Source organism: Trematomus bernacchii, unplaced genomic scaffold, assembly GCF_902827165.1.
Source record: "Trematomus bernacchii unplaced genomic scaffold, fTreBer1.1, whole genome shotgun sequence".
Lineage (NCBI taxonomy): Eukaryota > Metazoa > Chordata > Actinopteri > Perciformes > Nototheniidae > Trematomus > Trematomus bernacchii.
Window position 1 is genome coordinate 549,238 of NW_022987720.1, and position 72,089 is coordinate 621,326.

The 72,089-nt window shown below is 40.3% G+C and overlaps 3 protein-coding genes across 5 annotated transcripts; 2 read left to right on the forward strand and 1 right to left on the reverse strand.

The window, feature by feature from the left end:
- The first annotated feature begins 3,574 nt into the window (after positions 1-3,574).
- tmem63a (transmembrane protein 63A) lies at positions 3,575-17,303 on the forward strand. Of its 3 annotated transcripts, none has more exons than XM_034143109.1 (23): positions 3,575-3,712; positions 5,971-6,162; positions 6,448-6,524; positions 6,614-6,692; positions 7,048-7,085; positions 7,202-7,344; positions 7,915-7,966; positions 8,083-8,191; positions 8,673-8,743; positions 8,857-8,937; positions 9,282-9,399; positions 9,649-9,782; positions 10,284-10,427; positions 11,454-11,607; positions 11,697-11,803; positions 11,903-11,989; positions 13,047-13,112; positions 13,474-13,636; positions 13,800-13,905; positions 14,005-14,172; positions 14,746-14,861; positions 14,943-14,993; positions 15,419-15,556. In XM_034143109.1, exons 2-23 carry the CDS (start codon positions 5,992-5,994, stop codon positions 15,554-15,556), a joined length of 2,373 nt encoding a protein of 790 aa, XP_033999000.1. In that variant the 5' UTR covers positions 3,575-3,712; positions 5,971-5,991. The 3 variants fall into 3 exon arrangements, with proteins under 3 accessions (XP_033999000.1, XP_033999002.1, XP_033999001.1); XM_034143111.1 differs by having other exon boundaries at positions 3,635-3,712; positions 5,976-6,162; XM_034143110.1 differs by lacking the exon at positions 3,575-3,712 and having other exon boundaries at positions 5,992-6,162; positions 15,419-17,303.
- Positions 17,304-23,062: 5,759 nt separating this feature from the next.
- rsph9 (radial spoke head component 9) lies at positions 23,063-28,306 on the forward strand. The gene is given in 6 exon segments (XM_034144148.1): positions 23,063-23,360; positions 23,362-23,528; positions 23,623-23,794; positions 24,636-24,765; positions 25,023-25,169; positions 27,675-28,306. Coding segments are annotated over 6 exon segments (837 nt in total). The 5' UTR covers positions 23,063-23,300; the 3' UTR covers positions 27,836-28,306.
- On the reverse strand, positions 28,048-33,026 carry mrps18a (mitochondrial ribosomal protein S18A). Its single transcript, XM_034144149.1, has 6 exons — positions 32,832-33,026; positions 31,704-31,735; positions 29,486-29,590; positions 29,268-29,391; positions 28,625-28,694; positions 28,048-28,522 (listed from the first exon to the last, which is right to left on the reverse strand). The coding sequence occupies exons 1-6, from the start codon at positions 32,977-32,979 to the stop codon at positions 28,378-28,380; spliced, it is 624 nt and encodes a 207-aa protein (XP_034000040.1). The 5' UTR covers positions 32,980-33,026; the 3' UTR covers positions 28,048-28,377.
- Positions 33,027-72,089: the final 39,063 nt, after the last annotated feature.

The window sequence follows — 72,089 nt, forward strand, 5'->3', positions numbered from 1 at the left end:
AAAATAAAGAAGTTGACCATAAAGCAGGGGACTATTAATAGACCTTCTATCAGGATGCAACTTTTTACATTGAATACAACACTGCCACCGTCTGGATGAACCTGTACACTGCAGTATCTATAGTGCACAGTGTACAATTTAGATTTATAAATTAGATCTGGTGACTGTATATACTTAAATGGCCATGAGTTGTCAATTAAAAGCATTATATTACTATGCATAAAAAATGTCATTCATTTATAATAGACTTGTTATTTAAGGGTCTCACTCAGGGTATTTGTTGTGACCTTACCCTAGTCATTGTCTATGTGATCATATTATTTTCAAATCTACTGGGTTACATAGGTTAATTTTAATGTCACCACTTTTAAATATCGACAAAAAGTAAAGATGATTGAATGTATCCGTGGGGCTGTGAGTAATGTTACAAATTAAATGGTACACAGAGTGCAATAAAACCATAGCATGATGTTTATTCTACAGTATACAGTGAGAACTACCTTTGTCAAGAGTTTCCACATGTGTTTTCTTGTGGTCTTTCATAGAGGATGGTTTCTCGGTTGTTATCATTTCTGTTTACTTCCACAATTCTACTTCTGTTAATGAGCAAACCACTACCATATAATGATGAAGTCTACATGATGCTCCAAAAATGAAAGTAAGTGGATCTTGAGTGAGGGTGTTTTAACGTTGAAACATAAATCTGCTTCCAAAGATAAACTTACCCTAAATTGTTTTTAGACTAAAACTGCCATTCCTTATTTCCTTCCCTTTCTACCTACTCTTTCTGGTTGTCAGTGTTTCCCTAGCTGCTCCCCTTTAAGTGGCTGTGATTGACAGGTGGGCTATATCCATGCAATATCACCCAGCGCACGTTCCTATTCCCTCCTGGAGCCTTCATCCACCGGTCAAATTAACCTTCCGTGCCAACGGGAGGGGGCCCTGCGTGGGCCAATCAGCAGGTGATTAGGCCGGGGGTGGGAGGGGTGAGGGGTCACCGCGATGGGGCCATCGCAAGCCTGATTGGTTTCAATCAGCAGCCAGCCGCAAGGACAGCTGGGAGCTGAGCCGCAGTGAGCGCTAATCAACGCGTCCCACAGTGAGGCATGAACAGTCACACACACACACACACACACACACACACACACACACACACACACACACACACACACACACACACACACACACACACACACACACACACACACTCTGTCACACTGTCACACATACACACACAAGTAGATTGATGTTGGTGTACACAACACAGACACAACTGTTTGCACACAGACGAGAAACACACACAAATACACACAGCAAGACATGGGAAGCAGAAATGAACAGTCAAAACCACAACAGATAAACAGAAAATCCTATAATGGCAAATCCAGAGAAAAGAGGGAGGGAGGGAGGGAGGGATCGAGGCAGAGAGACATGCTCAACCACAGAATCTCACAGTAAATTGAATGACTAATTGCATTGGATTCGTTAATTTGACCAGTGGCACATCTGATAGCAGGCCCCGTGACATTGGTTAGCGATGCTCTGTCCTACAAACCACCACAACACCTCTTTTATGATGTCTCAAATGTGGAACAATTGGGATTCACTCCACTGTGTCTGATGGTATGCTAAATCTACTTCAAATATCAGTAAAGGAACAGCACTAACCAATCAAAGAAGATGGGAAATGTCACAAAGAGCATAGCTGCTGGAGAACACACACCAATCTGCTTTGGTTTTCATTTATGACAGTGAGTGTCACTGTCTTTGGGAGGGATCACTGAGAGGAATGTCTGCAGAGCTACGGAAGGAGTGGCCGTGTGTTGTGTACACTGTGTTAACATTAGCCATAGGACTTTTCTCCAACGCTGTGAGAATGTAAAATCATCTGCTTGACCTTCTATGTCATTGACCTTTACAAAATTGCCTTTTTCCTCTTTCATTTGTATACCCAAAGAGGAACACGAAAATTGACCGCCAAAAAAACCATTTAAAAATCATTTCACAATCGCTATGACTCAACATCAGCTTCATTTTAACAAAGAATACCAAACAAGGGAGTCTTCTATTGAGTGCTAAATATAGGTAACAGATAATAAGTCACCACGTTCCATTGACTTTTTCCGCATTCACAAGGTAATTACAGTGTGAGTACAGAAGAAAATATTAATTTTAAAGGACTTCTATTGTATTCGGAATTTTCAACACTTATAATTATCTTTCCGTGCCTAAGATTTATGTAAAAAGGTCTGAACCCCTACAGAGACACTCTTTATTCTCAATCAAAACATATATTTAGACCAAAGAAAACTGATAATCTATAATAATTCAAAATGGTAATGCAATTATTGCAGAGTACTGAATCTTGTTGCAATGGCATGACAGGAGGTCTTTATGCACATCAGGAACAATGCAACAATTATCCAAAATACACCACCAGTTATGTTAAAAAGACAGATAGATGTGAAGATTGATGCAACTATTATGTTGTAAGGTAAATATAAAGCTATCAGACACAGTATTTAGCTCAGCTTTTCATCTAAAATATACTGGGGGAATCGGTACCCTCTTACATAAAGTTCTGTGTGGAAAGTAAAATGTTGACATGTATTGGTACAGCCACAGGGATCAGCCTGCCTTTGTATTAACTCTGCATGATCCCTTTTTTTGTGTCAAACTTTAACATTTTAAATTAAATTAACAGCAATCTCACTGTTTTGTCAGCCTGCACTGTTATTGATTCGACCTTACTTTTACAGAGCTTGTTATCTCGTGTCCAGTTAACTTAAAGGTGGGGTAGGTAATTCACTTCAGAAACACTTTTTGTTATATTCCATGGAATGCTCTTAACATCCCGATAGCAATGAATATATGAAATGCTTTGACAATAAATACATAAAAAAATGTCATCTGTGGAAGCCGTGGCGCTGTAAAAAGCTAGACCAATTATTTTCGCCGGCCCGGCTAAAATAACTGGATGGCCTACCATCTGTGCACAAACTTATCTCGTGCCCTCATTGGTCATGTGCGCGTTCGTGTGTGTTGGAGGAGGGGCTCTGTAAGGAAGTCTGAAGGAATGGGCAGATATTTTTCGGTTGCGTAGTTTCAAATTCTAGCGCACTCGAGCTGGTTTCTCCATTCTTACTATACCCTACCTTTAACTTGGTAACTTTAAGTAAAAATTAAAGTGTTGCTTACACAGTAATGCATCAGTAATAAGATTAATACAATAATTTAACACAGGGCCCATTCTGCACAATAAGGGCTACTGTAAAGTACCTGTTATTCAGTACGTTCAATCAGTAGCCTACATTTAGCTTTCGTGCACAATTAAAATTATGAAAACAAAACAAACATTGGTTTTATTATGTGGTAGGCCTACTGCTATTTTTTACTTAAGTGAAACAGCTCACTTCTTCCAGCTCTTTTTGTAGGCTAACACTTAAATACATTATGCTGCTGTTAGACTATTTTACTTCAGGAATTGTACTTATGTAAGTCATTGTAAATTATTTTACAAGAGTAAGAAGGGAGCGTCCCTTCTGTAAAGGCTTGAGGACTGGTTGGAACTGAGCACGAGACAGCATAATGCTCTGCTGCAGCGTCTGCGCATGCGTGGGACATAAAGAGGAAGGAGCGGAGACGTTTACATATTTCAAGTTAACTGTGGAGAAAACTTTCCTTCAGTGAGGAATAAAAGACGAACATACAGGTAGGACAGAGTTCATTACAAATACTTTTTTTTGTTGGCAACATGGGAGCGAGTGCTACTATCAGGCATGTAAATATAGTTAGTTCACGGATGTTGACATAGCCAAAACTTTTGCTTACATCATAGTAGCATTAGCAACTCTTCGTCTACCCTGTAGCTTCTGTACCTGTTGTTGTAACCGTGTTCCTTGAACACAACATGGTATTTGTTTAACTTCAAGTTTGGCCAGTCCACCAAGGAACCGCTCTTGTTCTGACGCTGAACGTTCACTCAAAATGGCATAAAAAGAAAACATCTGTTGGGAAAAAATGCCTCCAGTCAAATTTAGATCAGAAAGATTACTGCTACAGGAGTTCTCTTTTGAGTTATGCTTTTTTTGTCACATTTAGAGTCAGGGTTTACAGACAAAAATCTGCGGTTACATACATTACAACTTTAACCACCCCCGCGTGACTGAACGTGGCCGAGCTCAGTGAGGAAGGCGGGGCTGTGTTGTGAGGATGTGACACTTCTGAAACCTTAAAGACTATTTTCTTTACTTTTAGTTTCGGCAAAGGCACGGTTCACCATGACAAACCCCCTGATTCCAAGTTTAGACATAGTAAAATGTAACCACATTCGTAATTATGTTGATATCCACATGCCCTCCAGGATTTACAAAGCTCCTTAAAGTAACCAAGCAAGCAGTGTAATGTAACTATTTACTTAGAAGTAGTAGTAGGCCTACTTAAGTACACTTTTCAGTATTTCCAATATGTTACTGTGTTTACTGTAATACATTCAGATGAAAAATATTGTATGCTACTATTTAATCCACTACATTTGCTCGTTTCTTTGAATACATAGAATTTACAACACAGGTGGTCAGAGCTGCAACAATATGGCGATTGCCAAACAATTATATTCAACAGTATTGGTTTGCAGTTAATATATATAAATATATATATATATATATATATATATATATATATATATATATATACCAAAGAAAATTCCTCGTATGTGTAAACCTACTTTGTAATAAAACCGATTCTGAAAGTTATTTTTCATTCAAATATGGCAGATAATACTGTTGTCAGTTTAAAAAAATAAAAAAGTATTTTCTCTGTTTCAATCATTAAACTTAATTTATTTGGGTTTTGAACTGAACTAGCCCTAATGGTACATTTGTCAAATATAAGGTTATAGAATAAGATATCCAACAGTATATGTAGTGGTTATAACTAGCTTCGGCTCTCCAAGCTACAAACAAAGCTCTTTCTTTTTTCTTTTATGAAGGGGTCATTTAGCTGTACAATGAAAAGAAACCAATATAATTTTGCTACTTTTACTGAAAGATCTGACATTTCCGACAGCACAGGAAACCATCTTATCTCTTATCTTTAGAGCATGTTGTTTTTCTCTGCAACCAAATAAAACACTACATGATTTTCATGTGTCCTCCTCCTTTAGCTGGCCTGCAGTATGCCAGTCACGGATGTCATCTGATTTAATCTTCAATTGCAGGAACACAACTTAATTTAAAGAAGTAAAAAGCAGCTTAGTTGTTTGGATGAACAGCTGCATCCTCTTGTTAGGCCAACCCTGACAAGGTCTCTTCTGTGGAGAGCTGTAATTATTAGATAATTCATCCATCAGTGAATGGACAGAAAAGGTTGATAATCGAATAATCATTTAAGTAAAAATATTCTCTGGTTAACTTACAGCACCTTAAATGTCAATTTTATTCATAATTCTTTTTGGGGAGAATTGCATAATTTCTCTTTTGTTATTATCAATGACGATGTATTATCTTTAGCAACTGGATACAACAACCTGGGCTATGGGAAACTGTGACAAGACTTTTTCTACATTTTTTGATGTTCTTAATATCTTTAAAGGGAAAATAATTAATAATCGCAATAACCGGTAGCTACACTCTTGTTTTGCTGTGCTATTGAGTCTGAAGTGTTGAAGGAAATGCAAATGTATGGCTTTATCATTTTTCGAGCAAAAATGTCAAATATTTGCTTGTTTTAACATGTGAGGATTTTATATTTTCTTAATATTAAATAATTATTTTTAGGATTGTGTACTGTAGGTGGGTATAAAGACTGTGTCCTGCATCTTTCAGTAGGTTATCTTCAGACGTATCAACAATGAATCAATAAAACAAAGAAAAATGTTGTTACTTGCAGTTCTTATTTTTTTCTTATCACTGTGACTAGCAGCTTTTGTCTCTTGGAGGCCGTTTCTCAGTGTATGATCAATGTGTGCAGAGAAGCTGGTCCGCTGCAGTGATGTCTGCCCTGTGGTGGGAGCAGTGGCCCCTGTCGGACTCCAATGGCACGACTCCCGCCGGCTTCCAGGACAACGGGAGCTGCTTCAGCGCCACACAGAGCACCGTGCTGAAGGGAGTCGGCTTTGGAGGAGTGCCAATCGTGCTGCTCCTCGATTTCTGTGTCTTTCTGGTATGTCCACTAATTAACTGCGTCTGTCTGCCTGTTATTTAATCAAGAGAGGAAAGGCTGGAAATCATTCTGAGGCAATCCCAAACAAAGTGCCTTATATTTTCTCTAAATATTTCTTTATTTTAACGTAAAAAATACAGAAGAACATTCCTTTCCCATTAAGATGTACATCAACTGATTAAATCCATACTTTCCTTAACCAACCCCTGCTTTATTTGTGTTATCTATATAAGTTATTACCCATTGTCATGAGTTTAAAGCTGATTGGTTCTATGTGACCCACAGGTGTTGCTGATGGTCTTCTCTATTATCAGGAGGAAGTTCTGGGACTACGGGCGTCTGGCATTAGTTACAGACGAAGGGTCGGTTCATGGTTTCCAATGTGCAATACTGTCCAGAATAGTGAAAGATGAAAATGATTTGTTCCTTAACTATCTACTTTGTGTATCAGGTTCACAGAGTCAACACACCGACGCTATGGACACAAGTCATCCGTAGCGTCCAATACGGATGACCTTGAGTATGAATTGGTATGTAAAAGAAGACATTGTTTTTTAAAGGGGCCCTATTATTCTTTAGGGGTTTACCCTTTCCTGTAGTGTGGTAAATAGGTTTTTGTGACAGACAGAGTAGGCCAGCTGACTCTGGTTTCACACAGAGGGTGAAAAGAGGTGCTGCAGCATAGGCTTGATAAGAAACATAAAGCACTTTTTGAACATTAAAGCACGTAAACATGTCATAGTAGAAGCACAAAATACAAATATGAACCTGAAAACTAGCATAATATCGCCTTTTTAATCATTTTAAACCAGTCCTTAACAATAAATAACTCTGACTATCCTTCATTAATGCATATTTCACCATATGTACTCTTTTCTGTTTTAGGGATTTTGCTCTTGGCTGCCTTTCATCCTCAGAATGGAGTGAGTGACATTTGCTCAATATTACTGATATTGGTGCTAAACCAAAGCTATATAGATTTTTTGTATATAATCCATGTGTTGGTGCTTTCTAATCAGTGTGTGTCGGTGTGTTTCAGTGAGGAAAAAATAAAAGCCAGGTGTGGCATGGATGCTGTTCACTACCTGTCCTTCCAGCGTCATCTGATCGTCCTGCTGATCCTCTTAACCGTCACCTCGCTCTCAATCATACTGCCTGTCAACATGACGGGAGACCTGCTGGGTGCGTTTTGCACTTTTCTCCTGTCTCTTAATGGCTAAAACTATAGAAAACACATAGAAGTGTATGGGTCAGGTGTGCATTTATGATGGCTTCAAATGTAATTCAATTGGGTCTAATTTAGAATCTGCACTGACCATTTTCAAAACAATAAGGCTTTACTTTCCTCATAAAAACGTTTAACCTGCACTTTAGTTTTTGTATCATAACGTACCTACACTGGAATCACATTTCTAAGTGGACATGTTTATATACTTAACATAATTATAATTATCCATATCTGCATACATTTAAACACCTTTAATTTAAATATATTACTATTACTTATTAGTTATTATTCTCCTTTTGTGAACCCTTTCCTATCCTGTTCTTCAATGTTATTACTTTTGAAGCTATGACTCATTACTATGACTTATCTCATATTATAATCAGTGACTTAAAGTCCCAAAAGTGTGTGGTTTATTTATTTTTGTGTGAAATGCAGGCTGCTTGTATATCTTTTTCAGTTGTGTTCATATTTACATTTGTATTAGTAGGTCTCTTGTTTATTAAAATGTTCTTTCTTTCTGTCAGGTAATAATCCAGAGAGTTTTGGAAGGACAACGGTGGGAAATATCCAAATGGGGTAACTACTGTATAAAAACATTTTTTAATATATAAACAAATCTGTATTAGAATAGTTTTTTGGGTTGGTCATGACTAAATGTTTACTGATGACTGTCATTTACTTTCTGCTTGTAGAAGCAACATGTTATGGCTGCATACAGTGTTTGCGGTTCTGTACCTGATCCTGACTGTTGTTGTGCTGCGGCATCACACGTCCCAGATGAAGGGCATGCGCAGAGAGACGGTGAGTCTCTCACTAGATTTAAGGTCATTAGGCAATCGCTCTGACAGTGTCCACATTACTGACTTGAGGATATTGTAACATCAATACTATGTGCGCTATATAATGTATACTATTACCAATGTGTTTACTGGATGATGCTTCAGTACTCAGACTGTAACATCTCTGTGGGCAATATTCACTTTGTATACTCTATTAATATTCCATATGTTCACTTACTTCTACTTGTTTTTTTTACCATGGACGTGTACTTATATGATTAATTATTTTACGTGTGTTTGCCTCTTTATTGAATATATTGCTCTACTTCTTCACTCATGTTAACTTTTGTCTGCACTGTCCCTTCACTGTAACATGCACATTCACGTGCTGAGGGATGATTCAAGGATTTCTATAATAAAAGTCAGATTACAAAGTTTAAATAGGTAAATGCTGTGGCTCACCCGTGCTACCTGACTAGTCTTCATTTCTGTTTTGTTTCTAGGCGAGAGACACTTTGTTTGTGTGTTCAGTCCCTAAAACGGCGACAGAGGAAGCTATAAAGACCCATTTCATGTAAGTTCACATTTCATGTAAATTCACTGCATTGATGCGATTTACAGTTTCCGAAGTTGGTAAAGTCACATTTTCAAGCTCGATTTCTCAATATCAACGTTGTTTTTGCACAGAGACGCGTACCCTTCCTGTCAAGTGTGTGCTGTGACCCTGGGCTATAACGTGGCCAAGCTCATGCACCTGGATAAAGAAAGGTAAGAAAACACAAGAAACAATAAATAAAATGACAAATATTTTCCCTTTTATCAGTGTATCCTATTTTTTATATTGGTCTGTGCATTGATAATATCCACAAAGATAATTTCAACCTAAGGGAGCAGCTTTAGTGACCTTTTTAATATGTTATAGCTCATTATTTCAAATCAACAATAGCTTACCGTACAATATTAAATTGGTTTCAGATGTTGTACACTTGTCTGCAGAAGGAATCGTTGCAATCATGTTCATGTGTGGAATACTGAGGGGATATCAACTTCAGCTTTATTTTTACCTAGTTTAATCAACTTGTATTGCAACTTTTGTTTTTATTCGCCCTCAGGGAGCGAGCTGGAAAAAACCTGCGCTACTACGAGCGTGTCCTGGAGAAAACAGGGAAACTTGAGTTGATTAACCCCCGTTTGTGCGGTCACCTCTGTTGCTGCGCCAGCTCTGAGAAGGTGAGATGGAGCAGGGACTAGGCGGGTTAGAACAGGGTGTGGAGATGCTTTTGTTTTCTATGTTCAAAAATAGGTTGAGAAAATTAAAGCAATACATGTTGTTTTCTATGACTTCAAAGCTCAAAAACGATACAACGAAAATGTTTTTTATTTATTTACAATGAAAGTGAATAAAGCAAACATGTTAAGTAGTTCATAAGAAGGTCGTTTCAAGTAAAGCCTTTAATCTGTGTGTGTGTGTTTCATCAGGTTGATGCCGTCGAGTTCTACAGAACTCAAGAAAAAGACCTGCTGGAGGAGGTGAGGAAGCAGACGGAGCTGGTGCCACAGCGCCCCCTGGGGATGGCCTTCGTCACCTTGCAGACCGAGGCTATGGCCAAATAGTGAGTACCAGATTAAAGGTTTCTTCATCTGTCAGTACTGCCTCTGTATTTACTGTGAGGGAGGAGGAAACTACTGTACTGCCAGAGGTACTACTTCTACCTTTTGTAAAATAGTTTTAGTTAATCCAACTCTATAAAATGTATAAATGTGTCTGTTGATTGTGTGTATATATATATATATATGTATATACGTATTTTGTATTCCTCTGGATTGTGGGAAACGGTATTTTGATCTCTCTGTCTGTACACACAAACTGAAAGATTGACAATAAAGTTCCCTTTGACTTTGATAATAAGTTATTTCCCTTTTTATTGCTACAGTTTACGGCTGGCATGGCAGTATTATGTCAGCTGTAATTGTTTCTCTGATGTTGTTTTTTGATTCTGCTCTAATCTTGAATTTGATATCTCGATTTTATTGCCACGTGACTCTTTATTGGAAGCAGATTTATTGTTGTGTATCAAAGTGCATCACTAACAGTTGTCTTTCACTCACTCCAGCATCCTGAAGGACTTCAACGCTCTGGAGTGTGGGGGCACAGGCTTCCTCTGCGGGAGGACGCCCCAGCCGTCATCCAACAGCTCAACTCTGAAAGTGAACAAGTGGAGCGTCAGCTTTGCACCCCATCCCAAAAATGTGTTCTGGTGAGACCTGAAACACAGTGTGTGCTCCATGAAAATCATATGACTTGGTTTCTATACAACTGGTGCCAATAGGGCTGGGCAATAATTCAATATTGTCGTAATTTGACTTTTAGTGGCATCACATGGTGTAATTACATTTTGGTGATTCCAATTATAATATAATTAAATATGCTTTTAAAGTTGTATTTGTTGGTCTGATGTAACTCATTAAAGTGCAACAAAATTCATTCACCGTTAGATGTTTAACGTTATAAAGTGATCTACTTTTGCTTGAGTTTCAACTTGGCATGGGATGAAGAAGAACATATTAACATTTGTGTGGATCTGTATCCTAGCATGATATTCAAATTATGTTTAACATTAAATAATGGGAGGCTGTGGCTCAGTGGGTAGTGTGCTGGACTTCAAATCAGGGGATAGCAAGTTCGAGCCCCACTGCAGTCAGCAAGTCGTTGTGTCCCTGGGCAAGACACTTCACCCCAAATTGCTCCTGTGGGGATTGTCCACAGTACCGAATGTATGTAAGTCGCTTTGGATAAAAGCGTCTAACAAATTACATGTCATGTAATAATGAGTCTTTATTAAACAAAGAGTAGGCATACATAACATTAATACAAAAAAAAGAAATAATGTCTCCCAGATTTAGTTATTAGCTCATTTTCATCTGCAGTCCCTACATTTGTTATCATTGCATTCGTGTGTTGTCAGAATATTCAGACATAATATTTCCATACTGGGTCAGAACAAGTTTGAACAAAAACTCAGAAACAGCTACTGACGGGTTTTCTTAGAAGCTCATGAACACACCAAAGTCAATTGAACGACTTCCCAACTCAACTGTGGAAAATAGCAACCTAAGTTATGTGGCAATGTTGACAAAAATAACTTCATAAAACATTTTGAAGTAGAGCAAGATAATTGGTATCACTCTATCGGATGTTAACAGTTTAACCCATACTGTAATGCGTTTGCAACTTTGTGTTTAACAGTCACGTTGTTTCCGTTTACTCTTTCCCCATCATTCAGGGAGAATCTGTCACTGCGTGGTTTCCACTGGTACATGCGCTACTTGATGCTCAACTTCTTCCTTTTCTTCCTGCTCACCTTCCTCACGACTCCCACCATCATCATCAACACCATGGACAAATTCAACGTGACGATGCCCATCTACTATCTCAATGTGAGTCCTACACATGCAGACACGCCTCCGTGACATACTTCTGCTTTAAAGCTATTAACCTAGTTTGTTTTGTTTCCCCCCCCCCCCAGAGTCCCATCATCAGTCAGTTCTTCCCCACTCTGCTGCTGTGGTCCTTCTCTGCCCTGCTGCCTACCATAGTTTACTACTCTACAATAGGAGAGGCACACTGGAGCAGGTATTAAACACACACACACACACAGTGATTTGTTTCTCTTAGCTGAGGACATTTTGTTTCTGTAACAACAGTTTTGATCGTGTGCCATCTGTGTCTCAGGTCCAGTGAGCAGCTGAGTATGATGCGTAAGCTTTACTTCTTCCTGCTCTTCATGGTGCTGATCCTCCCCTCGCTGGGGCTCACAAGGTAATCAACATCACTTTGAATAGGCAACTGACTGTCCTTCTTCTAGGGCAGGGGTGTCCAAACTACGGCCCGGGGGACAAATGTGGCCATTTTGAATCGGCCCTCAGCAAATTAAAAAGTATAATGGAGTATGGCCCACAAATTAATCTTGTGCTTGTCTTGTACTTCTTAAATATAGATGAAAACCGATATTACACAGTATTCATGTTCTAAAAGGCTCACTTTTTCAAACAAATTCAGTCAATTAAAGTTGAAACATTTTCTATCAAATCTAAGTTGATAAGAAAAAAGCCCAATAACTTATTTTCATAACACGCTTGAAATGAACCCTTTCTATTTCCTCTTATGATAAGCAATCTGAGGCTCCTGTTTTTAAGTAATGAGCTGCTAAATAAATCAATGAAACCTTTTGGAGAGCTGTGATGTAGGCTGTTGTTTTTCTTAGAGCATATTCAAGTATTAAGCATAAATGACCTACATTTGATACATTTTGCTAACTTATGATATAAGTTAGCAAATATACCTCACCTCTAGTGAGTGGCCCAGCCCTTCGTATATTTTTCTGTATGTGGCCCTCGGTGAACAAAGTTTGGACACCCCTTATCTAGGGGAAGAAGTGATTTAGTTGTAGTCTATTATAGCAATCAGTTTTTGGCAGAAACACTGATAAATGGGGAACTTGGATTACATGAGGGAGGCTCCAAGCTGTAATTATTTTGATTATAGAATACACATTTTGTCTATAAAATGTCATAATACATTGAAAAATGTCCATGCAAGTCTAATCAAAAAGTCTAAAGTGATATCTTTAAACATTCTGTTTTGTCAATCCATAACCTAAAGGTATTCTGTTTTTAGTATGACAGGAAACCTCCATATTTGAGTGACTGAAAACAGCCATTTCTGCCATTTGAATGAAAAATGACTTTCAAAATGTTTTGACACTAACTCAGAACCGCAACTTTTTAATTTTAATTGAACTAATAAGTTAAACCATGTTTGCAGTAGGGAGAACATTGCCTAACATTTTGCAATATCTTTCTCTTTCTCCCTTTAGTCTTGCGGTGTTCTTCCGCTGGCTGTTTGATAAGAGGTTTCTCGCTGATGGGAAACTGAGGTTTGAGTAAGTAATCCTGCTTTTTTTGTTTCTTGTGCATTTAAAATCAAATAGTGACAAACTGTGTGTGTGTACATGCACTCAATCATTTTCACGTGTCTCATACTGTATCACAAGCTGTAAAAACAACACTTGTTCATTGCATGCACTACAAACACACACTCAAGTCTATCGAGTAACCATCAATGAAACATCCTCTGGCGGCTTTGTGTGTCATGCTGAAAATCCTGTGGTTATGTTGTTGCTGTTTGTTGTGGTTGTTATTTTGTTTTGATGTTGTTATTTTAAAGGGAATATGTGCTGTCATGTGTTTGTGTTTTTATATCAGGAGTTATCTTAACAGAGATGTTTTTTACCCTTACACCAGATGCGTGTTCCTACCTGACCAGGGGGCATTTTTTGTCAACTACGTCATCACAGCGGCCCTAGTGGGCTCTGGGATGGATTTGCTGCGGTTGCCAGGGTTACTGCTTTACATCATTCGCATGGTGTTTGCGCGCTCTGCTGCTGAAAGGAAATATGTCAAACAGGTTTGTAAAGGCACTTCAATGAAAGGAATGCTACACCTAAAAAAAAAGTTGTGTTTAAGTCAAGTAAATGAAAAGTTAACAGAAGACAATATTACATTTGTAGTTTTGTTTTAATTGATTCCCAGCCTCATTTCAACATTAACAAGCCACCTTCTATTTACAGAACCAGGCCTATGAGTTTGAATATGGAGCCATGTATGGCTGGTGCCTGTGTGTCTTCACTGTCATCATGGCTTACAGCATCATATGTCCTATTATTGTCCCTTTTGGTAAGTATTCATTATGTTGCTGTACACAAGCAGCATGACAACCACTCAGCTACAGGGTACGGTTTATAATGGCTGTGCTGTGTGTCCCACCCCCCTCAGGCCTCCTGTACATGATGCTGAAACACCTGGTGGACAAACACAACATGTACTTTGCCTACTTGCCTGCTCGCCTCGACAGCCAGGTGCACCTGGGAGCTGTCAATCAAGCCTTGGCTGCACCCATCATCTGCCTGATATGGCTCTACTTCTTTTCTGTCCTCAGACAAGGTTAGAAACAAGCGTGGGCGTAACCTGGAGAAAGTAACCGTCCGTAAAGTGACCTGAGATTCCCTCATGGCAATGAAGAGATAGTGATGTTAAAAACATATAAATGGAAACACAAATATCCTGTAAGAAAGCTTGGTTGGTGTGTTAAAATGTTTGGCCTTAAAGGGGTATTTTGGATATTTAAAAGTGAGGTTGTTCTTATTATAATCAGTGTATTTCCTACAATTGATGGTGGTCGGCACAGCCCCAGTTTGGAGTAAAAGCCTTTCTTAAAATAATATATATAAATATCAGTGTGTTTGCTATATTAAGAGAATATTCACATCTTTACCTTGGCGTAAGACAGTCCTTTCTTAAGGGGAGAAACTTCCTCTGGAGGGAACTTTGGGATATGAGCCTTTGCAGACCATTTACATGCACACAAACCTATATAACACACTACAGGAAAGGAAAACCCCAAAAGCACAATATGGAATGTTTCTTATTACATAATCACACGTATGTGTTTGCATGCAGCCACACAAAAAGTGAAATGGCTGTGTCGCTTTTTGAACTATATGTGTGTTGTTTCAGGTTTCTGGGCTCCCCCCGCTCTCTTCACTCTGGTGGTCCTGTGTATCACCGTCTTCATCTGCATCGGCTACACCTGCTTTGGTAATTTCAAGTACCTCAGTCCACACAACTATGAGGTGAGCGTTTGATTTGGTATGCTGTTACTCTCTTTGTCCTCCTCCACTCTGAGCCTTCATGTTGTTCATGTTCTCCTGCAGGTGAAAGAGGAGGACGAGGACACAGAGAAAGGAGTGGAAGAAAACACCATGGTACTGTACTTGTTCCCAAACAAAGCACACAGCGTGAATACAAAGACCACATGTTAGGGCAGGACAGATCTTAAGTTAACCCACCTGAGCTGGTAAATTCTATAAACCCATTTGTCACCACCCTCACGGTTTGTTACTCATTAACAAAGTGAACATACCGGAGCTGTTGAGGTCATCCTTGTTTTCTGAACCTTATGTTAAAGACCCAATCAGCTATTGTTGCAGTGAACTTTAGCAGTTATTCAAACATGTCCTAGTTTGCCTACTTACTTAATCTTCAACATTCTTTTCTATAAAAAATTATACTTTGGCCTTTGAGTGCATTCTTTTCCTCATACACACCAGGGAGCATGTTGCAAATGAATATTGAGAAACACCCCGTTGTCGATTTCAGCTCTTTTCTCTTTTGTATTCTTTGATTGCAGGTCTATCTTCCCAGAGTGCTTGATCCCAAATCGCCTGCCAGCGCACAAGAGGGATCTAAAATGCCCTCTTACGGTTCTACGGTGGGAAGCCCCGCCCACAGCACCAGCCCCTTGGCGGAGAGCGTGTCGGATGGCTGAATCAGCGTATCCCAGAACTGATTCAAAGCTTGGGAGGATGCCCTTGACTTCTTGGATGTAAAATCTGATTTCTGATAATTTCTGCATTTAAGTCGGCGTTTGAATTTCCTTCCACTGCTGAGTAGGATGAGACATTTCTTTTGAGAGAAAGAGAACAACGTACAACTGTTATAGCACTGTTTCGCCCGAATGCTAAATGGTATATGGACTGCATATATCATCCTATGTCTTTGTGACCCTTCAAAATGCTTTTTCATGTACAAGTCGCATACACACAATAATACAGAGGCAGGGGCTTCGGGAGACATTCACACACACACACACACCATTGGCAATGTCATGAAGACCAATTTGGGGTTCAAAAACTCAGCCCATTGGACAGTTTTACATGTTGACAGCAGGGGCTGGGGATCAACACCAATCAGACCTCCTGATTGGTGGACGACCACTTAACTTCATAAGCAACAGCCGCCCATTGGCCTACCAAAAGTTAGTAAATGTATGAGTTAAAAGTAGAAGTAGGGGACATTGTGTTAGAGTAAAAATAACTTTCTACAGGAAAGAAGGTACATAGGATTTTTTATAATATAATCATTTATGTTCTATCGGATAAATATTTGCACTTGATCAGCATAGCAGACACAACCTGCTGAGTCTTCTATTTGAAGCTTATCAATCATAAAGCACAGTTCATTTTTGTATTTTCTGTAAAAGACCTCTCTGCAACAAATTAATTGCCAAAAACCTGATATTTCAAAACAACCAGATCCATATCCTGCACTAATCATGCAAGGATTACCAGAACAAGAGAATCCAGCCAGCAACACTGATGCCAAAGAGGTGAACAGGCAGAGCTTTCTGTTTGTTAAGATTTCTTCACTGCGCCTTTTGTGATGCGATATGTCAACACCTGCCAAGGGAATAACTTATTGCCTCATGTTCATAATGCACTTTTTGTATCAAGAGAGGCCTGTTTTGTGTCGACTAACGTAACCTTTAAGTGGGCTTTTGTATTGAGACAAGAGAAACATTGTTTTTATCAGTATTGCAGGGGTTTTGCAACCAAAACTGTTATTTTTCCACATATGACTTTAAGGGTTAGGGTGGGATTATATAACAATTAGAGCCATAAAGCCATTATTTTTTCAATCATGCTGTCCCATAAAAGAAGGATTTCTGATTAAAAACCAGGTCAATTTTTATTTGTATGTAATATTTTGTACTACTATACCTGTATGTTTTTGCAGCTGTATATTATCATGTACTAAAGGCATAATTGTACCTGTGCAATGGGTTGGTAATAATGGTGCTGAGAAATAATACAAATGTTCCGGTTATGCCTGTGTTTTGTCATTAGGGGGCACTGTTGAGCTGCAGTGGGTTAGCTTGACTTTTGATACATTCATGCAGCAGTGCAAAGGGACTAATGCACAATGTTGCATTGAGGATTTCTAACTTATACTGACATTGGTATGAGCCAGTTTACTGGGCGACATTTCCAGTGGCTCCACCTCCTCACCTGATCTTTCCCTATTGTCTCCCTTTCCTTTTGCTTCCTTTTCCCCCTGCCCTTTTCCCCTTTCTCGCCACGGTAGCTGCCTCAGCTGAGAAAGACCTCTTTTGTTGTTTGAGGATTTTTAGCGTGCTGTATGGATTAGCACAGTTGTTAAATATGGGTAATGAAGTGCTAAGCTAACATATATATAGTGGTGAAAAGAGGGGATTAAACAAGGATACGTTTCCCATATTGTGCCTCGCAATAATTCTTGGAATTAACTACAAAACAGGAAAAGTAGCTACTAAAGGGCTCCTTAATAACTTAACAACTGAACACTTTTAAATATGTGAAACATTTTTCTATTAGGTTTCATTATTTGCCTTATAGATGTCTAATATTACATTACAGGCCTAACACATTAAGACATTCATTGCACTTTAGCTGCTGATAAATACATATTTTCTGACTGGCCACTCTCAAAGTTTGAAGATTGTTTACGAAAGAGACTGAAACACTTATTTAAATCATTTTTTGAAAGTGTGGTAATATCTAAGTGCACAAAGGTTATTGACTGAATGTTACCCCTCATGTCGGACAAAGATTAGGCATTACAAAACAATCTCTCTTGTTTACTCTCAAGTATTATTTCAGTGTGTGTGTGTGTGTGTGTGTGTGTGTGTGTGTGTGTGTGTGTGTGTGTGTGTGTGTGTGTGTGTGTGTGTGTGTGTGTGTGTGTGTGTGTGTGTGTGTGTGTGTGTGTGTGATTAAGCAATACAAACACTCTTCTCAGTGCTAAACGTTCCCCAGTATGCCAAAAGCGATAATAAAACCTATAATATACATTCTTTTTTTTTGACGAAAAATGTAATAATCACAAAAACACACGCTGCATGACTCCCATGCAAAACTCAGAGATAGATTTGAACAGACATACCTCAACAAAGTCACATGAGAAAGCTGTGCAGGGTCAGGATGCGGGGGCACTAATAACTTGCAGATATCCTCGTGTGGCCCCAAGGATGAGCTGGGAAAGAGAAGAGTGTTTGATATCAGATACCTTGATATATTGTCTGTATACAGTATGTTGTGAATGTGTTTTTAAATGCACTTGCTGTTAAAGACCACTATCTCGTGAGTTCAGCTGGGCAGGAGTAATGTGGACGTTAAGGCTGAAGGAGCCTGGGAAGCAGCAGCAGCCATAACTGCAGTGTGCAGCTTTGCAAAACCCATTCTTTGACCCGATGTTTAACACACACCACAAATCCACTGGCTCAGTTTCGGCCCACATGGCTCTAGGCTCTAGTAATGGGTGTGTGAAAGTTTGATCCATATACATGCAGACTGGGAGCAGTTTGTGGCTTCTCGTGTTCGAGCAGCTCTCAGAGGTTCTCACAGATGTAAATATCATGCTCTTCATCTGGACACCTCAATAATTCCTCTAACTTAAAGAGTTATATTAAGGAAAATTGTCAAATTCAAAGCGTCAGAGCTGAGATATCTCGACCTTGCATCGGACCAGATAGCATGTCTTTGCCTAGTTAATGCCGGAAAAACACAATGCCCGATGTGCTCGTTTTGTTAAAAAGAAAATGGACAGTAGACTAATGAGTTTGGTAGTGCCAAGACAATCAAGGAAATTGTCAGAAGATTTACAGACCAGATCATTTTTAAATTACAGTTTTAAAAATAAGTGTTTTAAAAGGAATACTATTATTTGCTTTCCCGCCGAGAGTAAGGTTAGATAACCGATACCACTCATGCTAAATGTGGAGCTACAGCTAGGATATATTTGTGCACAGATTAAACCAACAAGATGTTCATTTAAACTTTAGATACCTTCTGTTAGCGCTTGCTGCCCATGTTTGTGCTAAGCTAAGCTATCTGACAGATGGCGGTAGGTTCGTATTTAGCGCACAGACATGAGGGTGCCTATTTAAGTACAGCTTTTAAAGCGAACAAATGACAAAATATGAATGAGTAACGGTCAAAATGAGCTCAACATTTTTTTTTCATATCTGTACTGTCAATTCTTGTTATGTATTGGCCGAAACATTCACAGGGCAACAGCAACAAACTTGCCCGCATTGATAGCGTAGCAGTTTATCTATACATTTGTCTATTTGTAGCTAATCTAGCTAATCTAAACGGAAAGCATGGATTCTAGATGGATGCAAGAAACACACATTTAGGAGAGTAATCAGGCTTTGAAATGTGAGGAAAACAGATTAAACCTATTGATGATAATTATAGTTCTTTTAAGCAGTTCTCGGCTCCCAGGTCAAAGGAAACACACAATTAAGTCTTTAAAGCATTACTAGTTTACACAACACGCCCTTCTCCGGATCAAAATATTTATCCCGTGTTAATCCAAAACCTCTGTGTTTGTGTGTAGGTGTGCAACCCACTGAACCCAGTGCCCTCCATGCATTCTTGGTATTATTGTCGTCTGTGCTTTTGTGTACCACAGACACTATTATTTAGTCACTTCACTCCCTCTCAGTATTCACTTAATTCTGCACTCCCAGGCCACTGAACTTAATAAAGAGCCTGTGTGTGTGTGTGTGTGTGTGTGTGTGTGTGTGTGTGTGTGTGTGTGTGTGTGTGTGTGTGTGTGTGTGTGTGTGTGTGTGTGTGTGTGTGTGTGTGTGTGTGTGTGTGTGTGTGTGTGTGTGTGTGTGTGTGTGTGTGTTGTGTGTGTGTGTGTGTGTCAAAAAGGAATTAAAACCCCATTTTGGAGTTCTGAGGTTTTTGAGGTCAGGTTTCCTTCATGTCACCACCAAGATCGATGGATGTGACCTCTGACTGCTCCAATTTGTATATAAACATAGCACCGGCCAATCACAGCATCGCGTGGGATGGTGCCAGCCAATCAGAGTGTCTGGCAGCATCATGCTCCGTGGCACTCCCATCTTTTGTCCGTCAGGATTAGTGCCATGGCAACGCTGGTAGCCTGGGAGGTGAGTTTCCCAAGGCAGTGGGACCGGGACAGAAACAGGCCGTTTAGTCCAAGTATTGCTTCCTTCCCCGGCCAATTGGGGAACAGAACTGGAGTGGTGTGTCGGTTCGGGTCACTCTGTGGCTTCCAACTCCAAAACTTCCACCTTAGATGCCAACTCTAATGAGGTGACATCCTGAGCCACAAGCTTAAAGTGTGTTTGTCTGTGTGTGTGAGTAAGTGGGTGGGTTGGTGAAGGGGCTGTCCTTGTGTGTACTCTTCTGTGTGGGACACTCTGTAGAAAAGTCACCCCACTCTCCTCTCGCTTTTCTGTTGGTGGACTACATTAGCCAGAAGGGCGGAGGGCCAGACAGCTGAAATCACCGCTGCTGATGAAGCATGTGACTCCAGACCGAGGTCCTTTTGTTTGGACAATCGCAGCCAACACACAGAGCCCGGGAATAGCAGTGTGGCATGGGAAATGGCAAGCATGGGAATGGGAATTATTAAAACCAGCTTCTGTTCTCCAGAGAAACCGCCTGTATTGGGTTTTTAAAGTCACAACTCTTAAGATCTTCATCAAATACAATTATATGATATATAATTTATTCGATTTTTGTCTCAACACTTCCCATTCAATGTATTTGCATTCTGCAATGACCTTTTTGGACAGTAGTTCTCATTGTTGGTGGCCGAGACCGCCATTCCCAAGCTGGATTAAAATTGCCTTCAAACGCCTAAGTTATTCATAGGAAACAATGCACGCTTCACATTAAATTGGCTGGTTGGATGCAACAGCAGTAGGAAATGGAAATGATGGGTTTGCAGCCACTTTATGCAGCTCTGATAGAGTGTGAGGTGAATGAGCAGTAAACAGAGACGGCCAATATCAGTGATGCTGGATATGCATGCCTATTATCCTGTGAATCACATGTGCGTGTGAAAACAATTTCACTGGTGGACCCAGAAAGTAAAAAACAAATGCTTTAAAAAAGACATGTTATTACGCATAATTGTAGAAAAGCTAAATGGTATCAAAAACAGGGTTTGAGATTATTTAATCTTGACTTTAAGTGGTTAGGAAATGAGTATTAAGATATGATTTAGAAAACAGACAACTACTGTAGCATGAATTACAAGACAGCCATGTTTTTCAATGTGTTCTGTCAAACTCAGAAACCCAGAGACAATTGAAGTCGAAGCCAAGATTGTCAATCAAGGTGGGAGACCAAAATAGAATCACTAACCACAAGATTAGCCCAACACTAGCACTATCCACAATCATTTGCTGGACAGTAGCCAATCATGTTTTTCTAAGTGTAACTGAAGCCAGCTTCACACAGCGTACACTGGCTGGGGCTGCTGGATCCCAGCCAGGATAAACCGCACAACCCTTGTCGGTTCAGTGTCTTCTAAACAGAGGAACCAGTGATTTTAGTACTACTCAGTCTGTCCTTACATATATACCACGGAGTTCAGGAAGTTACATCACCACTATGAGCAAAGCAAGTTTTAATAAGAAGAGATCAGTTTAAGAACATGAAGCATGAGGAAGAGGAAAACTCTTTGGTCGAATACTACAAGGGTAGCGGATGATCATGATGGTGGTCCAATTCTTACAATAAAGTCACATATGTATTGAAATATATGATGTGTAGACAGCTGATGTATCAGATATGACATACATGTGTAAATAAAGAAAGCTTTTGACTGCATGGGAAAGCAAATGAATAAAATACTGGTAAATGTATGAACGAAGATTAAACAAAATGAAAATCTCTCCTTCTCCTTCTCTCCTATGCTGGATTTGTTTCAGCTGTTTACATTGCAGCGAAATCACATCTATAGCCTCAACGCTAGAACGAAACACACACTGTGCCATTCTCCTCTCACTTCCCGGCGCTAAATTCTAGTAAGCCCAAAGGATGACAGCCGGCCGTGTGCTTCGGGGTCATTTCACGAGGCAGTAGGTTACCTTGGAAGAACTTTACAGATTTAGCTCCACTATATTTCATCTTTAATTACACATGTATTTGTTCCCTGTTTGGGTTAACGGCAATATGCCGTTTTGCAATCCCAATGCAGACCACCAAACGGCAATTTTCGGTTCAAAGATAATTTCTGAGACTCGCTCTCGTTCCCACATGCCACACAGTCATGTTAGAGGGATCTAAGCATGCATCCTGCCAGCTGTGCAAAGAGCTTAACCGATTCTGTCTTCAAGACACAAAACTGCCAGCCCTCTCTTTTTTCCTCTGCATGCCTCCCCTTCTTTGGGCTTCATGGGTGAAAGACAGCGTATGAAGCCTGCACACAGAGCCCACAAGTACTATTACCACACTGTGAAAAAAAAGTAAAAGTTCTGCAATCAAAACCTTACTTAAGTAGTAGTTTTATCAGAAAAATAGTAAAGTAAAAGTACTCGTTGTGCAGTAAAATGTTCAATTTCACTGTTTTTACTATATGATATTTTTGGATAATTTATTACTGCGTCATTAATGTGTGGGCCTTGTTGCATTTCAGTGATGTTTTAATGAATGCACAATATTAAATGCTTTATTAACTGTAAGATAGTCTTAAAAGTTTCCTTTTCAACTTTGGGACTATGCATTTTCCAGCTTATTTAAAAAGGATGTTTTCAACATATAAAGGATGGCTTCCTATAGTTCATCATAAACATAACATTGGTAAAAGACAGTCATTTTAAAAGTTAGTAAAGCTGTCAGAAAGCTGTAGTTCAGTTAAAAGTACACTTTATTTATAAGTAGGCTTGAGTGAATGTACAAACTAGCTACTACATGAAATGAATAATGGGTGTTAGTAAGTATACCTATGCACCAACAGTATGGGATGTGCCAGGACGCTTTCATTACTTTATCTCTTAGCGACAAATGAAACATATACAGCCATAGATTGTTTAGTACCTAGCCCCGAGTGCCTTCCTGGGACTAAACACACTCACTTCAAAAGTCGGGGCATGACGTCAGACTAAACGTGCGCACGGTCTGATTTGTATAAACACTGTAAGCAAACACGCGCGAAACGTTAACAAAAACGTTTTGATTCTCTTTACACTGTTATTTTAACACTCTAAAAAGGTTATTTGCAAAAAGAAAACTGAGAGACCACGCACAAGAAAACTGAGGCGTTGCTGTGACAACCAGAGCAACAAGCTTTGTTGACATTAGCAACCAAAGCCTAGCGCTCGGACCTTCATGCTAAGGTTAGCTGTTATGTTAGCTAGCAAGGAGTTTACAACACGTCAAGGTAACTAATATATGCGATATAACGTGGTTTATTTTGTATAAACAATGGACTCAAATTCGTTGTTCTATTCTTTGGAACTGGTCGCCGGTAGCGGAAATACTTTAAAACGTTGAGCAAAGAACCGCTTTGCAGACTTCCCTGGTCATCCTGAAGAAAAACTACAAGTTCCATCGAATCTTGTTTTGGGGCAAAATATTGGGATTAAAGGAGGATTACTTCATCGCTCAGGGGAGAGGAGAAGATGAGATGAAGGATAAAAAGACTCTTTATAGGTAAGATAACCGTGGGTATGTGTTCCATTGTGGCAGGAGTACTTTATATCTGCCGTTGACAATGTAATGTACCTGTTGGTCCTTTGTCCTCCAGCTTCAACTGCATGGACTGGATGTTGCTCGCCCCCGCCACAGACTCTGTGATCGAGGAGGTGTCCAAAACTGCAAAGGGTCGCTTCGTAGGAGACCCCTCATATGTGTATGAGCATGTTGAGATCCACAGGCCAGGAGGGAGGGATGATGCAATACAGGAGGAGGTGGTGGTGGTGAGTGTGTCAATTAAGAAAATTGTGATCAATACTGTGAAGTTGTACATTGAACATAGTACAAATATTAAGCCGTAAACTGAACTTCAAGATCAAGTGTTAATTGTAATATTAGTCGTTTTTTCATAAACATTATTCCATTCATTGGCTGTTATTAGGGCTGGGCAATATATTTATACTATATCAATAACATAATGATACGATATTGTCTTTATCGTTAGGGTAATGGATACTCTAATATTGTAAGTGTCTTTTCCTGGTTTTAAAGGCTACAATAAAGTAAAGTTGTGTTATTTTCTGAACCGACCAGACATTAAAGATATTCTATTATCTGCCCTTTCTCACATAGTCAATAATTCACAGTACTAATGATTATTTATCACATTTTTCATAATGTGAACATTTTTTGAAAGCATTAATGGTCAACCCTACAATATTGTCACATATATATCGAAGTATTTGGTCAAAATTATTGTAATTTCCTTCATATTGCCCAGCCAAAACTGTAATCCAAAGAAAAAACTATTCAACACAACATATTGCAGTAAAACTATACCTAAAGCCATGTGGGACCAACATGAACTATACAACAAAAGATGAAAATGCAGAAGAGACAATGTCCTACCTCTACCAACATACTGTATATATTCAGGCGCACAATATCTCCAGCCATCCATCTCTGCAACAAAGTACTATTGTAATCAATGAAGAATTAGTGGGAAAGAGAATTTAATCTCACAGAGCTTCCTATTTTCAGTAAAAAAAAAAAATTCTGGCCGATATCAACGCTATCGGTACAGTCTCAAAATCCAGCTTTATGATGTACTGTTTTGGGTTTCAGACCAAAGTGAATGAGGAGAGCAGGCTGGCGGTCACAGTTCACCGGATCGATGAGGAAGCGTCTGTGGTTCCGCGTGGCGCTTACCTCAAGAGTCCTCATGGCCTCGTCCAGACCAACCGCAGCTTTGGTGGTACATATGTATTAGTCTTAGACATGGCATGTGTCTCTCTCATTGTGGAACATTAATGTTTGATGCTGCATGTCGTGGACTCTGAGGTGTTTCATTTATTTTAACTGGATGCATAAGATAAACAGCATTTTAGGAAATATTTCACAATACTTTGAGTTCTGATAGGCCTGCTTTTTTTAAATACATGTATATTCAGACAACATTTCACTGTAAAATTCCATCATCATTTCTCAGTTTTCAATGACTTGCGTGCTCAGGTCTTTCTCACTCAGAAGCTGGAAAGCTGGACAACTTTCTCCACTTCAGCAAAGCCAAGAATCTGAAGAAGAAATCCATCCTGGAAATGGGCGATTTAAACCCAGCCATCGACTTCCTGGATGTACTGAGTGACGACATTCCTAAAGGTGAAGGTATTTTTTCATCACACACAAACAAAAATATTATAAGAGTTGTTCTTTAATGATCACTGAGCATTAAGAGGTTTATAAAGGAAATGACAGTGAGTGGAATAAAGGTAATCTCATGATCTGGACCCATTAACACCCAGCTATTTTAAGCATGAGTAAGTGTTACTGAGGCCTTTAGAAAGCCAGTGGTAAAACAATGAGTTCCAACTCTGCTACATTACAACTAAATTACATGTGGTTTGAGCAAAAATCCCTTCGATGATTCAACTGACTGAAAGTCCAGAGAAGTTTCTTACCAGAGAAAATGGAGTCATTTTCACAGGAAAACAGTCAGTTAGGCACGGTTAAACTGATCAAATAAATGTTATTAAGCTTTCTGGGAATATGTTGAAAAAACTTTTTCATACAGAGGTCTGATAACCAGATGGCTAGTATAGTGTTTGGTAAGAAAATATGTTGGCCCACCTACTTTGAGCCTGGCCTCGGGTTTCTCCATCGGAAAATTACATAATTACTAGCTGAACACAAACCAGTTCATGGGAAGAGCTCCACCTGAAACATGATTGATGGGAAAGCTTACATCTGTAACCACAACAATTCAAGTAATAATACCCCTCTTTTAGCCAATTTAGGAGAAATAATCGCTGCCAATTGGTATCCAAAGTAGGGATGCCAGAAACTGACCATGATCAAATTCGAAAATCGGACAGCCCTGGCGAATATTATTCTGTTGTAAATCGTCATGGGAAGCTCAGACATTTGAGCTGTCGAACTGTAATACATATGTTGAAAAAAATTCAGGAAGCAAACAAAAAGCAAATATGGATACTGTGAAAAGCATGTGAATGGATACCGTAAAAGGGAAGATTTAGAATTAATTTAGCCGTGTCGAAGTTTGGAGATTAGACGCTGAGCTGGATGTGCTCCAGGCCATAGTGAATGTTGATAGAGTGGATGTAGAGTAAAGTGGATGTGTGTGAAAGAAAAAATGTTTAGTGCCCGTGACCAAACATGCAACAGATGTCTGATTTAGGAGAGCTTCCACATGTGTTTATGTTTGTGTGTGTTCTTTTGAGTTGATGCGGATGTCAGCGGTGTCATCGCTACAGCAGACATTACACAGCTGTCTCAATGCCACACTCACTGCAGCGTTCTGTACGGCAGATCGCATGCGTTTGCAGAAAGATTTTACTTTTTTTAAAAACGGGGCTCTGGGGAAAATGAGGTATGATGCATCTCCACTGAAAGACAGGTGCTTTCCTCTGAGACCTTAGGTTGGGATTCCCCTCTTTTTTTCACAACAATGGTGAAAACTGTTCCCAGCTCTTGATTTATGGCTTTTGGTTTCACCACCTGCAGCCGTACAGTTACTGATGACGGTGTATCAGTGCCATCATAGGTATAAAATATCAATTCAGAGAGAGGGGAAAGAGGTCATATTTAGAGAAAATAAAATCTGAATTTAGAAGATGAAACTTTTTATTTTACTAGGAACAAACGTTGTATATTTTCTTAGATTAAAGTCATACATTTGCAAGAAAAACTAGGATTAAAGTCACACATTTATAAGAAAAAAATCCAGATATTACACCTCTACCATGGATTCTTTTTTCTACAATTCATCTTTGAAATTACATCCTGAAGGCTCAACATGTTTTTATTTCTAGTTGATTCAGGATTTGCCAGATACATTAAAAAAAAGTGTTGAAACAATTATTTCTGGAAATCCTATCCCTTTGTGTGAAAGCATTAATCAAAGAGCTTTCACACCAAAGCAGATGCTGCACTTGTTCTCTATTTCCTGAGCTGTTGGGTTCATAATCACACCCAGACAAACACTACAAAAACTTGAAATCTTGCCAGAATATGTCTTTACACCTGATATAAGACATCATAACTTCAGAAGTAACACTGCAGTGAGATATCTGGTCTTGTTTTTAGACAATGCATGCATCACCTTGTTAAGTAAAATAATCTTATTTTGAGTTGTATCTCAGATGAAACACATATTCTTTTTACATATTTATTAGAAAATCACAGACTAACATCAGAAAACAGAAAACTTTGAGCATTTGCGGCTTATTTTGTAACACAACATTTCCTGATTCTGGTCAAATATACCGGTAGTTCAAAATGAGTTCTCCCAGCTAATTGCAAGATCTGATTTATCGAAATATCCCATCTTATTTCAAGAAATCTTACCAAGCTAATTTTCACTTGTTCTATTGGCAGATTTTTGTACTTATTTCAAGTGAAAACTTGTTTTCATTATTGTTTAACTTGTTTTTGGAGCAGCATTTTTTCCAGTGTGCTGAGAAACAGGTGAGAGACGGCAGATATCAAAAAGCACAGATTTATTGAGTATCCCTCGCCTCAAGAACGTGGATAGTGTAATCTTCTTGTTCTGATTTCCAAAGATCAATGTAGCCTCTATTTCATTCGTGCTCAAAATGACGTGGAAGTTATTGTCAGTCATTTACCTGGAGTGTTCTTTGTGTGCAGGGTCGTGGAGTCTCCAGCTGGAATGTGCCAGCAGAGTGCTGGTGCTGCGCAGCCTGCTGTGGCCCGGCCTGACCTTCTTCCATCTGCCAACGACCCCGCAGCACGGACACATCTATATCGGTGATGGCAGGAAGAATCTGGACCTTCCCTTCATGCTATAAAAAGATCTTACACATATTTACAAATTCTCCACTTCTGTCGTTCACATTTCTCAAATTGTATTTTAAGTTAATTATTCCAGGACATTTTGTTGCTTCTACCTTTAAACAAATAAACTCAAGAAAGCCCAGTCATGCAGTTTGTGTCTACAAGCGTTTGGTTCTGTTTAGTTGCTAGCTGTTTCTATACAGTAAACACAGGTTGAGAGGCCGAGTAATCACACACATTTTATTTGCACATTTGAGTATACACAGTGAGAATACCACCTACTTTGAAGCTGTGACACTGACCCAGTTGTTGCTCACATAAAGTTGTCAGAGAGTTCACTTCGAGGGCTTTTTAGAAAACCAGCAGAAACAGAAAAGATGGTTCTGGGTGAGGCTGAGGACACTTCATTAAAAGAGTGATGCAGCTTAATAAACAAAAAGGTAGAATAAATACAGATGGATGAAGCTTTTAGGCCTTATTCCCAAGGCAAGATCTACTTGGAACTCCCGCCCACTTTCGTCCAGTTGCTGCACAGATTGGTCAGGCTTCCTGTCCTTCAGTGTTTGATATTGATGTGCTTGACACCGTAACGCACGTTGTACTTGAGTAATGGGCTGCCGACAGCCATGCGCCTTTTACACCACTTTAGTCCAGTTTTAAAAATGGGTTTCACCGAGTCAATGGACCAGCAAGTCAGGTATCTGTACAACAAAAAAACATTGGTAGTTTTAGTTTCACTGGTGCTTGTGCTGGATAGATATTGATGAGGAACACATATATAAGCAGACAGAGGTGTACGTTACCTGTTCAGTTGTTGCTTGGGCTTACTGATGTGGTTGGCTGGAAGTTTTGGTTTGTGGTCAGGAAGCAGACCTGGAGCACAGAAAGTTAGAAAAAAAAAGCCACGTTTTTATACTTATTTGTATTTTGAGAACATTTAAATAAATAATAACCAGGATTGTGGATATAAATTGGGTAAAGGCAAATAACAGAAAAAGTCTGGTTGTTTCAGAAAATTAAATCACTGTCCTGTAATAAAGCCTTTAAACCAGAAAAAAAAAACACACTTTCAATATTATAGCCAAAATATTAGACAATATCTATTCCTATAATCCCAATATCGATGCAATATTCAATTATTATTATTATTATGAAAGCAATGGAAATAGTAATAATAGCTGGCATCAAGATGGACAAAACAGTTCAGCTTGAATACTTAATAATTTAATAAAGAACCAACAAATGATATTTAGTTTAGAGATTTTTGGCTTCTTACCATCTTGTCAGTGTCAGGTTATACACATAAGTATGTCTCTTCTAAAACACTCACTATCTTTCTGAGATATCTTGCAATCCTTACAATTGTGTCACCTAAGGTACCAAGTATCAGAGAATGAAGACATTTGACTTTGTATGGAACAAAGATTTAAAACCACAAACACTGACCTGCTCTGTGAGCCATCTGAACACAGATGGCGATCTTGCGATGTTCCTCCAGACAGAGGCCGGTGATGCTCCTGGGCAACAAGCCTCCGTCCGGCCTGATGAACTGACTGAGCAGCAGGACATCCTGGAGAGGGGGAAAGACAACCACAAACAATAAACCACTGAAAGACTTTTCATAATGTCTGAGATCATGTGGTTACTACTGTGTACGCACTTACCGTGTAGTTGTATTTGTTCTGCAAGTTCCATCTGTAGATCGGACATTTGGCTTCAGGGTTAGGAGGCTCTGGAGCCTCTGGAGCGTTCAGTATGTGTCCCTCAATCTGTCCAAGTGCAATAATTTGTTAGGGTACGTTTCTTGTTAGGTTGACCAAAATATAGATGTGCTGATGGAACATTTTTTAATAATTTTTTTTAATCAAGACTCTCTCTCTCCCACTATAGATGAGAGCAACGCATCCTGGTACTTGCCCTCTACGCAAGACCACGCCCCCTTTTGGGAGAAAATACTTGCTGTCATTTGAATGGAGGTAAATACAGAAGTTTTCGGCAATCACAATTAAAGGTCCCATGTCATGCTTTTCCGGTTATTACCCGTCCCCTTGTGTGTTATGAAGGTTTTTCTGCATGTAAACGGTCTGCAGAGTCAAAAACCCTCAAAGTACACCCTGTAGCGAGTAAAACTCTAACACAGAAAATACCTCCCCAAAACGCCTCGTTGGAGATTTCTCATTTTCCATTGTTTACTTCCTGGGTATCGCTACGTAGGGATAGCATATAACATATACGGCTGTACCGACGCCATTGTAAGACTGATGTTCCGCTCAGAGCGAGCCGAAAAAAGCACTGTTAGACATGGGCGGAGCCTCTTTGGTGGTTGACTAATCAGAACAGAGTGGCCGAGCTGACCAATCGGAGCACACTGGGCACACAGGGAGGGGGGGGGCAAGAGCTCCAACGAGCCGTTTAGGACAGAGAGTGAATACCGGTGAATACACATACTTTACAGAGATGCTGTATGCGAAACCAATGTGAGTTTGGAAAATTGCACAGTATAAATCTATTTTAGTATACCTCAACAATGGAATTATGATCAGTACGGATGCTCCGATCGATCGGTCACCGATCGAGATCGGCCGATACTCACTCTCTACCGATCGATCGGTGCTCTCTAAACATGCCGATCGCGAGAGCCGATCGCATGACGTAAAATACATGACACTTTTCTCTGTGCGCGGCAAAACAAGCTCGCCAAAATGGCTTCACCGGTCTGGCATTATTTTAAGATGTCCGAAAAAGACAGTAAAATAGCGGTATGCAACGTGTGTGAAGCAGAAATCCTGCAGCTCCACCCGCTGTGACGGACCGGTGAGCGGAGCAACACACACACACTAAGAGTTAGACCTAACACAGCTATTTTATCTACCTCTGGAACAAGCTAAACTAGTTATAAATATATTTATTCTTTACGGTCGGGTCACTCATTACTGGATCAGTGAGCTGCACACTGACAGGCTGTCAGGAGAGAGAGAGAGGGGGAGAGAGGAAAAGAGAGCGCTTCCGCTCATTTCTCCCATGTTATTATCCAAAGTGAATGTAAACTTGAATAATGTACATCATTTGAATGTAATAATTAAGTTGATTGTTGTTTGTGGAAGCTCCAGTGAATGAGCCCCATTAACTGAGTTTTAAACATCACTTTAAATGGAAGATTTAAAGTGATGTTTAAATCTTCCATTTAGGCCCCGCCCACTCGATCGGATCGGTCCCAAAATTGGCGATCGGAGCATCCCTAATGATCAGTGGAAATGACATGCCATGACATGTGACCTTTAATAAAACCGCGCCTTTTTATTTATTTACGACGAGCCCAGTTATGATGATCAGACAGGCAAACTATTAAACAATGTTATTGGAGATCGGCGACGATTTATGGTTACATTTAAATCAGTAGGGAATGGATGACCGGTCAGTCTGCTAGTGAATGAGTAGCAGGCAGCAGGCTTACACCGAAAATGTAATTTCTGAATTGGATAGTTTCTTTTTCTGTAGAGGAAGTAAAGAAACAGTAACTCAAGATGTATTTGTTGTTTGAGGTGCAATATACGACACGGCAGCTTTTAGGCATGAAGAAACTATTGTTTTCTGCTTCACTCCAATGCCTCATTTCTCCCGGAAAGTAGGCAGGGCCGTAATTTTGGCTGGAAGTAGCAATAGCGTTGCTCTCATCTATATATCGCTACTATAGCAAAGCAGCAGCATTATCTTTATGGCTTTTAATTTGTTGTTTTAGTAAATAACCTGGAATAATACAAGTCCAAACTATCAGGATGTAGTGCTCCTAACGTCCAAACATTGTGAGCCTCTCAGTTAAAACTGTTGAAGTAACAGCAAATAACATCATATTAAGTTTATCATCAGTTTGGTTGTACTTACTATTGTGGTGTTACCCTCCTGCTTCTCCACCACTGAAAAACAAACATGAAATGATGTTAGGCTTCTGATCTGAAACGTAAATGGAACAATGTTTTACTGCCTTCCTAATCTTTAGAATACATTGTTAGCTTTTCAGTGATAAATGCATCAGTTAAAAAAAGATTTCAACAGCCAGTAAATGTAAATATATACTGCTATACACACATACATATGTATATAGACATTTTGTATTTCTTCCATCATCAACATGTATGTGTATTCTATTGTGACTCGTTCCCCTTGTTCATAGACATGTTTTTTAAATCACTACATTTAAAGATTTCAAGAGGAAGACTGCCTCTATGGATTCATAGGTTGATTTCATTCATATTTTAGCGTTTGCAATAAGAGACTATTTCCTGTGTTGTACACCAGTGGTGGAAAGTAACCAAGTACATTTACTCAAGTATTTTACTTAAGTAAGATTTTGAAGTACTGCAATTAATGTTACTTACACTTCTATTCCTCATAGGTAAATATTGTACTTTTACTGCACTACATTCATTTAACATGTTTAGCTACTTTTCAGAACTTTTAACATAATGCATCTCTAAAAAATAAACTATTTAAGGTGTAAAAGAGTAGAATTATTCAACCTATAACATATATAATAAAGTTAATACTTTTATATATTAGAATTGTGTCTATCTACAATAGTAAAATGCTACTTGATGCAACAATATTATCTAATAATGTCCTTTAAATAAAAATAATAATAAAGCACACATTTATTATTAGAGAATTTTTCGGCAGAATAACTACATTTATTTGTATACTTTAAGTAAATGTTGTTGATAACACTGTCATTTTATATATTTATGTTATATTTTGAATGCAGGTCTTTTACTTGTACTCGTAATGGAGGATTTTATCATTCATGTATTTGTACTTTTACTCAAGTAAATAATCTGAATACTTCTTCCACCACAGTTATAGACGTCTATAAAAGATAAAGATAAATAAAACAAATGTAAAAAGATAAAGCAGCTGCTGAAATGCCTTTCAGTGTCTTCACGTTACCATGCCAGCTAACATTAGCTCCTTTAGCATTGGTGGGCTAACATCCACACATTTGCAGGTTAGTCTCACCTTGACGGAGGCCTCGGCTCTGGATGGTTATAGCCGATAGCTGGGGAACATTTGTCCCCTGTTGGAAAATCACATTGCTGCCTGTGGCACCTAATTTCAAGCCCGCAAAAGACGTCCAGACAGACCTCAACATACTGCGGGCTGCCATGTTTAATTCCTGACCTTCGCCTTCTTCGTGTCTTCCTGTAGGGTAATCTCGCGAGAATAAGCACAGCGCCACTCACGGTGAAGCCCTCTTATTACATCGAAGGTGTTGAAGACCGATAAATAAAATACACATTCCAGCAGAACGTGGGTTACACAACAAGTAAACAAATCCACTTAAATCCCCCCCAATGTACGTGTCGTGGCTTCCTCCCTTGTCTTTCCATCAAGCCACTAGACGCCTTAAACAGACAGTTCTAACTCGTTTTCTTTCCTTTAAATTACTTACAGTTTGAAGAGTTGCTTGGCCTCCGATGGTTCAGAATTAGATGATGTTGCTATGTGTTTGCTCAAAATAAAACAACAAACTTTTGCACATGCAACAAAGAAAATAGGCCTTTACAATATTCAAAATAAATAAGCAAAACTCAAATAAAATAAACAACTTAGGTATTCTTTCTTTCTTAATAATGCAATAACTTCATAACTTAAAGGGTACTTGTACGATTTGTATGTGTACGTGTAGTACGGTTAAAAACTGTTCCTCGACGGCATCTCTCAAACAGGTTGCTCATCACTGTGGCTTTAGCGCAGGCGCCGTGGGAATTGTAGTCCTTTATAGTGCGTTGACTACAGACGTCACAATTATATGGGCTCAGAACAGTCTCATAATACACACATGCACACAGAAGGATTCACACTTGTATTTCATGATCCGCAAAAGGATTCACACTTGTATTTCCGGATCCACACTTGTGTTTTTCAATGCACACACAAATGTGTTCCGTTTCATATACATGTAAATAAAATCCAAATACAGAAAAAAGTTTTACATATGTATTTTTGATCCTCACATATTTGTTTTCCGTTTAAAACCGCTGCACCTGCAAACACAAACCGCTTTCTGTGCATGGATCGCTCTGCATTCGTGTGTGGGTTTTTTGAGACTCCCCTGACGGTGACCCGATTCGTACTTGTAATTTTTTCTATCTATAGCCAATCAGATGTCTCCTCAATTCTAAGCCAATCACATGAGCGCGCCCCCACAAGGGTAGATTTCTTGCGTTCATGACGTAGCGCTTCATGTACGCATTTTGCGCTGTCCGGAGCTGACAGGTCCATGGAGCCTGCCTGCAGGCGCTAATCTCAGGACACCTCCACTCTCAGTACATTACCACTTTCCGATCAGGAAATGCACGCAAATACAAGCCTTTATATTATTAAGGTACAGTGCCACTTTCCGAACCATTAATGAATGCTTGTGTACACAAAAACGGCAGGCAAAACTGTTTTAAATGTGTGTTTCCTGTATGGCGATCAGCTGCTTTATTTATGTCTGTATGAAGTTGTTGTGAGTGTGGAGGGAGCAGCTACAGGTTAGCTTAGCCTAATCGATCAGTGCACTACGAAGCCAGTGCTAGACAGTGAACTGTCAACGGGGGGAGCCCCGCCGGTCATTATCGGCCGATATTCACTCTTAATAGTTTGATCGGTGCTCTCTATAAAGGCCGATCAGGAGAGCTGGATCTGATCGATATGGACATAAACGCGAGTGAAGTTTTAGCGAGCTGCATGAGAAACTGACGGGCTGTCAGGAGAGAGGGAGGGAGAGAGGAAAAGAGATGATCCTTACTCCCGTGTTATTATCCGGTCATAGTCCGGTAATTACCTAACGGAAACGCTGCTACACAATTCTTATTATTATTATTATTGAAACATGACCGGTAAGTTTCAAATTTGTCCGGTAAAATTAAATTCTGTCCGCGGAAACCCTGCTCCGGACTACGCAAAATGCGTATATGAAGTGACATGAACGCAAGAAATCTACCCTCGTGGGGGCGCGCTCATGTGATTGGCTTAGAATTGAGGAGACATCTGATTGGCTATAGATAGAAAAAATTACAAGTACGAATCGGGTGACCGTCAGGGGAGTCTCAAAAAACCCACACACGAATGCAGAGCAATCCATGCACAGAAAGCGGTTTGTGTTTGCAGGTTCAGGGGATTTAAACGGAAAACAAATATGTGAGGATCAAAAATACATATGTAAACTTTTTTCTGTATTTGGATTTTATTTACATGTATATGAAACGGAACACATTTGTGTGTGCATTGAAAAACACAAGTGTGGATCCGGAAATACAAGTGTGAATCCTTTTGTGGATCATGAAATACAAGTGTGAATCCTTCTGTGTGCATGTGTGTATTATGAGACTGTTCTGAGCCCATACAATTAGGTGGCCTTTCTTATAAAATCAAAAATACTGGCTCAGTACGTGTATGATATATGTTTGTGTTTAAATAACTGAAATGGTTTCATGTCCAATAGGAAATTCCAGCTCAAATACAGATAATATATAATACATTGCTGTGATCTTTTATCAAAACCTTTGCTTCAAAGGACAACACATCATGAGCCAACATCTATTTGTAATCAAATTAATCTTCAAAAAGCCAAAACAAAACAAATTGCAGCACATTATCAAATAAAGTTAAACACAAGGGGGAAAAGCAATGAAGATATTGCATGTTAAAAAGCATTTATCCTATCAGAGAGGAAGAACTCCCAGGGAAAGTGTTAGTGACATCCAGGTGAGAGAGCTTACAAGGTCAGAGGGATCAATGTAAAGCTAGAATGTATTTGTCTGCAAGGAAGATTTAAACTCAACATGCCTGTGCAAGGGGAAAAACTGCAGTCTATACGATAAACTGTGGCGTGTTTCTGTATACTTTCATCCTTGTGTTGCTTTCGTTCAGATGCTCAGGGTTCATAACAAGATAGGGTCACTGCTCATACCTCTATTCATACCACGCTCATCAGACTGAGGTATGAGAGGCACCTAGAGGAGCAGTGTAGGAACACGCCAAACTTTTGTTGCAGAAAGTAGAAGATACAGGCAGATTCTTCATGCCCGGATGAAGAGAGAGAAGATAAGGAGCTTGATGTTTGATAGTGTTATCATGAGAACACTATGTCATTGTCCAGTTATGTTTTTGTTTGCTAGCTTTCAGGATTTATCTCATGGCTTCATCTTGTTTGCATGAAGACGCATTAAGAAATCCAAGTCGGGGCTGCAACAATGGATGTGCTTAAGTCCCTTCTGAGAAACAGTAACATGTATGGAACTTATTCTTGGGCAAATCACAGCTGTGTGATAAGGTTAAGCAAAGCCGTTATAAGACAGTCTCTTTTTTCTTCAACAATTGCACACATTCTAAAAACTTTATAACCCCCTGTTTGCTCTTCTAACTTACAATATTATTTTTGCAGAACAGGATTCCTTTATGTCCTCAGCCAGTGTATGTCTCAAGTTTCGAAACAAAATATTAATAAATAGGGCCTTTTCTGGTTTTTCGACCACAAGTAACCATAGTGGGGCCATGTTTGTTTGTATAAGACACTATCTAGAGAGAAAAATATGCAAACAATTCGACACACAATCCTACCACTGGTTTCTCGCTATTTAACTCATTGACAGCTGGTGGTGAAAACAAGCAAAGGCAAAAATGACCAACAAGTGCAGGAAGACTGCAAGCATTGATTTATAGTATTCACAATATTGATATTTAATAACAACCATGCACACCTTTTGTTAGACCTAAAGGTTTCACACAGTGTGTTGTGGTTAAACACTTCTTCAAACTTAATTTTTTGTGCGTTTACAAGTAAAAAAAAAATACTCACCTTTAAGCATGAAATGTATTTGTTGATTGAGTATGTTGTATATGAAGAAAGTTAATATCTTAGTTGTGGTTTTTCTTACCTAATGGACATGTGATTGGGATAAGGGATGTTATAATTGATCACATAGAGTGAAGATTCCAGCAACAATTACGATTATGTAAAGAACAATTTTAAAGTAAAATAACCTGGGTTACATGCTACGTCAGTGAGGCATTCAGGGAATCTCTGTACAATCTATTAACAGTCCAATAACCTGGGTTACAGACACAAAAAAACCAATTACCTTTTATTTAAACAACAATTGTCCACCATGGTTGTTTGGTTTCGTGACCAAAACAATGAGAACAATTTCTCAAATGTCATTTAAACCGTGTTGCCTAAAAGAGCTGCACACTGAGATGAAAATGGACTTCTGTGTTCGCCTACGGAGCAGAGAGTAGATAGATAGAGATTACCGTCACCCTGCGGCCACAAAGGAAGCATTGTCTCAGTGATCAGGTCCCTTCGTCAAGGACACTTAAGCAGTCACATTCCTTGAGAGACACCCAAAAAAATGGCATTTAAAGTGTCTGGCCACCTCCTCACAGGCTTTGATATTCAAATGAAACATGGCCCTATACAAACAGGCGCCTCAGCTGAAGAAGAGGGGGGAGAGTAAATCAGATAGGATTTCCCCGAGATGAAAAGAGCTCGTCTGACATTTTCACAGCGAGTGCTGAGGGACGCTGAAGCAATGTTGGTTCGATGTCATGGTGGGAAGTTATTGCTGTGTGGAAAGGTTAGAGTTTTCACCCCGCTTCCTCAGACAAACTGCTCAAACGCAGCATGCAACGAGCAGAGGAGCTGAGACTGGAGCGAAGATGAGTGGCCACGGTCACATCACACAAAAACAAATCCAACCCGCCCCGCCGGCATTCCCCTTTTATTGTCACACTGGTCAGTTTGTTTTGCCTTTAATGTTTTGGTGGAGACTGAAGAGCCCCTGCAGTGAGCCGCTGCTGAAGAGTCTAAACACAAAAAGACCTCCGAGAGGGTCATAGCAGCCGCACCGTGGGATCTGAGAAGTTCGGTGTTTAATCAGAATCACTGAATTACACATTCTGACTGTTGTTGCAAAGCTTTCTAATGCCTCTCTCTGATAAGTGTTTCCTGAGCTGAAGGTTTCTCTCAGTGAGAGCCAATTCTTTTGGACAGAACGTCTCATTCCCATGCAGATGGAATGTGTGGATTTGCTGCCATCCAAATTGATGGGCACAGTCTGGTATGCAATTAAGGCATAGCTGTCACTAAGAGGCTTTCCTGGGTGATTAACTTGTAAGGGCTGTTGCATCCAAGGAAGTCAACTGAACACAATTAGCCTATTTCAAGGGGATGGGTTTGGTTAAAGGCCCCCCCTGAGTGTAAGATGAGGTGAGAGGAAAGAAGCTCAGGGTTCAGAGTGACATGCAACGCACGTTTATGGCTCTGATGTGGTAGTAAAGCTGTCTCGAAAGTGACATGAATCTTCATCGATCCAAGTATCAACGAGCCCCCCCCCCCCCCCCCCCCCCCCCCGCCTCTTCTGCTTCTCAGCCCCCCTCGCTCACTACCCTTTCCGGTGCTTATTTGGGTGTACGTGCTAAATGGCACTGGCTTCTTTAACAAACTGGTAACTCTTTGAAGAGGCTCTTATCCCCCCCCCCCCTCCTCTTGGACCTCTCAGAGTGCCAGCTTCTCTCCTCTCTCTCTCACACAAGCTCAGCCGGCGCGTAAATCCACGTACGCACACAAACACGTACTCCCTTGCATCTGTCCATCTCAGAAACACACTTTATGACAAGAAGCCCTTTTAGAGAATGTTCATGCAGGTTGCATTGCCAGCGATACAATGCAAACAAAAGCTCCTTGGCTCCTAAGTGGTCCTCTTCCAATGTTTGAACACATTTTGTACCCTCTGCGTTTTTCTTTTTGTCGAGTTGTGTTTGCAGTGGCTAGCAACAAGGAAGTCGATTAAATCAGGAGGTTTAACACCTTGTTCCAGAAACCAAAACTTAGAGTTATTTTCCTTCCATCTGTTTTTGACGAATTCACGATTCACCTGTTGGAAAAGTAAAAAACAAAAGGTAGCCTGTCAATGTTTCATTTAAGTTTTGAATGTTTTAATGTGACACAGGGCCATCTCATGCTGTGCTGATTTGTGCAGCACTGCCCGGATTAGTTTCCCACCATGGCTGCCTCTTAACTTCCTCCTTGTGCATGTTGCCATGACGCCTGCAGCGGCATTCTCACACAGACCAGCTGGTTTCCAGTCAACTGCAGTCCCTCTTACTCAAAGTGGTCATGTGAGGTGACAATTTAAATTTAAAGTGGACCTATCATGCTATATTTAAATGATATATTGTAGGGCCATACCTATATAAGGTATATTTATACGTTTCTGTTTTCAAAATACCAAACAGATCATGCATTTTAGCCATGCCTCATTTCGCTCTATTTGCTGTTCTCCAGCACTGTTTTTGCACGGGGCTGATTCTGTGAGCTGCAGCTGACCACGCCCCCTTGCAGGAGAGGGGAGCCGTGCTCTGATCAAGTCAGAAGAGGGGGAGAAAAATAGATCTCCGTCCTCCGTGTTTTATTATATTATTATAGGCCTATAGAGTCGTTATTCATTTGTTTTAAAGCTCAATAAATAACAAAGAAGACCTTTGACCGGCACTTTTCAAACTTAAACTTTAACGGACATCTTGACCGGCGAAAGAAAGAAAACTGAAACTCTGCCACACGGTCCCCTCGTTCCTTGGAAGAGGCGGAGAGGTGGGTGTTTGTCATCTGCTGGTGGACTAACCGGAGAGAATTACAGTGCTTGCCTCGACGGGGAGGGATTGCATTGAATTACAGCAGCGGGAGCAAACGCTTGCCTCGGGGAGGGAGAAAAAAAAGCCACATCGGAGAATAAACAGAAGGGTAACCATAGCAACCATGCGCGGGAAGTCTTCTTCGCTGCCTTTGTGGCAGACTACAGCGCCACTTACAGGCCTGGCATATGTACTACAGCGTCTCCAGCGCTTTCGAGCGGCAATGGCCGGCCGTGGCCCAACCCCACATTCCCCTGATAGGTGGAGAGTTGGCCCAATAGCCGTAGCGCCACTTTCCTGACGTCAGGACAGTGTTCAAATCTGGATCAGTTTTTATCAGATCCGTTGCAGCCCCTTTTTTTGAGATTTGGGTATGGAGGAAAATAGAGAGGGTTGTGTTTTCTGACACTTGGTGAGTTCCCTGGAACACCGGGGACACATATTCATGTATACAAAGACGTACAAAAGTGCATTTTGCATGATAGGTCCCCTTTAAAGGAGCTTCCACTTTTTTACTTTAAGATATCCTGCCTACAATTCATGTACAAATTTGACTTTTTAGGTCAATCGTTTGAATTTAGACTTATATTAATTCATTTGTTTGCCATTGCGGGGAATGCAAAACATTGACATGTGATGACCTTATTAAAGTGAGTCCATGTGGCCTTATAAAGTAGAAAGTAGAAAAAAAACGGCATATTTACAAGCAGACATGGAGTAACATTAGCTTTCATTTGAAGATGATAAATGTAAGTAAAATATTCCCTCTGACTCCGTTTATCAAGTAGGGGATTGCCAAAAATGACCAAAACAAACCCCCCCCCACTCACCCCCTAATAGCGGAGAGAGTGCAGGGGAGAGGGGTTGTTTAGCTGAATATGTTAGTGTAGTCGGCCTGATACATTGATCCTTTATCCAAACGTGCTTTCTGCAAGTGAGAATCTATGGCTCCGGCCATGATTGTAATATACTTTATGAGTAGCCTGATCTCCTGTGCTGTGTCCCGATTAATCCACGCTGCTGTCCATGGTGCTGAAGTAGTAGACAGATTTGTAATTGCAACTTTTTGCTGAGTCCCGCCCTTCTGTCAGTTGTGTCTTGTATGTTTAATACTCTTTAAACTATTAAGCTGGGGTGGTGGGTTCATTCGTTTTGGGCAAATGACCAACACTGAAATGACAGCTTGGTCCATCACCCCTGTTTGAAAAATGTACATAGTGAATACTATTTTGAGCTCTGGTTTGGTCTCCACCGACTCATTAAGGAAATATTTGGTTCTTTTGATGCTAAATACTCCACTCTGGTCTGGTCGAGAGATAATAAATGAAGGATTTAGTACGTTTATTAGTGCCGTTCTGTTGAAAACAAGCTTCATGCTCTGACTGAAAAAATAAAACCAAAACAATAAGCTGAAAAAAATTAAATATTAGAGGTGAGTGGAACTGCAGAAACACGTTAAAAATTATCCGAGTGTCACTATGTGCAAACCCTTGCCATTACACATAGTCACTTGATCCATTGTTTATATAAAACTTTTGATTGCAGCTGATTTGAGACCGTTATATTTTCCAGAGTTTCTTTGAGGCCTGATTTGAAATGACAGTTTGGCTGCCTTTAAACCATCACATTTGGGTGATGTAATAGGGAGTAAGAACAAGTTTCTTTGATTAAAAAAATAAATAATCTTACATCACTCTGGTCTGCAAAGTCTCCTACTATTGAGTGGCCTCAATACGTGCTATTCTTCCCTATTTGTATGGGCATCAAATTAACTCCAAACTCCATTAAGAGATCTGACAGTTTAGTTTTATGTTATCTTATCTTATTTCAGGAAAATAATTACTTTTTAAATATCACATTACAAATGGTGTTTGCGGCATTTTTTAAAGTGGACCTATCATGCTATATTTGAAAAATATATTGTAGGGCCATACCTATATAAAACATGTCTGAAGTTTTTTTTTCAAAATACCAAACAGATCACCCATTGTAGCCATGCCTCATATTGCTCAAACCCCTCTTTTGCAGCCCTGTTAGAGAAACGCAGATTTTGGGTCCTTAGCTTGAAAAAAATAAATAAGAGGAGGCGGAGCTAATGCCTGATCAGAATTCTACCGGAGATAAAGTTCAATTCGGTTGTGATAAAACGCCATCCTGTTTAAACCACGTCAAGGATTATTTCTGAAATAGTATAGGAGCTCAAATGCTTTTTCTCTTGCAGGTTTATCACAAGGTGAGTTCTTTTTTTATTTCCTGCTTTTTAAACACATGTGCTCTACAGTACAGGTTAGCTCTGAGTGTTAGCGAGGCTTGCTAATGTAAACAAAGACGTCCAAAACACGTCAGGCATTGTTTCTGATAGCAACTTTCTGTGGGTCCATGACGTCACAGCGGATGGACATGTCAGTTCGGATGGAAGTCTGTATCCGCTCGTTGTACACCCGTTTTTAAAAGATTTGGGTACGGAGGAAAAGAGAGAGGGTTCTATTTTCTGACGCTGCGTGAGTTCCCCGACGCACCGGCGACACATATTTATGTATAAAAGACATCACAAAGTGCATTTTGCATGATAGGTCCCCTTTAAAGTTTATATTTTATTGAAATATTAGTGCATCAACAAAATTCTCATACTGAGTTCACAAGTAGATAGGAACACTTGTTGTCAAAGGTCACATGTTGTGAGAGTCAATCTTCAAGTTCAACATATCGTTATGTTTTCACCCTCAGAAAAGAAAAAAGTGAGAAAAGCAGATACTGTATCTGTACTCTTCTCTAATCTGAACCACACCCGGCTTGTAAAAAAACATGGTATTAAACGAGGTTACTTTCTTCAGCCCTCATTAGCCCGTCTCCTTTTCTCTGCCTGAAGCTGGCTGAATGTATTGAATGGTATATAGAATGCATGTATTGTAGGGAGGTGAAGCCCAGCAGGGGGCAGCGGTGATTGTCAGGTGCTGCTCCGCTCCACTGACACTCTTTGACTGCCTCCAACCTTCTGTAGACGCTGGCATGGCAGCAGATAGGCTGTCAGTGAGACCTTGAGGATTACAAAATAAAAATCATTCGTGGATGTTATCAAGAACAATAGACACAGTTTTAGTAACTTATCTAGCCAAGTAGCTTTAGCTGCTACATCTAAACGGGTAGAAGTCACACCCTTAAACCATGGTCCACAGATATCAATGGAACATTACGAAGAAATAATGACTCCAATCGGACAGTGGAATAAAAGCAGTTAATGACTTTCCTGTCAGGGCAATGTGTTTTCAGAGCTACAAAACCCCCTCTTCCGCCCCTGAGACATGTTATGTGGGCTCCCTGATGGGGTACATGATCTTTGTCCCTTTTTTCTCTTCCTTCCCAGTTGGGGGTCATTCATGGAATCAACTTGAGACCGTCTTTTTTTCTTATTTTTACTACCGTCTTTTCTGTATTTTTAGCACCATGTCCAATACATCTTCTCCACTGAATGTGAACGTAAAGAACGTACTAAGTGTGTGTGTGTCCAGTTTGCCTTTGCCACTGTGAGAAGAAGTAGTACAGTGAACGTCAATCAGTCAAGAGTTTCTCCAGTCTTTATGCATCAGGCTTAATTAGGAGACTTTTGCTCAACACAAAGAGCTATGATGCAACAAAAGAGTGGACGCTGAAAAGAAGCAAACCTGAAGTCCTTCCATCTCCCATTCACTCGTATGTATAAGGACTGCAAAGTCAAACACAAGGCAAACTCTCCAGTAAAATTCCATGGCTGGCAAACACAGGACTGAGAACAGGCGGAGAGGAAGAACTACTTTTTCCAAGAGCTGCTTTGTCATCGAGAGGAAGCGCACTACATGTTTAATCTGTTCTGTTCATAACAAATAACCTTTAAAGTAAAACTTCATGTTTAATGCTTTTATCAGATTTTGTCTCCAAAAATTGAACAATTATATATTTCAATCATTCAAAATAATATTTTTTATTACAATATCGCCTTTAGTATCCTCAGGATTATCTGATATATTCCCACAATAAAGTAAAGATGAAGAGGAAGTCATTAATATTAATCTGTAATATATTTATAATGAATTTATAATGAATTATACAGTATGTCACATTTTGGAAAAAGTTTGCTACAAACCTTGAAATCTTTTTTTCTAAATTGTAATGACATTTCCCCAAAACTAATTAGCTTTTAAGGTACAGAATACGATTTATTTTACAGATTTGACTGATTATTTAAATTTCGTTTTTCACTGCTTATCTCCTAGAGCAGGCTACAAGTAGACAAGCTAGCACGGCTACCTAAGATTAGCCTCCTGACGCATTTAGCTTTTACATGGATGAGGCAGAGAACTTGTTTTTGGGATAAATAAACATCAAAATGTGTACCTGTGAAATGCCAAAACCTAGTGTTACAGTAACACAAGCAAAGAAGAGTCAGTATGTCAGTCAGTAATTTGAATTTGCTAATATTAGCCATCCTTTAGCATTTAGCATGTTTTCTTTTAGGGAGCGGCGCCAACGGTAACACTTTCTACCTTCTTGGGTGGAAATAAAAAATAATATTTTCAACTTTGCTTTAACATTGCTGCTGACTTTCTTATTGGTTGCCTTCCAAATGGCAACCAATAAGAAATGTGCATTTTTTGATGACATACACCTGCTCTGTACCTTGCCTCTGTGGTGGCAACTTGAGGCACTAGGTCTACTGAATTAAGCAGGTGGGTTTTATTACTTTAGATTAAGATACATCTTGTTTTAATGGCTAAAGAATAATACAAATACATTCTATTCTCAGAATATTAAGTACATAGACAGTGTGCCTAAGTGTCAACAGTTTTTGTTCTGTAGACTACTGCATGCAGTAAACTGATTATACTCTAAAGATAGCACCAGGTGCCTTAAAGTGCTGATGATTAGAGGAGTTTTTTCGGTCTTTGTGTAGATTATGTCATCTTTTACTTTTAGAAGCAACACCCACATTTTCTCATGAAGGCAGTGTTCAAAAGTTTGAAAACTGTCCTCCAGATGTTTCACATTTCTGAAATAAATCTGGATATTTCATTACGCTGAATTGATTGACCAAATCGTCTTCGACACCTCGGCGCATTGCCACCTTGGTTATTTTGCTGTAATGTAATCCTAATCCATCTGAGACGTAGCAAAGGTGTTAAAGATGGTTTTTCTATAATATTGAGCGCTTTAACAGCATTTCTGTAGAGTCTATTAAGATTGATCACCTGCTATATTCTCTCCGTTGGCAATAAAGTAAGCCAAACCAATGTGATAAACACATTTTCTTTTTTTCCACCTTTTAATTTTTTGTGGTAGTTCTATTTATTTAGTCTCTGAGTAGGGCTCAGTGTTAAACATCTGGCTGACTCAGAAATAATACATTAATTCCCATGAAAGAAAGTATGAAATTAGGTCCAAGGGAAGAACTTGGACCAGAAACAAGTCAATGTTATGATTTATAAATCCCCTACAGCTCACAAGTGATGATAATAGTAATCTTCGGGGTCTATCTGAGCACTCAAAATCAGTAAATAGACGCAGAGGACGAAGAAGGTGTCAACCTTGTAAAACATTGTGAAAATCTAACTAGATCAGATTGGGTGGTGCATTTCACCCTTAACCCACACAGTTGGCTGCTGAGTTTCAGAAGAGCAGACTTCCTTTCCCCCTGCTGAAATACAAGTTTAAGGAAACCTGTCCAACTGGCAAGAGCCACTTTTAAAATGTGGGATGTCTTCTCTTTGTTGTGGTGAGCGAAATGATCCCAAGCATTGGCTAACATGGTGGTGGAGAGAAAGAAGGATTGAACACAGAACAAACTCCAAAGTTCTCTCAGCTGATTTAAGTCTCATGTTTCCAGAAGCTCCCCATATGCTTGTACAGGAAAACAAATCTGGACAAAAGCATCAAAGACTGTGGTCCCTCATGTCCCCCACATTTGATCAGTGTTTCATGTGCTCTTTCATGATTTTGACCCCACAGCTGTTCGAGAGGTGGGAGATTTCTGCTTGGGTTTTTTCTATCAAATGTAATATTTTTAAAAGAAATGTCTGGTGGCTGATGAGATATTAAACTGAGTGAGTGAAATAGTTTGACTTGCTTTGGCGACAACAGGTGGTCAGGGGAACATACTGTAAGGAGGATTCATCCTCTGGGGACCAAGAATGTTCGTACAAAATGACACGGAAATCAATGAAATAGCAGATATTTAAGTATGAACCAAAGCGATGAACCTGATGACATTTAGACAACTCAGAACAAAAATATATGACTCACCTATTATGCTATATTTGAACAATATATTATAGGGCCATATCTATACAAAACATTTCTCTGAAGTGTTTTTTACCCCCGTTTTTAGATATGTGGGTAAGGAGGAAAAGAGAGAAGGTTGTATTTTCTGACACTTTCTGAGTCTCCTTACACACCGGGGACACATAGTTATGTATAAAAGACATCAAAAAGTGCATTTTGCATAATAGGTGACCTTTAATAAAAGACATTGGAAAAATATATACTAGATTTTGTGTTAACTCATAGTTTCTGGGTTTGAACAATGGGCTGCTGCCGTAGTATAATCTCACATTGACTTTATGTTCTGTTTGGGAAGACTTCTCCTAAGAAATTCTCTCAAGCTGCATCTGGATCCTGTCAGGGGCTTCACTCCCTTACATGAACAATGAAAGGGGTTTTCCTTTTTAAACAGAGATAGCTCATCTCCAGGGAGAACTTTTTATTTTGACAGATTCATACAGTATATCTTAAACAAAAGCCTATTATATGTTTTTTCAAATAGATACTTCAGCTGTAAATAATGGTGTGCCGTTGCTACAACACTTGGTTTATCAGATCCACAGTGCACATTTATGTAAAATACATTTTCCACGACACTGATTGAGGAATTCTTTTTGCATTAAGCGCTCCACCTGCTAAAAGTTAAGGAGATCTATCCGTTGTTTTTGTAAGTGTATGATTCAACCACTACTGGAGCTCATCTACTACTGATCCTCAGGAAATCTGCAGATATTTGATCTGATGAAGATCTCTTTGAAAGTTCAAAAAGAACATGTGTCTGTGCTGCATCTGAGCCCAAAATGACATGTAAGCTGCACACAAGCCATGCCACTGATGGCTTAAGAGAAAGTAACTAGACACTTGGATGTACGTTTGCATGAACATAAATAATGTAAACAAGGAAACAGCTAACCTGGCTCCTTCCATAATAAGGAAGCTAGTGGAACCAGCCAGAGAACAGTCTGGAACATAGACGGATGTAATCACTGACCTTAAGAGGTGCTGTTAAATTGATTTTGTGACCTTTTAATTGAGCTGTTTTCTCCTCTTTCATGTCCTTAGGCCAAGCTATGCTAACTAGCTGCTGTCTTCAGCTCCATAATTAATCAGATTATAATGCATTGAATACATTTCCCAAAATAGTTTACAATCCTTTGAACCCTTTAGAACAGGGGTGTACAAACATTTTTCCCTGAGGGCCACGAACAGAACATTTATTTATCTTATTACAAAAAGTATTGGCTGCTCACTCTTTCAAACAGAAGCCTCAGATTGCTTATAATAGGGGGAAATATGAACGGTATATTTCAAGTTTGTTACACAAATACGCTTTTTTTCTCAATTAAGATGTTTATTATTTATTTGACTGAATATATTTGGACAATGGGCTTATTAACACAATATTAATAACGTGTTATGTATGTTTACGTATATATTTAAGAAGTACAATATAAGACAGGCACCAGTTCCATGTGTGGGCCATATTCCACTATACTTTTTGAATTGCTGAGGGCCAATTCAAAATGGACGGCCGGCCGCAATTTGCCCCCAGGCCGTAGTTTGGACACCCTTGCTATAGATCATTCTAAGATTAACCTTGCTTTGCACTTATGCTCCATCCAGGAGACTTCATTACCAGCACAGAATAATCATCCACTGCAATTTGACAGTCTGATGATCACTGCCTGGACCTCATATATATCCCAGTCCAAAAAGCTCCCTCCCTGCAGCGGAAATGTGGCTCTGATTATTGGTGCTGTATGTCGAATAAGTTGCATAAAGCCAGGGAGGCACTATAATGTGAAACAGATATACCATATATTTAACACAATACGCCACACTTACAAGGAAGACATACCTTTGTCATCATCCAGAAAATCATGTTAAAGTCTTTGTGCTTCAGGCTGTGAGCGCCGCTGTTTAAATCCAGAGCGCAGACAAGCGTCTCTGAGGACACAGACAGTAATACCCGCCTGCTGAATGAGATTCTTTTCCCTGAAGTAATATCTGCCTAGCCCGAGGCAACGGTGCATTCACTGACGGGAGGTATAGAGTTTGCATGCCACTAGTAATAGGATAGTCCAACATCCTTAAACTCATGTGCTGTCAAAATATTTGCAACTCTATTACAAGTTAGTGAAGGCTCTACGGTATCTTTGGTGGGATTTATTGTTTTTAACCTCTTAGGTTTGGGATGTTTCATTTCCCAACTGCACCGGATCTTGTATACAAATCCCAGCTTTTGTTCATTTGAGTTATTATGTTGTGTTTTAGAATTTAAAAAACCCTGATCTCACGGTCAGTTCCCAAGCTTGTATTTTACATTTTAATTTGCCTAAGTCTATATATATCATTCAAACAGATGGGTTTGAGGTTTTTGTTTGTACTTGTTGACAAATAATCCTAAATCTTGTTCTTTTATGAAAACCTTTGGCAGACGATGTCCCATTGATCTATTAGGTGAATATATTTTGACCTCACTTTACCAGTGATTTGTTCTCCGACTCTTTATGTGCATCTGTTGAGTGTTAACAAGTATAAATCCAGATGCAAAACATCTGCCTTGGTTGCTCTGTTTCTGGTCACATTCAGTCCCACTACAATACTTGACAAGCTGTTGATTGATTTCTTAAAGAGTAATTGCGGTTTATTTAAAACTGGCACATTTCACTTTAATGTGTTTATTGTCTCTGTATGGCTCATGCTAACTTGGCCCCTCTGTTTGGGCCATGCTACAAAAGATTTGCCTAAACCAGCCATTTTCTCTAACTGCATGAGATCTCTATGCATGGTTACCTGTGTACATTTGTGAAGTTATTTGTGCTATAGAATAAGTAGCAAAAATATTACTGCAATTATCTGAATTACAATAATAAAATGACTGTTTGGTCAAGCCAGCCCCAGCCCTTACTTACAGTTGATTTTGGGAAAGTGAAACAAAGTCTGCAGGATGATAATCTTGATAAGTGCTGCAAATTCATTTGTTGTAGTTACACAGCTGGGATCACTCTCATCCGTGAACACATTTATTTTCCATGTCTGGCATCAACAGGTCCCTTTCTCAGCAGCAAAAGTTTGCATTTCTTCATGTATCCTCCTTCTTTGTTCAACGAAGTGTGGAATGACTTTATATCCATATGATCCACCATTGCATTTAGCTTTTTGAGCTTCTTTAGAAGAGAGTATGGGAAAGCCAACTTCACCCATGTAAGAAAAACGCTGCACCTGGATGTGTGAAAAGCTAGGCTTGACGTTCCTTAGATGTGGATCCCTATGCAGTAAACTATAATGGCCATTCCAAGAGGCTACTTCCTTTTTTCTTTTTTTTTTAAATGTCTTCAAAAGGATCAGTCATACTTTCCACATCGTGTGTCCATTCATGTGCACAGGGTTCACTTGATACTACATGTGGGGCTCTGCCTCCATCTGATGCTGCACGGATGCACATTTACCAATACACACTGCACGTTATTACGTTGTTTGCCAGGAGATCAATGCCATTAGACTCTCTTTGTATTCCTTTAGAAGCTAACTATAATAATGTTGGTAATGAGCATAACAGCAAATCTCCTCATAAAAAACTAATCAAAACAATCCTTCAGTTTAAAACTTTTTCCTTTTTTCTCTCTCGATAAACGAGTGAATGGTGCATACGCCACCAACTCAACTGGAGTGTGGAACAGTGTGTGCATTAGGCGATGGATAAGATTACAATCCAGTCTGCATGGGCTGCACGCGTACATGGTGAATAAAGTCATTTGCGTTTCGCCGGAATCTCTACAATGGAAGTGGCAAGTGCAAACAGGGGCGGTTCGAGGGGGGGCCAACAGGGGCCAGTTCCCCCGTAACACTGACCAGGGACCCCCCTGGGGCCCCCCTCCAAAAAAAAGTTACAATATTACGATTTTTAAACTAAATCAAATCAGAGACCCGGATGTAAAGTGGAGATTAAACTGTTCATTATCTTATATAAAAGCAAATACTGTTTATGTTTTTTAATTAAATTGTCACTTAAAGTTACTAAAACAAAAAAACTACTGAAACAAAGGACTGTAACTTAAATGTACTAAAACAAATACCTTTACAAAAACAAATACCAATTACTGTATTTTATGTTTATTTTACACAATTACTTTATACTGTCTTTGTCTTTTGTTAACCCGCTTTTATTGTGCCCCTCTCATGAAATAACTGGCCCCAGCCTGCCCCCCCCCCAGTAAAATTGGTCTAGAACCGCCACTGAGTGCAAAGTTATCTCAAGCTGATGCAAACAGCCACAAAACAAGACAAAATGTTCCTTTAATACGCAGTTCTGCGGAGGATGCAACAGAAAGCTGTCAATCCAGGCGTTAATCCCGTTCAACAAGACACAGACAACCTCTAACCTCCCCATGTACAGTAAATGAAGCTGGCCTCTAAACATTGCTCCAGGACTCCTGCCAGATTGCAATCACATCGACTGCCGATCAAACCAAAGACCCCAGAGGTCTCACATTTGAAAGGAGTGTTTGTTAGCAGTGTTTTTGTGTTATCTACAAATAAATGTTCTTCAGACACACTGAGAGAGAACAGCCTACTTTATCAGATTCAAGTTAGACAATAGCCAAAATCCTTGTAATGTGTTTATATAGCTCATACAATGGCCCATTGGAAGCACTACAACCACAGTTATCTCTCTCTCCCACACTGGGGTATAATTTTCGTACGTCATTCTTGAGATATTGCCGAATCCCAGCAGTGAAGTGAAAGATATTGAAAATAACATTAACCTAAGGTACGTATATCCTCATTGACTTATTAAGACATGCACGCACAAATGTTTATGTAGTATCCATGGTAAACCTTCTGGGACGTAGTAAAAGTCTAGAGTGACCTCAGGGCACATGTCTAGAGACTCAGCCTTCACAACCAGCCTTTCAAAATGAAAATGAAATTATCTTTGTCGTCCACTACAGGTATAATAAATAGAAAAAAAGGATTATTAAAAGACATGTACCTAGAGCAAAAGCTGTGCCGTGTTTCCAACAGAGATCCTGTGTTAGTCTTTACATCCTGGCAGGAGATCCTGGTGGATCCGCTCCAAGCAGGCCTCTGTGGACAGGGGCCCTGCTGGAAATTAAATTACCTTTTCTTTCATAGAAGCATGGTGGTCACATTTTAAAATAACATAAAGAATAATATTACTTTTTTGATGGCTAAAGATAACGTTGATGAGTAGACTCGCGCACCCTTTGGCTGTTGCACACACTAGTTTGCATTACATGCTCACTGAAGGGATATTTGGTCTGCATGGTACAGAACGGAACGTATACTTTTCACGGATGTTGCTCTAACTTCATGCCTGTTGCACAGCGGTGACTGCTTGACCCCCTCTAATTGAAAAACTCTGTTCTTGTCCCAAAAGACATGTACAGTATAACAACTGTGCAGTCATGCGTAGAGTTTGTATTCTGGATCCTAATTTGAAATGTCAAGACCGATTTTTGGTATTTTAACTTAAATTGGTGGTTAGTGAGGAACCAAGGCATTCTTTTTTCTGGGGTTACCATGTTGTCAGCTACTCTATTTAGCGTTGTTCTATGGAAGAAAGTGTTGTTCCACCACTTTGTCTGGGCTAAAATGTCTTGTTTTGAAAGACTGAAAACATTTTTGTACACATTGACATGCCATTGTGTACATATATTCATGGTCCCCAGAGGATGACTCCTTAGTTACAGCTTTTTACAGAAATTGTGAATATTACCTTTTAAACATCTGTGAGCATGTTAGCATGTTGGCGTTAGCATTTAGCTGAAAGCACCACTGAGCATATGTAGCCTTATAAAGCGGCTTTGGCTGTATACTCTATGACACCATATTGTCATGTTAGCTAACTTATTCTGTTATTTTGATCTACCTGATGACATTTTCAATCATTTTCTTTACATAAAACCAAGCTGATTTAATAATTGTTACTTATCCAAGTCAACTTGTAAAACCCTGAATAGCTGCATCAATCACTTTTATGCTCGACACTGTAGTGATCACTGATTCATACACTGGGGTTACATAATCCAATCATGGAACTACAGGTTGGGGGTACTGTTTCCACACGGACATACTTGGTTGGTACTTACTGCGTGCCCTCCCTTTCGCTTTCTCTTCTCTTCCTGGGCTGCGACCCGACAACATGTCTATTTCTGTCGCTCATTAAAGTACCCATTTGCACCTTCGATGCACCGCCTCCGACTCCTATCTCTCGGCACTACATTGGTGACCCCGACATAAGTCTCGCGAAGTATCCGAGAATGAACCGAACACGGCAAAAAACAAACGCTGTTTTTCTCGAAATGCCGGAGATTTTTGGAGACGTCCGTGGCTGCCACGTGCACACGGACTGAGGCTCGGTGCGCCCCACGGAATGGCTGAGGACGTCGCTCGCCATTCCTGTGACCTGCTAGGTATGGAGGAGCCCGACTTCTACCTCTTGGAGCTGTTTCTTCGGGACATGCGGCTGCATGTCCAGGCTGCGCTAGCTAACACGGCTAGTGTTGAGCCCCGCGCTTTGGCCGAAGAAGCTGGCAGGTTCTTCCTGGCCGCCCGGCGATTTACCCCTGAGGTGCTGGCCACTATACGCTGCGGCACCTTCCCTGGTGGGGGCACGCCGCCTAGCAGAGGCTCCGGGGCCGACGACGACGACAGCGACTAACGGCCGTCGAGAACGGCTAGCCACGACTGCTAACGGCTAGCAGCTACCAACGGCTAACGACAGCTAGCCACGACAGCTGGCGGCTAGCAGATTAGCTAGCGGCTATCGACATCCGACTGTTTTTTTTTGTGGTGCCGGAGAGGAGGTTCGATCAAGTCTGGTCGGCCTCGTGTGGATCCTCTCACAATTTCGCCCACCTGTTTTTGATCGTGGATAGGACGACCCTTTTGAGTTTTTTCTGGTGCCTGAGAGGAGGTTCGACCATGTCTGGTCGGCCTCATGTGGACCCTCTCGCTTTTTCACCACCTCGGCGGCGGCTTCGGACGTCGCCCATGCCTTCTTCGGCCCGTGGGTGGCGCGCTTCTGGACCCCGTCTCGCCTCGACTCTACGGTTTCGGACGTCGCCCATCCCTGCTGGGAACCACCGGGATGTTCACGCCCGTCCCCGCGTCGCAACGCAGCGACCCTGCTTTCTGCGGCCCCCTAACGACGGCCCGGTGGGGATGCCCTCGCCCTCGTTGGGGCCCCTACCCTCTCCTGCGGCCCCCTTCCGACGGCCCGTTCCGTGGCCCGGCCCTCGCCTGCGGCCCCGCCCTCCTCGGCCCCTGTGGTGCTTCCTCCCGGACGCGAGGATTGTGCCATGTTTGAATTCTGGGGGGGCTTGTGTAGTGATCACTGATTCATACAGTGGGGTTACATAATCCAATCATGGAACTACAGGTTGGGGGTACTGTTTCCACACGGACATACTTGGTTGGTACTTACTGCGTGCCCTCCCTTTTGCTTTCTCTTCTCTTCCTGGTCTGCGACCCGACAACTATTTCTGTCGCTCATTAAAGTACCCATTTGCACCTTTGATGCACCGCCTCCGACTCCTATTTCTCGGCACTACAACACCAACTTTCTGTAAATGTTTCTGGTTCTGGCACAGAAAGAGGACTGGCTTATTTTAAATGTTGCTTACAGATCAGATCAGCTGACACAGCAGTCAACTAGCACAACTAGTGAGCTGTTTCAAAAAAAGAAGAAATTGGAGATCTGAGCAGCCATTTAGAGGTCTGGAACCGGAATAGCGTAGGATAAACACTGAAAACTCTTCAATCAAAACAGCAGTCTCGGATTCAGCTTGCTAAAGACATCCAAACCTCCTCCAAAAAAGTTGGCTTTGTTCAAAAAATGTTGGATCAAACACAATTAAGTTGTCTCAAACTGACTCATACTTTGTCTTAACTTAGAACACTCTTTATATCATATGTTTTACTTTTCACACGCTGCTTTTGGAAGTCCTCTGCTGTCTGTGTTAGTAGTCAGGAAGTATTACAAATTGTATGAGCGATATCCTGATCTCCTGGCCAGGGAGCATTAGCACGGTCATTATCTTGGAATCATTCTGGGATGTTGAAACCACATCAAGGCAACACATCTAGTTACCCTTAAGCTACAAAGAGATTTCAACTTATGTCCAGACATTTAGGCTAGTTAAATTCTGAACACGGCTGGATGATATTTCAGTTGTTTGAAGGTAATTTTTCTGGGATTTTTCCTTGCCTTTCCATTGACGTTACTAATTGTTTCACTGGTGGTTGCTAAAGCCAACCACAAACCAGGAACTGGAAAGGATGCCACATAAGTCATGTCTAGAGCAGAATGAGAAAAATGTTCTTTCATGTTGTTCCTTGAATGTGTCAGAAGCATAGCATTCAGTGTTTCAGCTGTTTGTTTGTGTTGCCGAGGGCTCCCGGAGTCCGTTTTGGTTGAAAACTCTTGACAGTGACATATACGAGATGGATACTTCAAAGTCACCGCTCTCTTCTGTCTTTGTTCTCTCCATGCCTTTCATTCCTTTCCTCTCAAATATCCTCGTACAAATGACAGAGAGGATGGATGGATGGAGTTACTGAGGCATCCAGTTGTCTTCCTGCTCCATCTGTTAATCAACACGTCACAAAAAGTCCAGACACAACACTAACATAACGTAACACACGCAGTGACGTCCAAACAACCTCAACAAAGCAATGTCCTGACAGACTATACATGTCCTGTTCATTTAGTTTTATAGGCTACATGAATCATCTAATTACCAGTTTTTATTAAACCGGATAAAGTCAAAGGCGTGTTTCCTGAATAAACTGAAGAAGACATCTGAAATTAGAGTTTTTGTCTGATGCCCTCTGGAAGAAATACATTATTTACATTCCGTCTGAGCAGCAGAGGTTATAAATTCTCCAGTGGAGCACTCTAAGAAAAGTTTTCTTAACCCATATACTATAGAGTTTATTGTACTTTTCAACAATGTCTGGCTGGCTGCCTCTAGGCGATTCTTTGCCTAGGCTGTATTTATTTCCTGTCAGATGCTCGTCCTAATAACTCTGTCATTCACTGTGGTCCCACCACCCAGACAGGAGAGAGACCCCCATCTCTCTCACCTCTGCCCCCCTGCCTCACCCTTCAGGCAGTGACAGTCTCTCTCCCCTTCTCACTATATTCTTCTTCTTCTCCCACAGCTCCACTCTCGCTGGTTTTTCCCATGTCTTTGCTGCACCTTGTTCTGTCCACACCCTCCTCTCTCTGTTGACTTGCACATCTGGGAAAGGTTAAGAACATAGAAATGCTGCCTTTGTGGTCACTTTGGTTGAGATGCTTCATAAAATGAATGCAAGAACTATATTCTAATCTATGCTCATTAGATATAGGAACATTTGACCTCTCACAAAATGAGAGGCTCCAGAGTGTAGCTACGACTTCATGTTGATCAGTTCGTTAAGTACAATTTTCAAAGATTTAAGACGACTTTAAACTGTTATTCCGCTTGAGTTAAACTTCCTAAATGTTAAAGGCAGCCGGGAAACTTTAAGGTGACTCAGCTGAAAAATGATTTACATTGTAGGAATGTAGAGTAAACAGTAGTTAGTGCTTTGGTTAAAGCATTCAGATGTCTACTTAGTACAACGTTTTGTCGGATGACGTCTCAAGGCAAAAGTGTTAATACCTACTCTGAATGGCCACTATTGAAGAGGCCAAAGCCTATCGTCATACCCTCCCCGACCCGACCCCCCCCCCCGACCTCCACTGCCTCCTCCCCAAGTGTTATGTTTTTAAGTGTAATGGAGGGGGAAATACCCAAATGGTTTACTGCAGTAAAAGTAACAATACAGCAGTGTAAACATACAAGTAAACTTCTACTCCTACTGTCAAACTAGCATGACAAGTAAAGTGTATTCAATGTATCCAAAGTAAAAGTACTCACTATACAAATACGTTATCATGGAGCCAGACAATTGTATGTTATTTTATACATTATACAAATTATACACAAGTTCTAATCGTGTGAAACAAGCTAGGAAATATTTTTCCGTGGCATCAGAGGCTCCGCTGTTGGTTTTATTGTGAGACACTTAATGACTTAAGTACATAATGACCTGTCATAAACCCAAGCACAGTCTGTATAATCAGCAAGAGAACAACAAACACCTGTGAGGGTATTTGGGGTCATAAACCTTTTTTCCCTTTTTTTTACAGAATTGACATTACATTTAGAGGGGCTGGTTTGCATATTTCCCCCCCAAAATTAAACTATTCTTTTAGTTGCCTCAGATATAATACTCATAATTGAGCACAAAAGAGTGACTGTAAAAAGGAGACTTAAAGTGGTGAGGAAAGGAATCTGAAAGCATCTAAAAAGTGAATCTCAACACATCGTCGGCTGTTGGGTTGAGTAATACGGTTGTTTTTTTGGGGGTTGGATGAGCTGTGAATAAAATAGATTCAGATGAATAAAGTCATGAAAAATAAGGGGAAATTAATAGGTGTTGCGAGGACCTCCAAGTGAGCTTTACCTGGTTTAAAATGGAGGACCACCTTACACGCATAGAGACAAAGTGATACTTAGCAGTTTATCCCGAGGCTGCCGAGCACATCTGGTCAGAGAGCTCTTAAAGAAACCTGTTAAATCCATTATCATCGCAGAGTTTCTTAAATTACAGCCAGAGAACAAGAAAAAACAGCTGTGAGAGTGATAACCTGTGAGAAAACTCTCGCTAACGCACACTGACACAGGCCGGCAGGTTTACAGGGTGAGAGATTGACTACCTGCTGTAAAACACAATCGGGGCGTGTGTGTCAGTCAGAGGAGTGTAATGTAACCCTAAAGTCACGAGGTGGAGGGGGGGGGGGGGAGGCGGGAATTGTCCTCTTGAAGGCACCTTTCGATGAAGGAAAACTTGCTGTGTGAGGACGGGGTGATCAGCAGAGTTGGTTATACTTTGTTATTCTGGATGTGAGGCTGCTTAGAGAAGAAAACCTCTGAGCTTACATTGAGTACAAGTTTTCTCCTCGGGGAGTTGCTTTCCAGGAGAAATCATGGGGCCCGAGCAGAGGCCAACACTGAGACCGTACTCTTAAGGGGGCCCTTTGGTATTTGAAGGATGGAGTGATGACAGTGGGACGTTGTTTGTGTATAAAAAGGAAACAAAGTGAAACAGCTCTGAACACGTCAGCCCCGCTGCTTGTCACTTTAGAGAGAAATGTGTGTTGACCCGGCGCAACGACAAGCCTGCTAACTCCCAAACAACACTGCTATAGTGTGCTGAGGCTCGGACGCACACACAGAGTTCATTTGTTGCCTTCAGTACCTGGGTTTGTTTGCTAAAGTTTGTTTACTTTCATTTTGCACAGTTACAATCAACAGAGGAGGGATTTAAATGAACAATAAAGCTATATGAGCTTAGTTAAGCCAGCTAATACTTAAAGGAAGGAATTTCTTTCATCTTACTGCGTGTGCCTATGATTGTGTTACACAGTATCACCATGCCTATTTTCTGCATTTGCAATTGCTGTTTCACAGGTTTGGATTATGTTGTGATTGTTTTTGTGTAATTTTATACAATTTTATTAATAATTAGTCATTTTTTTGTGCGAGGGTTGAATAAGAAAATCAATTCCAATATGTGCCTATCCGCATCTGAAGCTAAGGCAAGCAGCCATTTTGCTTAGCTTAGCATACAGTATAAAAAACACAACATTATACTGGTTGAGTGATAAATCTTCACAGTTTAAGCAGGTTTGAACTTAACTCAGTTTATTGATAGTCCCACTAGAATAAACCCTGCCAAACCCATGAAGATACCCTTATAGATGTCATTCTAACAAATGCAGCTCATAAGTAGTTTAGTTTAGTTTAGTTATTTTTTTCGAGCGTGTAAAACCAAAGAAAATACAAATGAAACAAAAGGTGATACAGACATGATACAGTGCTATACAAACGAATGCAATAACAAAACAAAACATTTAATTAATAATTGAATAATCTGTAGTATCATTGTCTGATATCAATATACAACAAAGCTTTAGCTAATTACACGTCCGAAAAGTATGTGTCTGTTGGTGATTTTCCTAATGATATCAGCGACCATTGTGCTATTGCTTGCGTTAGGAGCACTAAGTTGCCCAAAGCCAAGGGCCTTGTGCTCAGGCGCTGCTTCAAACACTTCTCTGAGCAGACTTTCCTACACGATCTGGCGGAGGTTAAATGGCACTTCATAGCGTTAATTCCATCTATCGATGTTGCTGTCCAATTCTTTATTGATCACTTTTTATCGATTATTAATAGACATGCCCCCCTTAGAAAATTCAGAGTTAAGAATAGGAACACTCCATGGTTTACTAGAGAACTATCTGATCTCATTCATGATCGAAATAAGCAATGGTCCTTAGCTAGAAAGTCTAACACTACTGATGACTTTCGTGTCCTCAGAAATAAATGTTCAGCCCTTATTAAAAAAGCTAAAGCTGATTACGATCTGAGCTAAACCACTGATCGTTTTAATGACCATTCTAAGTTCTGGAAAACAATTAAATCACTTCAGAACAAGAAGGTTTCTAGTTTCCCACAAAAACTGAAGGTCAGTGATTCTTTTATTTCAGATACAAATGATATGTCTAATGCCTTTAATGCTCACTTCAAAAAGGCTGGTCACATTTTTGATGAGCAAAGTCATGACTCTCTGCTTGGTCGTACTCACAGCCATAGTCAAGAGATGATCTCCCCTGTTTTTGATTTAGCTTCTTTCTCAGTCTCTGAAGTCTTACACGGTTTGCCCTCAATTAATCCTAAAAAGTCTGCCGGGCCTGACGGCCTAGATCCTTTCTTTTAAAAAATTGCAGCTCAGATTATAGCACAACCAGTTACTGATATTTTGTATCTGTAAGCTCTTGTATCGCCCCTCTTGAAAGCTGGTGATCCCACTGAGTTGAATAACTATCGTCCTATCTAAATCTAAATAAAGGTTTGAAATTAAATTAAATGAAAAAATCTCAAATCTTTCTGTGTTATCAAAGATTCTTGAGTCCCTAGTTTCTACTCAGCTAAAACCTTTTTTTAATTCACACAACATCCTTAACCCTATGCAATCTGGATTCAGATCAAAGCACAGTACTGTGACTGCCAGTCTGAAAGTCTTAGATGATATTAAGGCTGCTTTGGATAAGAAATATTTTTGTGTTGCATTGTTTATTGACCTAGCTAAAGCATTTGACACTGTAGATCACCACATTCTGTCTAATGTTATGTTGGTGTCTCGTTTCGGTCATAACGCCATTTGCTGGTTTCAGAGTTATCTAACCGACCGTACTCAATGCGTCAGGTTGGGTAGTACTGTCTCTGATCCTGTCACCTTGGAGAAGGGAGTTCCACAGGGCTCTATTTTGGGGCCCTTGCTCTTTTTATTATATGTTTGTTTGTTTGTAGCCTTTATTTATCCAGGTTAAAAAATCCCATTGAGATCAACGATCTCTTTTACAAGGGAGACCTGCGGTACATTGAGTTACACATATAAAAACAAACAGAAACAAAAAGGACATCACAACATAATTACAGGGGTATACATTAGCACCTATTTACATTTACAGGTATCCAATAATATTTCATCCAGTCGTGCTTTAAAATGATGCAAGGGAATCAAAATGCTGAGTTTCAATATTTTTTGCATATGTTCCAAGCTAGAGGAGCAGCGCACATAAAAGCTTTAGCACCTAAAACAGTCCTAGCACTTGGCACATGTAATAAAAACACATCCTGTGATCTCAGGCAATAGCTACTTGCCACTCTCCGTGAGATCAAGGAGCAGATATAAGAAGGTAGTTTACCCAGCATGGCTTTATAGATGAATATGTACCAATGACTGAGCCTCCGAACAGTAAGTGAAGGCAGACCTGCCTTGGCATACAGGGTACAGTGATGAGTAAGTGCTTTACAGTTAGTAACAAATCTCAGAGCACTGTGATAGGCGGCATCTAACCTTTCCAGGCAATGGGCAGGTGCATTCATGTAGATCAAATCACCATAGTCCAGCACAGGTAAAAAGGTCACAGTGACTAGCTTTTTTCTGGCTTCAAAAGAGAAACAGGACTTGTTTCTGAAAAAGAAACCTAATCTAACCCTCAGCTTTCTAAGCAGATTAGTGACGTGAAGTTTAAAAGTAAGACAATCATCAAGCCAGATACCAAGGTATTTGTAACAGCTAACCACTTGGAGTACTTGTCCTTGCATAGTCAAAATATCCAAAGCAGTCTCTGGAGTCTTTTTAGCTTTAGAAAAGAGCATTACCTTGGTTTTCTCAACATTTAAAAGAAGCTTTAGTTCAGAGAGCTGAGTCTGAATAATGTTAAAAACAGCCTGTAATTTAACAACAGCCTCCTTAATGGAGGGACCTGCACAGTACATCACGGTGTCATCCGCATAAAAATGCAAAGTAGCTTCATCCACATTTTCACCTAAACTATTGATGTATATGGAGAATAAAAGTGGACCTAAAACAGAACCTTGAGGAACACCATTAGCAATGTTCAACCACTCAGAAGACAGCCCATCAAAGTGAACACATTGGGACCTTTCAGAGAGGTAGTTCACAAACCACCCCACTGCATGGCTGGATAAGCCAATACTGAGTAGCCTCTGCTTTAAGATGCGATGATCGACGGTGTCAAACGCTTTGGAAAGGTCAATAAATAGAGCTGCACAACTTTGCTTTTTATCTAAAATACTTGTAATGTCATTCACCACTTTCATTGTGGCAGTGATGGTGCTATGTTGCTTTCTGAAGCCTGACTGATGTTTTGACAGGATGTCATTTGTACATAAAAACACCTTTACCTGTTCACTCACTAGGCGTTCAAGAACCTTAGCCAGAACTGACAATTTAGAGATGGGCCTATAGTTATTTAAAACAGTTGCCTCCCCTCCTTTCAGCAAAGGCAGGACATACGCTGACTTCCACAGTTTTGGAATTGTGTTTGTGCTGAGGGAGAGGTTAAAAAGAGTAGTGAGAGGTGGAGCAATAAAATCTGCAGCTATCTTTAAAAAGAAAGGTTCCACGTTGTCCGGGCCGGCCGGTTTCTTAGGATCTAACTTGGTTAAAGCTTCACGAACAACATCAACAGTAAAAGGAGTAAAACTGAAAGGGTTTTCCAGACCACATTGTTCAGAGTCACGGACTGTGGTGTTCACAAAAGCAGAGTTAGTCACAGAATCAAACATAGAACCGCAGGACACAAAATGCTCATTAAAACAATTTAGCATAGTAGCCCTGTCCGATATAGAGCCAGATGCTGTGGTAAGGCACAGAGGTAGCTCATTTCGGATCTCACCGGTGGATAGCGATTTTATGGCTTTCCAAAATTTCCTAGGATTATTTAGGTTTTCTGTAGTAACTGACAAATAGTACTTCGACTTAGCATTTTTGACCTGTGAAGTGAAGCTATTTCTCAGTTGCCTAAAACGCAGCCATTCAACCTCTGAGTCTGATTTCCTAGCCTTTGCCCAGGCCTTGTTTCTCTCATGCAGGAGACTGGATAGTTCAGCAGAAAACCAAGGATTGTCTCGTCCCTTTACTCTAAAAGTACGTAGGGGTGCATGTCTATCTATAATTTCCATAAAACCAAGATAAAAATAAGACCATGCAGTTTCAACATCAGCACACAGATCGATTTTTCCCCAATCAAACCCAAACAGATCATGAACAAAACCCTGCTCCACAAAATGTTTTATGTGTATCTTAATAATAATACGGGGTTTAACCTTTTGGACCTTAGTGTCCCTAATTGTGGCTACAACACAGTGGTCACTCACATCATTTGCAAATACTCCCACAGATAGGTATTTATAGGGAACATTAGTTAGAATGAGATCAATTAGGGATGATTTATTAGGGGACTTAACGTTAGGGCGAGTAGGACTGTCAACAATCTGAGTAACATTCAGAGAGATACAAAGGTTTTTAAAATCCTCTGATACTGCAGTTAACCAGTCCCAGTTAAAATCTCCAAGTAGCACTATTTCCTTGTAGTCTAGTTGTGATAAAAGTGTTGCTAGTGAAGACAAGGAGTCCTTGACAGCTGAGGGGGGTCTGTAACACCCTACCACCATGACTTGTTGCCCCTTTGCCACTTCTATATTTAAGGCTAAGAATTCGAATTGCTTATTGACAGATTTGGAGATCAATGTGGTTACACTGAACTTATTCTTAACATAAATGGCAACTCCACCACCTTTATTAGGCCGGTCGGTACGATACACATTATAGCCATTTAAGGATATGTCAGAGGCCAAAATAGTTTTATTTAGCCATGTTTCTGATAACACAATGACGTCAGCGTCAGTCGAGCTTGCCCAAATGCGGACAAAATCTAGTTTACCTAACAGACTGCGCACATTCAAGTGGATGAAACCCAACCCAGACCTAGCTTTAAAAGCAGCAGGAGTAGCGATCTGACTACTACTACTGAGCGGACCAGGGTTAGGTTGAACATTTCCTGACAGTAATAATAACAAAAAAAACAGGCATCTTTTCCTCTTAATCGACACACACACATTGTCATCTATTTTAGAATCACCGGAAAAGTCTGCGAGAGTGTGATTTGAGCTTAAGAAGCAGTCCTGAAGTACCATCATCGCAGGCAAACAAAAAAGACAAACATATTTTGTCGAGCAGATTGTCTGTGACAAGGTGACCGGTAACTGTTTGTGTAACACATCCGACCCTTTGCAGGGGATGCCTACTGCGGGTGGCAGAACAGACCTGAATCCAGTAGGCTTCTCAGGATGACTAGAGATCTTCTCATAGTCCAGAACAGTTAACAGGCACAGCAGAATCACGATATGGGCCATCCTCCCAGACCAGCACACAATATCCGCGATGTTCCCGGGGCAAAAAAAAAAAAAATCCTCCTCCTCAACAGCAGCAAAGGACAGGCGAAAGCAGCAGCGAGGAAGCGCACCGGTCCCTCCGTGGTATCCCCGGGATAAGAGGTCTCCTCAGCAAGCAGCACACGACACTGGAACACACGACAGGTGGGAGCAGGCCTCCGTAACAGCAGAACCAGGACAGGAGGAGAGCAGGCCCCAGCCGCGGCACATCCTCCTCCGCACAGCAATACACGCCCGGTGAAAGCAGGCCCCAGCCCGAAGCGTGGAGCCACTCTACAGGCGGGAGCAGGTCTCCGTAGATCGTAGATGACCTGATTGTGGTTTCAGTAGTGTGTAGGGTGTGAGAGTAATTCACAGATATTGCCCTAATGCTGCCGCTTATTCATGCGACGAACATCGTCGAGAAAGTCTAAGGACAACGTCGTGGCAAATACTACTGTATAGAAAAAGGCACCTAAATCACATCAAAACGTTTTAAAGTAACGAGCATATGGATGCACGGACAAGCGCTGAAAACTTGCATCCGAATCTTCTTCTTCTATGTAAACAATATTTGTAATCTAATGCAATTTTCTACCTATCATATGTATGCTGATGACACTATTGTATACTCATGTGCTCCTTCTCTGGATATGGCTGTTTCCAATTTAAAATCTGATTTTATCACGCTGCAGCATGCACTTCTTGATTCCAAACTGCTATTGAACAGTAAGAAAACCAAAGCAATGCTTTTTGCTCCCAAGTCAGCGTCCTCTTGCCTCTCCATTGACACCCTTGATGGTGTCTCCGTTGAGTTTGTCGATACATACAAATATCTGGGCTTTTGGTTGGACAGTAATCTGAACTTCAAACACCACATTGAAGTTCTAACTAAGAAATTGAAATTCACTCTTGGCTTCCTTTACAGACTTAAATGTTGTTTTTCAATTTCTTCCCGTAAAAGGTTTATCTCTGGCTCATTCCTGTCCCAGCTTGACTACGGTGATACAATCTATAGATTTGCCTGTCCCACTGTTTTGGCCAAACTAGACCCACTCTACCATGCTGCACTGCGATATATATCAAATGCACCCTATATACTCATCATTGCAAACTGTATAGCCTAACTGGATGGTCCTCCTTAGTATGCGTAGGATGCAGCATTGGTTTTTATTATTGTATAAAGCCATTTTAGGTAAGCTTCCACTGTATATTTGTGCCAGATTTGCTCCAGTTTGTAACTCTTACAACCTCAGAGCCAGTGCCTGGATATGGTTCCAGGTACCTGCCGTGCGGACTGAGGCTGGAAAAATTAGTCTTTTTTTATTATGGTCCTTGGTCTTGGAATGACCTTCAATCAAGCCTCAAACTGATGGCACTTGTCCCTATAGCCTGTTTTAAATTGAAGTTGTCTGAGGTCCTTACCACCAGCTGCTCTTGCAGTAAGAAGTAGTGCACCTTTCTTACTGCCCCAAATGTGCACAATGACTGCTTTTCGTCTTTTTGTTTACTTAGTTGTGTTCTCTGTATTTTATATGTCTGTGTTATGTGTAATAATGTGTAACGTTGCCTTCTTGGCCAGGTCAGCATTGTAAATGAGATTTTATCTCAATGCTTTTATCTGGTTAAATAAAAAATAAAGATACTATCACTTTATTTTTTTAAATCATCAGGATGTTTTACATGTTCTGGATGTTCTGGTGCTTATGGACCAATTTTTTCACAGTTTGGATTTAGACAGGCTACTTCCAGTCTTTATGCTAAGCTAATCGTCCAATGGCTGTCAGAGTGGTTTAGATCTTCTCATTCAGCTCTAGGCAAGAAAGCAACTAATTATAAGTAATTCCCAAACATTTTTCCATAAAGTTTGTTGCTATAATTTGCTAAACAGAGCAACAAACTCAGAGCTGATATGATATATGTATACTTGAAATCAGTGCGTATACATTTTTTTGTAATACATTTGGATCTGTGCCAGTTCAATAAACACTACCCATCCGGGAATCCATGCTGATAAAATGAAATGACCCAGTTCATGTCCCTCTGTGATCACTTGTGTTTATCTATCGTTTCTTCCACGTACTGTACCCGACATCCCAGCTCCCTCATGGTGCCATATAAGCATTAAAATTAAGTCCATTTGATACCAGTGGGAATCACCCGGCTCCCTTGCCGTGTCAGTCCCATGACTCATCTTTGACCACACATGCATAGTGTTTATTATGATGATGGTAAGTGTAACCGCGTGCTTGTCATGGTCCGACAAGGTTAAGACTGTGGCTATGCAGCTTCTGGCAGATTCACTGTGTCACAGAGGCACGGTGCCGGGAAATGTCACACTGCTCCAACAGCACTATTAATGAAAGCTACTCGTGGCATCCATCAGTTCATTCCTGTCCCACGTGCTTCAGGGATGCTTCACACACGCTCATAGACATACTGCACAGAAGTTCACAGTGTGTGTTGATGGCAGAGTCACCTGTGTGGTGAGGCTTCTGGCTAGGTAGTAGAGACAGCTGCATGACTCTTTTAGTTTGATATCAAATAGGACAGCCTAATATAGTCATGAAGCGGCATTATCACAGCTCAGGTTGTTCTCACACAGGCTCAAACTATCAAAAGTATTGCACTATAATTCATTTATAGCCCACGTAAATCCAACAGCCAATGGTATTGTAAGCCAGGACACTTGACGTAGTATAAAAGGCGGGACTTTCACTTGGTAGACTGTTGTTAGTGTCCCCTGTGAAACCAAAAGACAACTTTTGTTAAGTTGCTTCTTTAATTAAGTAAGGGCCATGTAGTTATTCTAACCAAAACCACAATGTTTTTTGAAGTTGTGCTGTTGCCTTAACAGGTTCTGCACTGAAGTGGCTTCAGCATTTGTACTGAGTGCTCGTGATGCAGGACATTTCTGACAAAACTCTAAAAAAATTGAAATAAATACCGTCTGCCTGCATCAAGAATTACTCCGACATCATTGACCAAATTCTAGAAATGGAGATTACAGATCTGTATTTTCACCACTGGTTAATGAAAGAGGGGTTAGAGAGTTGGCCATTTCCAATTCTGGCTAAAGCCTCAGATACTGCACATGAACAAAGACACACACCAAGGAGGGTGGTCACAGTGTACTTGTTCAAATCCCCAGTATTTCATTTGCTTTGATGCTCGACTGAACAAAAGGCTTCTCCCAAAAAACGTCCCATCACAGCATCAAAAGAACGATTTGTGTGTGTGAGGATATCACACTCTTTGACGAAGCACTTTGCAAAATACCTTACAAGATATTTTCCGAATGAGTTGTCGTTTTTGCCTCTTTGCTCCCCACCTGAGCTAGCATTGGAACGCGCCCCTCCTCCTCCCTTCAGAGGGAAGTGGAGAGGGCCGAGCCGGAGCTGCATTTGTTTCGTACTAATCCTCCTTATGAGAGAGACAGCTCTTATATCAGGAGCCAGCTTTGATCCCCAACAGACGAAGACAAAAAAACACTTAAGCTACTTCCTTCTTCGTCTCTTGGCCCTCGCATCGCTGCTCAGAGGATCTGTAATGTCAGAGGATGAGGTCAGTGAGGTTGTGCAGGGCAGCAGGCTGCAGATTTGAAAGCTCTACTTAAGGGTGCAGTTATTGCTAGATTTGTCTTATTTATTCATTTCTTATAGTTTAAGGTACACATGAACGCACCTAAATACATATACAAAAACGCATTAACATACACAGACCTTTTGCAGTAGTCAGACACTTGATGTGTTTGTGTCTTGTGTACAAAACAGAGCTTAAACGTAAATAAAAAACAGCTGTGTTGAAACTAATGTTGACACACACATCTGTCTCTGGGTTTTCGGTGCGTGAGGTCAGGCAACTTCTTTCATTCAAACATGTTTCCTGTTGTACATATCAAAAGTGTGTAATTGCTATGTATACCAATTTCCCTTCTACTACCTGTATGTGTGTGAGACAAAGGCTATGTCTTAGTTTAAAAAGTGTGTATGTTGTATGGGCCAGAGCATTTATCATTTCCACAATGACGTGATCCGTGCCAGAATGCCGTTGACAAGAAAATGATTGTGTGTGTCTGTTGATGTGTTTGTTTTCCAACTGCAGTGACATGGTGGACCTCTGCAGCGACCCTTGAACTGAAAAGTATACAGATACAGACATGCTAAACACTCTATTAAGCTCCAGGTGTCCCACACACACACACGAAAAGAGAGACAAATCTAGCCGTCAACCAGGCCATGATGTACATCCACTGAAGTGTGGAAGTACTCATTCTTCTTTAACCATTTATTATCCACACAGCAATCCCATACACTTTCCCATTTGCACACACACACACACACACACACACACACACACACACACACACACACACACACACACACACACACACACACACACACACACACACACACACACACACACACACACACACACACACACACACACACACACACACACACACACACACACACACAAGGTTAAGGAGTACAGCTGGGAGCCGCTGCCAGACCCCCCCCTCCTCTGTCACTCTCAGTAATCAATCTGTCAGTGTGGTAATTAACCCACAAAGTTAAGTAAGCATGACTACTGAACTGCCCCACTCCATCTAACATTCCTCTCCTCCTCCCTCTGTCTTTCGCTCGTACTCCCCCTCACTTGGTGGCAGGCAGCGGTCGCTCATTGCTGATTGTGAGGGCCTGTGATGCCTTCAAGCGGGAGTGTTAAAAAAAACGGGGCCTCTTGTTTTACACCGAGGAAGACAAGACTAACACGAACACGTAGAAGTCTATCGGTTACAAGCAAGTTCACAGCTTGCTTACTACAGCTTGTGTGTTATTTTCAGCGCATCCTTACATATTTGTGACAGAAAACAGATGGTCAAAAGATGTTTCACTTCTTGACCAGGGAATGAGTTAAATGACTTTAATTGTTAAAGACAGGCTATACGGAAACGAGGAATCTAACCTTGAGGGTTACGGCTTCTTAGCGGATTTACTTAAAATCCCCAGACAAGGTTGGCAATGCTCTTCGGGGAGAGTTTAATAAGAAACACTCTTTCTCAAGCGCTACTGGTGAGTCGGCCTTGAACGAGGAGTTACACTCTTCTTACAGAACAGCTGTTCACTCAAAGCTGCTACACGGTCAAATACTCACATAGGAACATGGAGTTGTAGATCAGAGAAAAAAACATTTCATGTAAGAAAGTAAACTATGATCCAAAATGGAGAGATAAACTGTTAGTACAAAGGAGTGCGATTGTTCTTAGACTCATAACCCATTGGACATCATCTGACCACGAAGACGCTACAAATAATTTGTTGCTGAGTGTAAACTGGCTACTTGTGAAACAATTTAACAAAAGTCAAACAAAAGTTGCTAATTTGACTGTAATCTATGACCTGGACAGAGCAGAGAAAGTATTGGACTTGGTACTTTTCTAAAATAATTTCTGTTTATTCTTTTCTTAAACAGGTAAAGAGACCATAGAAAGACAACGTGCAAAGAAGGCACCTGGTCAGACTCAAACCTAGTGATGTTGAGATTACATGGTCAGCGTCTTAAAGCCCTTCTGCCACGCCCCAGTTTTGTTTTTCTAAGGTGGTTATAAACAGAACTTGATATTCTCCAGTTGAACCCATGTCGCAGGCCTTTTCAGCCCAGGCCAGCCCATAGCTCTCACTGAAGTACTCAGTCTGACATTTTAGACAGCTTTGTCTATATAAATAACTGTATTCTCAAATAACAGGGCTACAAAAAATTCCTTTGTGTCTTTCTGTGCTGGAGGTGGATCTGAAAAAGCGCCACACGGCTACTTGAGAAGAGTGACGACAAGATTTACTGTAATTGGAAAATGGCTTTCGCTGGTGTTTCCTGAGGACCTGCCAGTAACTGCAGCCGGTCGAGTAGTTCCCTCTACAGAGACTGTGTTTGGGAGTTTACCATGGAAACTGATCTGAAGTATCTCGAATTTGATACCCCACCTTGTTTGATTTTTGGCTTTTGGTAAAACCGCTGCCTGACACAGACTGCAGCGTTGTAAAGAAGTGCAGGAAGTTCACATGGAGATTTAAGAGAGAGTGAAGATTCTTAGATAGAGTCAAGACAATTTTATTTATACAGCCATTTATCACAATTCATATTTCATGGGGTTTTAGAACCTGTGCAGCATAGGAAACCTGCTGTCCTTTTGACCCTAGCTTCGGATAAGGAATAACTCCAAATGGGGGGGAAAAAATGGACGAGCAACTCAGGAAGGAATCCCTCTCTTAGGACATACAAACCGTCTTGGCTTCAATATTGTGTTTAGGTACATTGGCTGCGCAAAATAAACCCCCCACTTGTGTTTATAAACCATTATCTGTATTGCCTCCTGCAGACTATTGGAGCAGAGGGGTGTCTTTGAACTGTCTTTAGTGATCCCTCCTGACCTGAGCTTCACAAGTTCACTCTTCAGATCCTCAGCCAGAATTATATGATCCAAAAACACCCAATACACAATGGAGGACATTTTCGAATGCCCTGAAAATAAAAGTAAATGGAACAGCAGTAAATAAAAGTAACTCTTATCGGATTTAAAATGAAAAAAAGTATTAACGCCACACTTGGAGGAAAACATTTGGTTCACATGAAGGGGGATTCTTGTATACATGTCTCTACTGTACGTGTCACTTTTGGAGAACATGGATGCAAGCCAGAGTCAGCGTGACTGTAAAACATGCTAGCAAAGTCCAAACAGTGCAGTAAAGTAAAAAAATGACTTCTTTACACTCCTCTCTGCTCGTCTTTGGAGGCATCCCGTTCTCATGCGTGCTGTTGATACTGTAGAATACACACAGATACATCTGCACATTCCTCTCCCACACAAACTAGACTGCACCTGTGATGAGTTCACATACAAAGTGGCTTCTGACGTGACTTGGAGATGAGGTGATTTACAAGCTTTTTTTCAGTAAAAACAAAAAAAACAGCAGTTATTTTGTTGAGTCTTTCGGTCCCCTGGCAGAAGACACTCTAAATCACGTAAAACAAATATTGTAATGTGTGTTTTATGCGATCATCCATTTAGAACGTTTACTTACAGATTGAATCCAATAAATGAAAATCAAATTAGTAGTTAGACAAGCATCAATAGCAGTGTTGGTTTATTTGTTTATTTGACTGTTTGTTCATGACTTCCTGTACAATGTCGGTGACTTGGAGAGCTTAATAAAGACACTCTTTATATATGAATCAGCATTTTGAGTTATTTTCCTGATAAATAAAATCCAGAACTACACTATACATGATATGAAGCGCAAGATCTAAATAACGTTTGGTTTTTAAACACTTAAATACATCTTTGATCATGTATTTATGTTCATTTGTTTTATTTGGCAACAATAACTGCATGTAGTCATTTCAGTTTCAATCAAAATGCATCTGCGGCACAAAGGCCAAGTCAGCCCACTATGAACCAAATGAAATAAAAACAAATCCTCCAAGGAAGAGGCAAATAAATGTTATTGACTTTTGAGTCCAGACTTTGTGTAGACTTAAGAGCGAGACCATTGATGTCTTGGAGCTGGAAAAGAGTAACAGAAATGTTGATCTGTTTTCAGCCCATTTTAAAATGTAAAACAACCAGAGGAAGAAAAAAAACCCCTCCTCATACTGTGATGGTTAACCATTCTGCACATATCCGAATGTTGAACTTAACCTTATGCACATTGCTCGTACATCAGCAAAAAGATGATAGCTAACTTTTGTTTACAGTAAATATATTTTTGTAGTACACACATTCCGTTAACTTTACTTTGCCTTACGTCATTGAAACTGTATACTTACCAGTGCTGCGGGTGTTGCTGCTTGTCATGCCAGAACAAAAGATGCACCCCTTAAAAAAAGCTCTTAAATACAGGAAGTGGCCAATCAGGATGTACCAAGTGCCAGCCAAACCATGGGGGGGGGGATTCATATTTATAGTTTTAAGATTTAGTTCATTTCTTTAGAGTTTCTTAGTTTTTTGGTTCTTGTGTTTTGGTTAGAGTTGACTATAACATGAATAGTAATTAACTGTTGTGTTTTATATGAAGTATTGGGGGTAGCCTTGTGTTTCGTCTTTGGATTACCCCTTTGATTTAAAAATGGTCTTATCAGACAGTATAAATGTTTCCCTTTGCATATAGTATTCCATTGTTCGTTCAGTCAAGTGAATTAAGTTATAGTCAGTTGAATTGTGTTAAGATTTTATAGCCTGACTTTAGTTGAACTCTTTTATGGGCCGAGAGATAATTTGGTAAATTGTTTGTTTTATTTTTGGGTAAAACCTATTTTTGAAAATCCACCTGAGAGTCCTGGCTGCTGGTCTTTAACAGTACACAAGGTGGGTAACAGCTTCATTCACATATGACATCAATACTACTCCACCTCCCCTCTATACTGAATTATACTGTATTTAACTTCCTCAATATAAGAGGTTACAGGGAGACAAGTAGCCAAAACATAATATGAATATTTATGGTTTGTGACACTCGCCTGGTGAGTGTTTTAAAAGCTGCAACAGGTGCCAGTCGTCTGTTTTTTATACTGTTTGACAGAGCCAACACATTTACTGCTGGATAACATTTAGCGAAACACAGGCCGAATAACTCAGCTGTCTCCTGGAATAAAACGTACAGATTGATTTGCCATTCAGCAAACTGGAAGATTGAAATTACGCAAGGCTGACTTCCCCTATGGGCTTGTTGTAACTTCCAAAGCAAGAGCTAGAATTACTTTTCTAATTCCTTTTACCGTAAAAGACCCTTACAGTTAGGGAGCTATTTTTGGAAGACTTTTACCCTTGCGTCTTGGCCTACAACTTCCACTTTCATTTTTGAACAGAGCACGAGGGCGTCCAAGACAACCTCACGGTATGCTACCGTTCCTAAAAACACAGCAAATGGAGCGAGGAAACATATTGCAGTAACACTAGATCTCTGTTTGTGTTACGGGCCTTCGTCCCCCTCCAGCTGTTTTTGTAGATGACTTAGCATTATTCATGTTTCATTTTTAAACCCTGCACAGACAGGGGGGAGGAATTTGTGTGGTCAATGTAACAAAACATTGCTAAATATGAAGGGATTAAGTGACTAAGCGGATGGGGGTCTGTGGGAGGAGAAACACGACTTAAAGTCCTGCCCACTAAACAACGTGATGACAGTCAGGAGTAATTGGCCTCAGCGCTAAAGAGGAAACAAGAGGAAATTAAACTCGATTCATTTTTTTAAATCCCCAAAAACATTAGGTTGACAGGAGGCCTCGTCGCCAGTGAAACCAACCACATCTGTCAACTGTCACTGATAATAATTCTTAAATGATTCTCCACCGGTTCACTTGAGCTTCTGTTACAGCGACATAATGACAAGTGAGAGCAGACGAAATGCAAAGAGAGAGAGAAGAAAAAGCCTGGCGG

Bases quoted from the DNA above. Each gene is read 5' to 3' on its own strand.
- tmem63a (XM_034143109.1), top strand. From the start codon at position 5,992: ATGTCTGCCCTGTGGTGGGAGCAGTGGCCCCTGTCGGACTCCAATGGC. The intron at 6,163-6,447 runs GTATGTCCACTA...TGTGACCCACAG, and splicing joins TCGATTTCTGTGTCTTTCTG to GTGTTGCTGATGGTCTTCTC. The intron at 14,173-14,745 runs GTTAGAAACAAG...GTGTTGTTTCAG, and splicing joins CTTTTCTGTCCTCAGACAAG to GTTTCTGGGCTCCCCCCGCT.
- mrps18a (XM_034144149.1), bottom strand. From the start codon at position 32,979: ATGGCAGCCCGCAGTATGTTGAGGTCTGTCTGGACGTCTTTTGCGGGC. The intron at 29,591-31,703 runs GTAAGTACAACC...GCACTTGGACAG, and splicing joins AGGAGGGTAACACCACAATA to ATTGAGGGACACATACTGAA. The intron at 29,392-29,485 runs GTAAGTGCGTAC...CCCCCTCTCCAG, and splicing joins AGAACAAATACAACTACACG to GATGTCCTGCTGCTCAGTCA.